This window comes from Rhyacophila brunnea, unplaced genomic scaffold (genome assembly GCF_057557595.1).
Source record: "Rhyacophila brunnea isolate RB1 unplaced genomic scaffold, BYU_Rbru_1.0 scaffold_13, whole genome shotgun sequence".
NCBI classification, from domain to species: Eukaryota; Metazoa; Arthropoda; class Insecta; order Trichoptera; family Rhyacophilidae; genus Rhyacophila; species Rhyacophila brunnea.
In genome coordinates, this window is record NW_028232785.1 from 33,904,917 (window position 1) to 33,974,778 (window position 69,862).

A 69,862-nucleotide genomic window follows, 5' to 3' on the forward strand; every position below is an offset into this window, starting at 1 on the left:
GTTCAATCTGAAATTTTGCATTCGAATTATAATAATTTCTATAGGCATCTAGAATCTTTCCACATCTATTGCATCTGTGTATAATGCATCTGGTTTTGGATGTTACATGTAGTAGCAATGGAATGGTGTTAAAATTAATTTAGAATTTATAATAGAGTCCGATTATTTTGGTTTTTCTAGGTTTCTACCAAAGGCTTTTTCACAAGGCACCTTGATACAGATATGAGTCAACAATCCTCAGCTGATCTAATCCAAGATAGAATTATACGGTATTCTGAAGTGACGGTAGATGAGCCAAATATTAAAGATGAAATCTCAAAACTAAATACTCCGAAAGAACCTTGACTTATTCTGGGAAGGGTAAAACACTTCACTCGCAATTTGATTTGCAGCATTTGTAACGCAGTTTTTGGATGTGAAAATGCTTTAAAAAGTCACAAAACGGTTCACACGGACGTGATCGCTGATCAAAGTCAAGACAATGTATTCTCGCAACTTAGACTTCGCAAAGCACATAAAATGACATATACTAGTGAAAAACCTTATAAATGCAATATATGTTCATATAGAAGCATGCGACATAATCATCTTAAGACACATATAATGAGACACACTGTTGAAAAACCTTATAAATGCAATATATGTTCATTTAGATGCTCGCAACTTGGTCATCTCAATACACATAAAATGACACATTCTACCGAAAAACCTTATAAATGCAGTGTATGTTCATATAGATGCTCGCAAAATAGTCATCTCAAAACACATAAATTGACACATACTGGTGAAAAACCTTTTAATTGCAATATATGTTCATATATATGCTCAACATCTGGTAGACTGAAAATACACAAAATGACACACACTGGTGAAAAACCTTTTAAATGCAGTGTATGTTCATATAGATGCTCGCAAAGCAGTCATCTCAAAACACATAAATTGACACATACTGGTGAAAAACCTTTCAATTGCAATATATGTTCATATAAATGCTCGACATCTGGTAGTCTGAAAATGCACAAAATGACACATACTGGTGAAAAACCTTTTAAATGCATTGTATGTTCATATAGATGCATGACATCTAGAAGACTTTATTTACATAAATTGACGCATACTGGTGAAAAACCTTATAAATGTGATGTGTGTTCATATAGATGCTCACGACACAGTCATCTCAAAACACATAAAATGACACATACTGGTGAAAAACCTTATAAATGCAATGTATGTTCATATATATGCTCGACATCTAGTAGTCTAAAAACACACAAAATGACACATACTGGTAAAAAACCTTTTAAATGCATTGTGTGTTCATATAGTTGCAGGACATCTGGTAATCTTAATAGACATAAATTGACGCATACTGGAAAAACCTTATAAATGCAATGTATGCCCTTATAGTTGCTCGCAACCCGGTGATCTTAAGAAACATTATGTGACACATACTCATGAAAAACTTTATAATTGCAAGGTATGCTCATTTAGTTACTCGCGACTTGGTGGTCTTAGAAAATATGAAATGAGTCATGTTGGTGAATAACCCGAAAATCTCATATATATTCATATGCTCGTTCACATCGTCCTATGCTTAAAATACATGACATGCTTCACACTGTTGAAACCCCTTATCCATGTATGTTAGTATGATTATATGCATTTTTGACCAGCTGCCTGGGAGTAGGGCATATTATAATGTTTAAACGGTCGCTGTGTCGGGTTTCGCTCGAACGACTGCCCTTTTGGTGCAATCTGTTTTTGTCACCTTTTTTTCATTGAATGAATCGATGAGTCATTGTGAGTATTGGAATTTACAGAATAAATTAAAAGTATGTCTTGTTTCCTACCAAAACTGTCGAACATAATATAACGTGAAATCATCCACCTTTGCCCACTTTTTTAATATATTTTTTACCCAAAAAAAATATGTTAAGCTAGCATATGTACAAAATAACCAATTATTTTAGGAAATGCTTGAATTTTTAAAGGTATAATAAACAATACTCTGTAGAAAAAAAATATTTAGGTAATGTTTGCAACACCTTGGATTTATTCATGCAAATATTATTAATCAAGGGTTGTCCCGAACAGAACATCTAGTTGAGGAATACAAATATTATTATAGTTATGTATAGGTATGTAGTAGTTTTTTATTGTTTTTTTTTTCTTTTATTAATGTTATGTTAGACTCTAAGCCGATCATAGTTTATTTAGGTATTCGAATTGAGATGTAAAGATTGTATACATTGTAGCAGGGGTCAGTCTCTGAACCCTCATAGCTTATTTAAGTACCTACTATAAATTCAACATGTAAAACTTGTATATGGCTTAATTAAGCAAAAGAAATCTAATCGTATGAAATGCGATCTTACGATAGTTACATGTGTCAAAAGAATTACAATGTTAACATGACATGCACAAAAGCTAGCCGTATGATATCCGATATTGCAACATTGTTATAATTAAAATCAATTTTTTATGATTTATTTCTTAAGGAAACAAACAGTTACATATTATTGTTAACAAAAATTTAAAATATAATAATGAAAAGTTATTGCAACCACCAAAGTTTCCACGTATACGTTATAATATAGTTAAGCCTAACAAGATAGAGAGTAAGAATAACATAAATATAAAGAAATTACAATACAAATTAAATGTTCTGTAGGTTTCATGACCACAAAAATCGTTTTAACCTTACGCTATTGTTATTACAAATTAATAAAACAATGCTTTGTAAGAGCGGAATGCACAATCTAAGATTTCGTTCCTAAGGATAAGTCGCCGAAAAGCATGACTTAACTATAGACAATCCTGAGTATAAAGTTAAGGAATCCTTAACCATAGACTACTTTTGTTATGAACACGCCCCCTTCTGTATTACCATTTACCACTGACAGCTGCTGTAAAAATAAATTCGCATGTCTATAACACAGTCCATACACTCAAATTCATTTAACAATGTATCTAAATAAGGATATTGATAGTGTTAATTCGTTTGACATGTACTTGCAGAATATTATTTTACTTTTATACGCCAACCCACAGAAATACAAAATACCAGGTGAAGAATGACACTTGAAGCTAGTGTTACCATTTTAAAAAATATCTTGCGTTGCCTGTGGAATCACGTATAATGACTTATAACGGAAACATAAGAGTATTATTATTAAATATTAATATGTATTTATAGTTATTACATTTATAAAATGCAGTTGACATATTTTTGTCATCGTTTAACAATTATAAAATAATTTACCTAATTTACCTAACGAGAATTTTTAAATATGGTATTATTTTCAATAGAAATCATCTTAACTAAGGACAATGTATCTGCATAGTGTTTTCTGCTAAGGAAATTTTAGTTATGACAAATGTTTCTGCATTCCGCTCTAAGTCTACAAAGTAAAGTAAGATACATTGTATTGCGAAAGCAAAATTGTTCAAATCATAGATATCGATTTCGATCGATTAAAGAGAAATACAATAATTGTAACACTTTTCCTCAAAAGTTCATGTTCCGAACAATCGCAAAATGTGGTCATCAGTAGGTCCTGCCAAGCCCTCCGCATGAACCGATTTTGGTGAGTAATGTTTTGCCAAGTGCATAGCCAACACGCCAGTGTTGCCATAATATAATTTATAAAAACATCGCTTATAAAATTATAACATTGGAATAAATATTCGATATCTGGCAACACTTCGACACGTACACATTCACACATATTTTCAAATAACCAGGAAAGGGTCGCGGAGGAAGCGTGAAGGGGGCGAGGCAAGTGCGTGAAAAAGTTCGTCATGTTTTGAGGTACAAACACTTGCAATAGCTCTATCTATATTTTTCTATAATCTAAAGCCCCTGCTATTGTGTGCCATATTACAAAAACAAATCCTGCTTTCATTGTTAACAGCGGTATAAATACGCGAAGGGAATTAATACGAAGGACACTCGTTTTGAGACGTTCATTAGAATCGATTACTTAGGTAAATTCCAAGAATCCGCATTATCAGCATTTGTTTACATTGCAATATTTAATCATTTATTTCATCAATCAGTATTTGTTTATCTGTCACTTTTGTAACCTTGAATTAATAACGAAATTTATAAATTTTATGTGGATAATTTCATTGTCACACACAACCCTATCTGATTATTGTCATTTCAACTTCACTACCCTCGTTCCTATTCATCATCCCCATAAGGTCAATCAGTCACATATATTTACCAATACAATTAAGGTGAATATTATAAAATACATGAATAAGTGATGGTCCCTAATCCAACAACAAATGGACACAGAAACCATAATTTAAATCGAGCAGTAATACATGTATTTAACATCGCATTAGGACAGAGAAAAAAGAAGTTAAAAATGAGACAAGAGGAAAAAACAATTACCTAGTATTAAAGAACGGTAAGAAAAAAATAGGTGTATAAAAAAGAACAGTAATTAAAAAATAACTTATAGTTTAGCTTATTACTAATAAATATAATTTGAATATGTGGCATCAATTCGCCAAGTGGATATTTAGTCTCGTTAAATATTAATATGTTTCAAAATATACTTACAATACAAATAGATACTTAATTATGTTAATATTTTCACAAATTTGTTGATCGCTCGTGAAATTTTTCATTTTGACCGCTGTTTCTACTAAGGATAAAACACAAATAATTGAAACATTAAACGTAATGTGGCCTCAGGTAATAGCACAAAAACACGTGCGTTATCCATGATTGTATTTTTGCAAATATGAAAATGTAAACAGTTTATTATTTATGATAAAATAAGTAATTTAAATATTAAAATTTTATTACTGAAAGGTCCATTTACACGGATCACACAATGTTAAAACTCCAACTTTTGTTGGTTGCGTTCGTTTGTACAAAAAATGCTGTTCTGATTTTTATACTTTTGATAAAATATGTTTTTGAAACCATTGTAAATAGGTATTGCAAAATTGTATGAAAAAAAATATATGACAGTCGCCATATTACAGTGTTTTCGATTTTGTACTTTAATTTGTCACCGAAAATGCACTAAGTCAAGTACTTACTACCTTCATATTTTTTCCCAAAAAGTATCAAACCTGCGGTTATTTTGTAGTACCACATTAAGAAATTGTAGCCAATAAAACGATCTGTAATTTGAAATCGATAACTATATTATGACCTTTTATAGGTATATATAAAAAAAGTTAAGACCACGCTAACTTTCAAACTCGATTATCTTAAAACTCGTATTATTGACTTAATGCTTTTTCACAGTATACCCATGGTATGAAATAATTGATTGTATTGCTTGCTATGGAATCTGATGAGTGGGGCAGTGTTTTAATTAATTTGTTCAACGAATTTTCGATTACATATCTGTGGCTATTTAGCAGAAGCAGATATGTCGAATTTTGGTGTTTTGAGGTTTAAATGCAGATTTGTTCTTCTATGTCTATATTTTTATTTGCCAAAATCAGATATGGCTTATCTCTTCTACTGACTTCATAATCAACGAAACAAATTTCAGATATGTTTGAAATTAAGCAAGTCATATTTGCCAAAATAAGATATGGTACCATATCTGCTTCTGGCAAAATAATAAGTATTGAATATAATCAATGTATTCTATTTGCCAAAACAAGATATGGCTGCTGTTTTGGTAGTTACTGTTTTTTGTAGGAACAGTTTTTTTATTATAATGTCTTATAATAACTGAAATTGACAACTCTGATATTCTATCCTCAACATGGCGCAGTGAAAATGCAGTACTAGATGATTCAGTTGAAAGATTGATTGAATGCAGTACTACATAGATTCCAATGTATGTGTCGCAAGCAGATCATGATATTCAAATTACCGAATCTCAACAAAACTTTGCCTCGTCGGATAACGAACCCCTTGCTCAACAGATTAGAAGAAATTCTGCTAACAGCTCTTATAATCCGTGTACATCTACATCTCGAAGCACGAATTCATCTCAAGAAAAAATCAAGAATAAAAGAAGGTTCATGAAGAACTTGAAAGACTGCGGCAAAGAGTATAAAACTCGTGGTGGTGTGGCTAAGCCTGAAAAGCTGTTTATTCCATTAGAGTCCTGTTGCCGTTATAAATGTTTTAGCATGCTTAGTGAAAACAATCAGAAGGATATGTTCGCAAAAATTCTGGGAATGAATAGTAAAGACACGGCTGACCAATTCCTCGCAGACAGCATTACCGTTAATGACAAATTAATAGAGAGGAAAGGAAAAGGCAAAGGTGGTCAAGTAAAAGAACGCATGATTACAGCTATTTATAAAGTAAATTTAGTAAAAGTTTGCAAGAAGATGTTTCAGAATGTTTTTGGCGTATCGCGAAATAAAATTGATGTCGCAATTGTGAAAAAACGCAGCTCTGAAACAGGAACTATAGACGGTGACCAAAGGGGGAGTCACGAACGACACAATAAAAATAACATTGAAGAAATTGAAGTAACTAATCATATTAACAGGTTTCCAAAATACCAAAGTCACTACTACCGAAGACATACAAGCAAGCTTTATTTATCTCCGCAACTTAATATTGCAAAGATGTATGATATGTATAAAAATGAACGGACTTCTCAACAGAAAATACCTTTTACATATTCTAAATATGCTTCAATTTTTCGTGAACTAGTCCTAGTATAGACACTTGTAAAGTATGTGATACATATAACATTCAGATTAAGTGTGCAAATGATTTAGAAAGGAAAGCTGAACTTAATGAAAAAAAAACGAACACTTGGCTAAGGCTGATGAATCATATAAGAAGAAAGAACACGACTAATTGTTATCTAAAACTAGTCAGTCCACTCGAATGCTAGTTTTTGATTTGCAACAATGCCTGCTAACGCCTTCCCTGAATATCAACATAGTGTACTATAAAAGGCAACTGTGGACTTATAATTTTACAATTAGAGATTGTAAAACAGATACCGCAAGCTGTTACATGTGGCATGAAGGGATTGCTGGTCAGGGATCTGATCAAATAGCATCGTGCTTCGTACAGCATTTGCAGAATCTTCAATAAACAGTAACTAATATAGTAGCATATTCAGACTCCTGTCCAGGGCAAAACAAAAACATAAACTTTTCTTCAGCATTGTCTTATTTTGTCAGTGAATCTGAACACGTGCATTCTATAGACCACAAATCCTTGGAAGTGGGACACACCAGAATAGAATGCGACACGGATCATGCCTGCATAGAAAAAGCTAAAAAATCTATTGAACTTAACATTAACATCCCACAAGACTGGTACCAATTTGTACGAACTGTACGAGGCAAACATCCGTTTAATGTGGTGGAAATGTCAGCAGAAACTTTTCTCTCTTATTCAGACTTACTGAAAACCACTTTCATTAAGAAGTTAAAATGTGTTGAAGGGCAACCGATCAATTGGCACAGTATAAAGTGGCTACGGTATGAAAAACAAGTCGGTGATATAAAATTCAAATACTCTCTGAATGATGAGGAGCCCTTCAAAACAATGCAGTTATTAAGGAATTCCAGAGGGCGTCCACATATTCCTATAATACCGAGGTCTCATATGGCACCTGCCCCAATAAATCCTCAAAAAAAGAAGGACTTACTGAGCATGATGTATTTGATAGATCCCGTGTATCATACTTTCTATAATTTACTTGAAACGCAACCTTCTGTACCCAATTATGGTGATGATGAGACCAGCGAAGACGATTAAAACCTGGATGTTATTTTTAAGCTACCTGTAACTTTAAAATAATAATATGCCTAACCTAGATATGTGTGAGATATGCTACATTATTTTTAATATTGAATTTGCCAAAACCTGATATGTTCTTTAAAGTGATTTTTAAGAAAAACTGTACAATTTAAATACAAATGCTTATAAGTTATTAAAACTCAGTTCATGTCTTCATAATATTACATTAACTTTCTTTCATAATTAAATACATAGGATTTATCACAAGACACGCAACATTCAAATTGCTCCCCTGAAAAGTATGTGAAATGGTCATATCTGCTTCTGCCAAATAGCCACAGAATTATTCATGTTAAATAATTAAATAATAAGTACCAACTGAGATATCCAGGGTTCTACTGGCTTCTTCTCAAGATTTTGGCTGAACCCAGGAATCACAAAATCAAATAAAAAATGAAAAGTCTTTCTTTGTTGAACACGTTTATATTTTCAACGGTTATTTTTTTTAAAATAAAATTATGCTAAACAGTACACAAATTTATTCTTATTGTTTAATAATTGTTAGATTCCTAAGGTTAATTATTATATCCTATATGTATACTATAATAATTATATTAATGCCCCGGGGCGGCATTTTCTCCAGGGACGTCACTGGTGGCGGCAAAATTATTGAAAGGAGTTTTACCTACCATTAAAACTCTTATTATTCTTGTTGACTCTGAAGTCCCTTGAGATGTTGATCGTATTTTTGCCTTGTGTTCTTCTGCGCTGGCCCCTTTTTACCCTCTTTTCTTCTCGATTATTTACCTCTCTGGTTGTTCATCTTGTTTTTTAACCGGCTGACAGGACTGACGCTTGTATCGCGGCGTGCTTTGTCTTTGGTATTCAATTTGATATGTCTCAAGGAAACCAGGTAGGTGTTCTCTGGACTTCAGAGTCAACAAGAATAATAAGAGTTTTAATGGTAGGTAAAACTCCTTTCATTATTCGCTATTGACTCTGAAGTCCCTTGAGATATCTGTTTGTTATCACCTGGTAAAGCAAGATAGATCCTGCAAGATAAGGTGGATGAACCTAACATGAGAATTAGGTATAACATCTCCTTGCTTTTAGGCTCAGTGTACCGGGCTGAATAGAGAGGTCAACATATTTTGTTCCCCCGCTGTAGAAGTCTGTGTGTCTATAGGTCTCTGGTAAAATGTCTTAAAAGTAGCTTCTTGGCGCCAATTACCTCTCTGCAGGATGTCATCTATGGGGTAGTTCTCTAACCAATTTAGAGAGGCGACTGCTGATCGAGTACTGCCTGGTGATTCCTGTACCCCTGCATCAGCGAGTACTGACTTCACCCAATTTCCAATGACTGCTCGAGTCGCAGGTTTTGGGGGGCCTCTTGACGAGATAAATAATGCCGGAATATTACCACCCTCTTCTCTTCTCTCATTGGAAACGCAGATAAGTTTTCGTAGCCAAAAAACTGGATCGATGTTTTGGCAACTGGAAGCGCTTAATTTCCATCCAGATTGGCGGTGCCTTGATGTGTCCGTCTTGGAACCAAACACTGGCCATAGAATTATATGGTCGCCATTATCGACTAGGCCATTATCCGCTATACTGAGTAGGGTAAGGCCATGAACCCGTCGTCCCGATGCGAGTAATAATAGTATTCTGCGTGAAACCTCATATAGGTTGTATACTAGTGGTGTTGTTTTCTTGAGGTAGTCCACGATTATTCTAGGATCCCAAATCGGTGGTTTTGTAGGTCTAGTCTTGCGGGTGGATATGGCTTTTAACATATGACGCACTACTATGTTACTGCTGATGTCTTTACTGATCATAGGTTTGCAAAAGGTAGCTATGGCTGACTTATGTACAAGAATAGTGTTATATGAAAGACCTTCCTTATTGTATAAGTGACCCAGGTATCTAGCCACTTCAATCGGCTCGGGGGTATTATAGCTTATCGTGTTGGCTATGCACCATGTCTTCCATTTGTCCCATGCCGGTCTATAAGTCTTCAAAGTGGATGGTCGCCAGCCAGAAGTGAGAAGTGATCTGTCCTCTACCGACCAGCTAGAAATTAACTCTGCCCACCCAAAATTATCCATAACTGGAGTGATAGGTCCCGGACTTGTGGAGGTGGATGGTTTGTCACTGTATCCACTAGAAATGACTCCAAGTGCGGGATCGGGTAGGGGGGTTCCAGTGATCTCTGCTGTAGGTCTGCGCTCCAAAAACACTTCTTCCACCATGGGGCCACTAGTAAATATTTTCCCCTTGCCATGTTCAGGTGTGCCAATACTTGTGGAATTAGATTCGGTGGCGGGAATATCCAGGCTAGTTTGAAGTCCCACTGTCGACTGAAGGCATCGTGGAACAGTGCAAGAGCATCGTTCGGATTTCGTGAGACATAGGTTGCGACAACATGGGCTGTGTTGGACGCGAACAGGTCTACGTCTGGGAGTCCCCATCTTTGAAATAGGGGAGCTGTAGCCGCCATAACTAGGTGCCATTCTGGGATAATTTTGCTGCGTGAGAGATGGTCTGCCACGCAGTTGTATTTTCCTGGAAGGTATTGTGCAGTCAATGATATACTGGCCTGGTTGGCGATTTCCAGGATCTGTCGGCAAAGACTTAGTAGGCTTGCGGACTTTGTGCCCCCTTCGTTGTTGATGTAGGCCACCACTGTTTTGTTGTCGGTTTGTAGGAGTAATTCTGATCCCCTGAGCGTTTGTTCCCGGAGTTGTAAGGCTGAAAGTACCGCAAACAGCTCTTTTAGGTTGGAGTGCCACGTGGATTGGCGTTTTGTCCATGTACCTGATAGGTGGTACTCGTCTAACTGCGCTCCCCAGCCTGAATCGGCTGCGTCTGTGGTGAGGAAGTGATTGTAGGTTGCCCTGTGAATCTTTCCTGAGGAGCCCACCGCTCGAATCCACCACATGATGTCCTCTCGAGCTTGTGGAGGAATCGATGTTGTTTTGTGAAGGTGGCTCCTCGATAATAATGCAACCTCCCCTGTGGAGTGACGAAGGTTGCAAAGTTGAGTCGCCCGAGGAGGCGTTGGGCCTGCCTGAGCGACCAACTGCCTTTTTGGATCTGCAATTGCAGGTGGTGACGAAGTGATGTGCACTTCTCTGTTGATAGATATTTCCGATTGTTGTGAGTATCCCACGTGATACCCAAGAACTCCCGCTGTTGGCTTGGAATCAGACAAGATTTTTTCTTGTTGATTATCCAGCCTAGAGCTTGCATGAAATCTATCATATAAGTCAGTTGCGACAGGAGAATCTCTCTGGACTGATTTGCCATCAGAAAGTCGTCTAAGTAAGTGACGATTCTCATACCCTTTCCCCGGAGGTGTTCGGCCACCCAGTTTGTTAACGAGGCAAACAGTCTTGGTGCTGCCGACAGTCCGAATGGAAGCACGTGAATTGAAGGAGTTCTCCTTGGTAAACTAGCCAAAGAAATCGGCGATGTTGTATAGCTATAGGTACATGTAGGTACGCTTGGCTTAGGTCTATTTTTACTAACCAGTCTTCCCTTTGCAGGAATGTTGGGACCTTGAAGTGGTGGAACAGTTTGAACGGCCTTGATTGTAGGAAACCGTTTAGGCGTTTTAGGTTGAAGACGGGTCGTTGACTGCCGTCTTGCTTCCTTACTAGGAACAGGGTTGAGAGGAAGCTTGGAGATGGTTCTGCCAATTCCAATACTCCCGATTCCTTCAGTTCCGCGATTTGTGAAGTGATCTCCGGCGATTGTCGCGTTTGGAAATCCTTCTGGAATTGCACGGAAAGCATTATTAGAGGGGGTTTCTTTATAAACGGAATACGGGTTCCCGTTATTATTTTTAATAATGGTGGTGGTGCACCCTTGGCCTGCCAGATTTCCTGGAAATGCTGGAGGCGTCCCCCTTTGAACGTGGTGAGGGAGACCCGGTCACCTGCGTCTTGGGTAAATGCCCCTTGCACCACCTCGGTTATCTCTGGGAAAACCTCGGTTGGATGGGCGTGGGCCTCTCGGCAGGCCACCCCTAACCTGGTCTGGTATCCTCCTCGTATATCCCTGCCTCCGAAAGGTGTCCTTGCGTCCACCTGACGAAGTGCTAGGTTGACTCTCCCTGACCTGGTCAATCACTTTGGTGGTCTGATCGAAGACCTTCTCACGACCCCCACCTCTCTCTAGGAATACCGCCAGTTTATCTTTATTGAAGATGTGTTCGGCGCTAGGTGGGATCTTGTTAAGAGCCTCTCGGGTGAAGGTGTCTCTTATACCGGAGAGGATTTTCTTCCGCCTCGTCTGAACTAACTCTGCCCGCTTTCCACAAAGGATTCGGGTGACGTCCTCAGACGATGAAGAGGGCCCGAACTCCTTTACGACTGTCTCAAAAAGAGCCGTACCGATGGTGTGGTTGCTGACAGAGTCGACCACTCGCTGCAACGCGTCCCGAATACACTCTTTTTGAGCGAGCATTGCATTTTGGAGGCCGGCAATCGTACGCTCCATTAAATGTATTGTTTGCGATGAATGGTCGTAGGGGCGGAACTCATCGTTGAGTCCCAACTCAACGAAAGACGGGGCCGCCAAATATTGTTTTTGGGTTTCAGCGTAGCGAACCCCCGCCCAATTATCTGTGTCGAACAGTTGGAGCCTGGTAAGTTCCGCTACCCGAGCTTTGTCTGGCGTCGGAAAAGCAGGCTCCTGAACTATGACGCTAAATACAGGCAACGGAATCCTGTTGGGTTTTTCCGCTGTCTCAGGCCTTGCGGGCGGCCGTAAAAAACTTACCGGAGAGTCGATGTTTACCATCGGCTTCTGCGGAGTAGGCACCACTGCAGGCAGACCCTGTTGGGTCAAGATTGAAGATTGAAGACTGATGAGGAAGTGCAGCCTTGGTTTGAAGTACCAATAATTACGAACCCAAACGTCCCGGACGCCTCCACCATAAAGCAAAAGAATGCTGATGATTCACGTTACAAGTTTGAGGTTAGTTTTTTTTAAGAATCTGTCAAATACCACTGCAAAACACCAGTATGGAGTACCTATAGTATGTTTTTATATTTTACAAACTATTTAAAAATGTTTTCTAATTTTGTTTAATCAATGACACCCTAACATTCAATTCAGTAGAAAATTATTATTTTATTTCAGTAATAATTGTTCATCATTATGTAATAACATGCTAGGCGTATAACTCGTTTACACGTGCATGGATTTACTGCTGACAGTACGTATTATCGCGGCCATAACAAGAAAATGCACGTATTGACATGCATGTTACAATATTGCATGCATCAATCAAAAGAGTTCGGAAGCTTCTGAATTTGTATGCGACAAATCTGCGCCAGCGCAGTAGAACGATAGTGGCGAACCTGGCGACAAAAAAACAAACTTCACCGCTCATTTTGAGGTGAACCGAAGTCTTACCGTGAAATGATAAGATCGCGTCTCGCTCACTCTTCATAAATGAGATTGGAGAGAGACAGCACTTTTACGTTTAAACAACTATTGTCACGACAGTTTAAAATACTCAAGATTGCTGCAAATAAATCGATGCACGTGTACAGGCATTATTAATCTACCTATGCTGCTAGATATGTGTATCTTATTAAAAGATACTGCGTTTTAAACGCATATAGCTAACTGTCAAACACATTTCGTGATTTTATTTAACTATCATAATATCATAGCATAATATATTAAATTTTTTATATTAAAATAATAAGCATTGCATGGGTAGGTGATTATTTTTTATCTCTGTGAAGGAAAAGTACGCTAACTTCTCTTTAATAGTAAGTAATAACATAATATAGGTACTCCAATTCTCCTACAAATAACAAATATATAACGATACATGGGATTTACTAGGTATTTATATTATAATGTGATCGTATTGTATTATGTTCCTTTCAGTACCCTGCAAAACCTGAGACTGACTACAACAGATCTGTTGACGTCAAGCGCGAGCTTGTCGAAGATTCAGTACATCCATTTTATGATGAAGATCCTCAACCAGGATGCTCGCATTCAGAATACAGACCAGTACAACAGGTATGTCCGATTTAGATGTAAAGATTTCATCTCCTCCTTGACGTCGTCTGTCGAAGGTCGGCAACTGAATTTCATTATATCTCAATTCTGGATCAGCTATAACTATAACTCTATGTCACTTCTTCATTGAGGTTAGGTAGGTACTTAAGTACTTACCTTCATATAAGTACTTGCATTAGTTTAGTATTTGATCGTTGAACCTGTGTGTGCTAAAGAAGCTGATGACTATTTATTAAGATTTTTTCATATCACATTTGAAACCCACCATCACTCCATAGTTTGTACGTTATTTTTTTGTTAAATACCTAAGCTGTTTCGTTTGTGTGAGCGCATTAACTTGTTTTAGGTGGGTAGAAAGTAAACCGGATACGGTTTGAGATTTGACGTTTGGTTCAGTGTTCCATTGAAAATCAAACCATTCCAAACTGTCAGAAATGATTTGGAATGAAACGTCAAACCAATTCTTACGATACCTACATAGACTAATGACGATCTGTTAACGTTAAAGTGATGAAAAGCCTTATTCGGCATTTAAATATCGTGAGATGCTCATATTAATATTTTAGACATTTACACCATAGTTCACTTGAATTAGGTATATCTTAATAATCAATACCTACAAATTATTCATAAGTTACCATAGGTACGCGAACAAAAAATCGCTTTTGGTCTTATTATCCCAAAATTCCAGCCATATTTTCTATGCAAATAGTTCGATTTAATATCATTAGGTAACCACCCATGTTATCATGTCAGACCAATAATTTATTTTCATTTTATTTATATTAGGTACTACAAACTGTGTTAAATCAACCCGGTTTTATATTACCTAACGAAGTTTATCAATTTAGGTTCGATTGTCGTCAGAGTCACAATATTCATGAAGCATTATTTATATTTTGTACATTTAAAATTAATGAATACGACAGTTAAATTTGTGTTATTGTAGACGCCTAGCTATAGGTTCAAATTTCATAACAAGTTGACATTGAATTAATTTTGAATATCGGCAACACTAATTAGTAGGTATTCAGAAATCGCGTTCCCGTGGAAATTTTGCCAAATGGTTCTAAATCCAACTATCCGTTTTGATTTTTTTGATTGAATTTCAATGGAACATACCTATTATATTGTATTTAAATCTGCGAGTATAGTAACACGACAAGGACAAATAATAATTGTATCGCTCAAATTAAAGGCCGGTTTGTATTAGTCGAGCAACTTAGTCTGTGGCGACTAATTTAGTAACTAAACATGACGTATGGACAGAAATTTAGTCGAGTAATTATTTAGTAAAATCATATAGTCGAGTCAATCCATTTTCTTCTAATTTTTCGGTCAAGTAGCGACCCCCACCACCTCTCACTAAATACCAAACAAGCTTCGAGACAAGTCTGAACACGTTATCTTTAGCTAGGTTTTCCTCTTTTCTTCCTTCAATTCTTCTAATATATTTAGCCATTACAATTGAAGTTATTAACTTAAACGGTGGCTTAAACGTTGGAATATCACGCCGTGGGTCCCAGGTTCGAATCCTGGGTCTGGCAGCACACATATTGTTTTTCAATTTGTATGTGAGTCAGGGTTTGGACCTAATAAGTTGAGCAAGTGGCTGACATCCATTTCTCGTAAAAAACAAAATCTGTTAATACAACCTCTACTCTGTGGAGGTCCATATGATCTTATTAGGATCGGACATGGCCAAAAAAAAAAATATATTTTATTTGTAATACGCAATGAGTGTCATCCAGCGGCGAAGGGTGTACATACGCTGCTAATATCCGACATAAATAGTACACGCAAAACTTTGTCAGTTATACATAATATTTGTTCAATTAATTAATCAATAATTTACTGATGGTGTTACTCGTAGTTAGTTTAAAAAAAAACCCTGCGAAACCAAGCCATAATATTATGTTATTACATGATCTATAGATCGAAGAATATTTTTTATTAATAATTACGGTTCGGCATAGGCAAGGCTTTATGCATTTTAAAAAACTTACCAAGTGACACGGCCCCAAAATGTAGGCCCTCAGCCGGCATTTTTCCTTAATAAATTAGTGACGTCACAACTTTTCGATCCGATCGTGAATGTCGATTTTACTTGAAAAATACGTGCCCAATCTCTAAACAAAGCTATAGTTATTGTGTATTGAGTCCCGTAGTACAGTCTGAGTGACATATAGCCCCTCAGAATGAACGGCGGATGAATTTTTTTTCAAGGGGACCAAATGGTCTTATAAGGTGGAATGTAAGTAATTGAAATGTATAGGATTAAGGTTAAAAATAGATAATAAATTGTAAACGACTTATGAGATATCATTTGCTAAACATTGTAAATAAATGTCCATTTCTATTTAATCTGATTTTGAATTATATAAAAATAAATTTTATTTTTCTAAATTAAGTCGCGATGTTTTCGCCGCGGCCAAAGTCAAATGCCTTAAATAAATAAATTATGATATCAAATATTGTCGTAATTAAAATCTAATGATTACGTTTTGTAAGTACTAATTACGCACACTCAATTTAAATAATAAATTAATATTTCGAATCGTATTAAAAAGGGTACCAATTTAAGTACCTACTTTTGTAAAAGTTAAATGAAGGAATTTCGAAAATGGAAATTCTGATAATGTAAGTCTAAGGGCTCGGTTGCTTTCTTAATTTACGAATAAAAATTATTCTTTAGATCTGCCAATTAACCTCGGCAGATCAATATTAAATTACCCAAAATAGGTAATTTTCAAACTCAATAAATGAAGACTTGTCATAGAAATTTTGATTGAAACTAATGTTATACCTTTAAGTTGAAGTGTTCTATAAATATAATTGAATAAATTTTAATCGCAACCCTTTCCGGCTATCCGTAATTGGCCCGCAAAAGTTCTGCATAAAAGAAACGGACAACTGCGATTTCTGCCAGTCTTATTATATCTGCGCTCTTGGACGGTGATTTTAATGACTCCCGCCTCTGTTGCGTATTATTTTTAGCGAAAATATTTTCATTTTTCCTTTCCGTTAGCTCGATAAACGAACTAACAGATATTTGGAATATTTGTGTCAAAAGCCCTATAAGGACTTTCACGACTGTTATCAAACTTGTACCGCCTATAGGTATTAATTAATTATATATTTTTATTCTATTGAATGATCATAATTTTCCGGAAAAGCCGGGAAATAAACAGCTTTTCTATGATTGGTCCGAAACTTTGGCCATTAGCTCTGTGGAGGAGGTAGAACGATCTCCCATTGGTCCATATTTCGAATGACGTCAAAATCTCGGGTTTTTCCCGCTGTGAGTCTATATAACGGTCTGCATTTTATGTACCGTCAGTCGTCGGTTTTTCAGTATTCCCGGAAGGTTGTGCCCGGAGGCGATCCGAATTCGCTTAGTTTTGGATATTTCTCCGATATTCATTCGGGAGATATTTCGGCCGCGTCGTAGTCTGACGTCACGGCGGATGACGTGTGTGATTCGAGTTGTCAATCGATAACGTAATAATACTGCGTCGTATTATCGTTAGCGAGGTTATCTCCGCGATATATTTTTTTTTGAAAGAGCATAGCTCCTTAAAGTTTACGGTCGGCGACTCTTAGTTATAAGTGTGTAATCGTACATTAATTAAACATAAAATAATTATAATTGATTAACTTTATTTAATAATTAATTTAAATAAGAGTATAAAATAATTATGTAATTATTCGAAATTAAACTAAAGTGTATAATTGTCGATTATAATTAATTAAGAAAAGAAATTAAATTTGTTATCGAGAATAATTTAATAAATAATTTGAATTGAATTACAAAAAGGAGTTTTCATTTTTATTTTGAAAAACAACCAATGAAACATTTCGTGAAAAACATCTAATACTAAGGGAAGTGACAGATAGTCAGCTGTCTTTGACGTTTACGTAAATATTTACGAAAATAAGTTCGATCTGAAAGACAATCGGATAATTAACGATCTAGGTGCTAACCTATCACTAGGTAGTGGTCCTAAATAATATAAAGTTAAATAATAATGATCAAGTGTATTCCAAAAGTGTCAATCAAGAACTTTAGTTGATCACCCTCTCCCCGAATAGTATCGAGCTAGCCAAACAAAGGTTCTTAATCGGTCCGAGGGCAGAACCGGTTGTAGATAAAGTACCTTTGAGACTATTCCCGGACCGGGGTGAACGTCACAAGCCATCTGTAAAATGTACTTTTAATTCAACTAAAACAAATAAGTATGACCAGTAGAGTACACTATTTGGTCGGATCTCCCATAACATTGGAATGTCGTTCGGTGATTATACATTCACCTGCCAAATTAAGTCATACATAGGCGACCAATTATTGGAGGAAGAGCTCTGAGAGACCTTTTCTGGCTTATCGTAATAAGAATACTGTTAAATATATATTAATAATGTTGTTATTTTCAGAAGTGTGAAAACGGTCTGATGAATATTAAGTATGAGAATGATGAAGAGGGAGTTATCATCAAAGAAGAATTCGTTGAGAATGCAATCCACCAAATTAATGCTGAATTAATTCAACATGGCTGCTCTAATCTACAATACAAGCCATTAGACCAGGTATGTTTAATTACAAAGGTTGGTTTTTTAAATCCGATGGAAGTTGAAATTTAAAAAAAATGTACAAGTTAAATTCAAATATCTATTTTTTGAAAAATCGATACTTTCATTGCATTACCATTTGAAAATGATTTCGGGCGTTTTGCCACCGCAGCTATTCTCAATTAAGCAAATTCTGGCGCCCAATTTGAAATACTTATATTACTAATGGTCCTATAGTACTGGAAATGTTGGCTTCTAATGCATTTAATGCTGCTGGTTTATCAGCATATTACAGTGACTTCACGAAGCCTCACAGGAAATAATCCAGATATGTCAAATCGCACGACCTCGTATGCCAATTGACATGTCCATTTCTCAATATCAAGTTATTGCCAAATCTTGATTTAAATAAGTCGATGATTGCGGTCGCTGTATGGCACATCCTGTTGAAATCACCGTTTTTTCGGATGAATCCATATTCTTCTTTTCTTTAGACCATGTCTGATCCTTATTAAATTCATATGGGCCTCTACGGAGTAGAGGTTTATTTTAACAGATTTTTTTTTTACGAGAAATGGATGTCAGCAACTTGCTCAACCTATTAGATCCATACCCTGACAGACACAAGTTGAAAAACAATATGTGTACTTGCCAGACCGAGGATTCCAACCAGGGACCCATAGCGTTATAGTCCAACGCTTAAGCAACGCGGCCACCGTGGGTGTTAAGTACCTAAATAAAAAGGGGTCTCAAAATATCTCAAAGTTTTCTTTTTTGGCGAGAAGCTAAAAGCGTATCTTTTTCATCATTATGACGTTTTGCCGAAATAGGTATTATTTTCTTGAACCGCGTCTTATAATTCGGTGACGAAAAGATGGCAACACTGATCATAATAATAACAAAATAATAATTATGGTTCGACAAGGATATCCATTGACCTTAACGTGAGCTTTGGCCCCATTCTTTTATTCTTTTCTTTTTTATTCATTTTTAGATTTCCACTCTGCAATATTTCGCAGTTCTTCAGAGTAAACCATTGGACATCGTTGAAAAAGATACGGTTGACAATAACCTTGGTTACAACAAAATAGCACATGCAATCAATAAAAATAGAAAAATGATGATGCAGCATTCGGAAATCACCATCGATAAACTGAACATCAAACGTGAATTTAAGAAATTATACTTGCCAAAGGAGGTTCGAATTAAGTTGAGAAGAGTAACATATTATCCACGTAACTTTATTTGCAAAGTTTGTTGTGGAGTGTTTGAAACTGTAATACATCTAAATCATCACTATGTTTCATGCATGAAGTCTCAGCATCTTAAGTCATACAAGACACATACTCTCGAGAAAAGATATCAATGCGATGTGTGTTTTAAAAAATTCATACAAATTAGTTCTCTGAAATCACATAAAATCACACATACTGGTGAAAAACCACATCAATGTAATGTGTGTTTTAAAAAATTCGCACAAATTTGTAATCTCAAATCACATAAAATGACGCATACAGGTGAAAAGCTACACCAATGCGATGTGTGTTTTAAAAAATTTCTGCTAATTGGTCATTTAAAAACACATCAAATGACACATACTGGTGAAAAACCACATCAATGCGATGTGTGTTATAAAAAAATTCTGCAAATTGGTCAATTAAAATCACATAAATTTACACATACTGATGAAAAACCACAACAGTGCGATGTGTGTTTTAAAACATTCTTAAAATTTGATCATCTAAAAACACATGAAATGGCACACATTGGTGAAAAACCTCATCAATGCGATGTGTGTTTTAAAAAGTTCATCGTATATAGTAAACTCAAAAGACATAAAATGACACACACTGGTGAAAAACCACATCAATGCGATGTGTGTTTTAAAAGGTTCATACGAAGTTGTGATCTCAAAAAACATAAAATGACACATACTGGGGAAACACCACATCAATGCGATGTGTGTTTAAAAAAATTCAGACAAATTAATGGTCTCAAATATCATAAAATGACACATACTCGTGAAAAATTGCATTAATGTGAATTTGGTTGTTAAAAAATGCCGGATTAACGAGAAACCACAATGAGCTAGCACACCACCATCTTTAGATCGGCAATGGCTAACAGCATTTATCGATCTACCTTTATACATTTTACAGACTAACAAAAACAAGATAGATTTAAATAGAGATAAACAAGCCTCGCTTTCTATTGCAATGCATTCTATTACGAACCCTATGGTACCCTTATGACATCATCGTTATTCACAAAACACATGCAGCCAAATGCAAAAAATAAGATAAATGTTGTTTTCTTACATGTCATATTTTGTTGCTTACAACTTTTTCCAAGTGACACACGTAATTGAAGGCCAACCATCGCTTTCTAATATTATAGGTACCTCGTCAAAAAGGCGACCTCTTCTCTGCCGTCTGTGTGATAACGTCTAAGACGCACTTTGGTTGGTGCGCCTGATAGTGGGGCCGCCCGGACAGTGCTGTATACGACGTCTGATGAGTGGAAGAGAAAGTATTCGAAAGCCCACGCGCTATAATTTATTTTAAAACTGCTCGGTTATTACATTGAACAATTATTTTTTGTGACTAAATGGTGCGTCGTATCAAAGCATATTTTACTTGGAGTAGGTAGGTACCTACTTAAGTATCTATATTTTTTGTCTTTATTTTTAACTACTTGCTGTAATTATATTATACGATTCTAATAATTGTTGAAGATTGTTTTATTGTAAACTAATCAACTAATAATATTAATAATCATATGTACACCATCCTTATTATATATTGACATATTGACTGTACAAGGAGACTAATTCTAAAAAAATACGTACGCAATTGGTTTATCCATGGGCTCAACATTGTGAAGCGGGCCCCCAGGCTAGGATCTTTGGGGGGCCTCCCTACCTATCGCTAAGGATAAAGACAGTGTGAAGCTCTACAGTAGCGTTTTCCAAATGGTGTACGCTGTAAAATTAATAATGTGTATGTTTAGTGTTTTATTGTATATTTTAATACATCCATTTTAATTATTAAGGTGTCATGTTATAACATGGCCACACTTTAAAATTTGATGTTTATTTATGACGCTGGCAACGCTTGCAAAAGCGTGAGAGCAATTTCATAATGATGCATCTGTTTAAATCAACATAGTTAGGTGCAGGTGTTTACCCCAAAAGGGTGAGAACAGATTGCACGAGCTCGTAAACAATATTAATAATTATCACTTAAATGTATTTCTTAACTCGTGTCAGTATTTTAAAAGAGGGTGAGAAAAATGCATCTGTTAAGAGATTTTCTTAATAGCACTTTAAAGTGCTATTTGTATAAAGAGATACATATATCATCTTATTTATTCCTGCAGATGTGCATTCGGTTCAGGACGTTATTTTAGTTAATTTACTGCTTTTAGATGGTGACCTTAATACTGTGAGATCCCTTTGAACATTTCTTAAGTTGACACAGTCAAGTGGGTGCATAAATGTTTATATTATATTATATTGTTTACTTTAAAAGCTTAAAGTTTGTATGATGCAATAATCAAATAGCATTGAAAATTAAATAGGTGTGATGTCTTATTAGTGTACACAACAGTACGACCACAGAACTTTAAATAATATCTAATATAATTGAAGAAAAATAGCGCCGCAGGCGACTTATTTACTATAAAGCAAATTTGTGATGTGTGCCTATCTCTCTTATCTGGTCGACTCGTCTCACCGGGCTACCAGGCTAGAGCCCTGTCAGCCCCCCTTGTTGGGGTCATGGGTTTATCAAATAGGTAAGTACCTAGTGACAATACTACGGTCCTGGTGAAGATGCAAGAGCGTTAAATTCACAACCGGCCCTGTCCCTAGACCAGATTGAGAGCTCCTGCTTTAGGCTAGCTCAGCGCGGGGTCGATAAGGGCAGTCAAGTACGAATTCTTAACGACATCTATTAATACACCATAGCAACACTGCGTTGTAATGATTTAGAAACGCCACCAGGAGGGCGATTCATGAATTTAGCACAAGTGACCAGTTGCACAACTATTACACAACTTGCTTCAACTTGCTTCAACCGTAGCATATTAAAAGTCGACCGCTGGATGTCACTAGGCCAGGCTTTGGTAGTACACATGCTTTGACGGTAGAGGCGCTCGCAACTTTCCGTTTGACATAATAAACGTCAGATTTTCAATTCGTATCATACGTAATATTGGAGAAAGCTGTTAATAAATTGTTATACATTTACCATTTATTACTACATATTACCGCTAAAATTATTATTTCGTGTTTCAATTCTCATTTAAGGAGGTGTTTATTGTGATTTTGTAATAGTTTGTCTGTAAAATATTGTTGTATCTTGTATTGAATATTCTAATAATGGAGACGTTTCTTTCTTTTAATTATCTACGTACGTTTTATATCGCAACGTTGACGGGTAAATACTGATTAAATATGATGTTATTAACATATTTTAGGTTATTTTACGCCCACAAAATGGAAGTCCCGCAGTCAGAATTCGGTAATCGAACGGATGCGTTCAATATGACCGACAACTCGTTTGTAAAACGTTTTCGGCTATCGAAACGATTAGCAGATCGACTTATTACCAGGTTGGAAGAATTGATGGCACCTCCACCCAGATCTTCGGCATTAAGCGTCGAAACTAAGGTGAGTGGTGAACTTTGATGTCTATTTATATAGGTAATGAAAAAAATATTAAATGTTTGTCGCTTAACATTGTTTCTTGTGTGTAGGTTTTAGCCACACTTCGGTTCTTGGCGACTGGAAATTATCAAACGGGTGTCGGCGATGAGCACACAGTTATGATAAGCCAAGCATCTGTCAGCAGAGCCGTTCAAGAAGTGACGATGGCCATTGATGACCATTTGTTGAACGAATGGGTGCTATTCCCTTCTGAAAATTTGGAGCCTATGAAACAAGAGTGAGTACTTATATAAAATAATTAATTATCTACACGTAAATTATCATTTGTGCCAAATTTAAAAAAAATTTAATGTTTACTTGTTTTCAGATTTTACAACAAATACGGTTACCCGGGTGTATCGGGGGCCATCGACTGCACACATGTGGCAATTGTTGCTCCACCTGCCAATGATCCTCTTCGCCCGGAGTATATCTACGTCAATAGAAAACTATATCACTCTATCAATGTGCAATTGGTAAGCTAACTATTCAAATTAATTAAAATATTATATACAGCAAAATATTGCATAAATTTGTCTAATCCTATTTAATCTCCTTTCTCGTTAGGTATGTGATGCAAAGTTGCGCATTCTTAACGTGAATGCACTGTTTCCGGGCAGCACCAACGACGCTCACATTTATAAAATGTCTGAAATTGGGACTGTCATGGAATTTATCCATAGGCAACATCCTACGACATGGCTGCTCGGTAAGTAAAATAGGTACTCTATATTTATTGTAGAAGCCACAATAAAAAAAGATTTTTTGTGACTTTGCTGACCCAATATTCAATTACCCATCTATTTGATCACCGGTTTTCACAAAACAGTCTCTTACGTTACCTCTTAGGAATAACCTGGAAATAAGGCAGCGAAGTATCTATCAGTAACTATAAATAAATACCACATGAGTTAAGACGCCTCAATAGCTCATCAAAAATAAAATAAGTAAAAAAACTGTGAAGTTATGAGGTTTTCATATCTTGACGCCGATATGCATCGGACACATACTTAAAAATCAAAACTATGATTCTGTTACTCTATGTTAATATTAGAATATTTGAATATTCTTGTGAAATATGAAAGCAATAAAAAAAATGATTATTTCATATACTTTAGAATTTTATTTCATCCTGTCTCAAAAAATGATTTATGTACACAATCAATAGCACAATTCACTAAATTTAATATAGTTTTGCGTAAAATTTGCATTTTCAAGATACTTATTATATCAAACAAAATACACTATGCTGGCACACATAAACACTCTTTAAACAATTCCTTAGAAATATTTTATAGACTAATTATACATAGTAATTATACGCACAAAATATGAAATTTAATATAGGTTTGCATAAAATTTGCAAATTTTCAAGACACTTATTATAATAATAACAAACAATATAAGGCTGGAAAAATCACAGATGCAGACACACATAAATACTCATTAAACAATTCCATTTAAATAAATCACTGCATTGAAACAGAACTAGACAAATTATTGGTTTTTCATAAGGATACTGACATGAATGTATACTTTGAAATAGATTTCTTTTGAGTATTTACATGAAAAAACTGTTTTGAGACAAATATAAAATAATGTTTCACAGTTGATTGTAAACAGGTGAAATCATACATCGTTTAAAATGTAACAAGGATCACTTATACTGATATACACGATGCTGTAAAATTTTATTTTATATTCGGCTCAACACGGTAATTATGATTCAGTGAAACCCCCGAAATAGCAACAACCACCCCAAAGAAGCGATTACGGTGCATAGCCGAGATTGTCAATTTTTGCACCTAGCATTAATATTAGTGCGCTCAACTCTGACTTGGCTGCACCGATCAGAGCCACAGTCTCTGACTTGGCTGCACCGATCAGAGCCGCAGTCTCTGACTTGGCTGCACCGATCAGAGCCGCAGTCTCTGACTTGGCTGCAATGATCAGAGCCTGCGTGTCTGACCTGGTTGCAATGCCGAGAGCCACCATGTCAGACCTGAGCGCAGCAACGTTGATGGTCAGCAACTCTACGGCGGCATTCAACACGGGCACCGGACCCATTGTCTGCGTTGCCACAGAAGTTTGTGACAACGAGAGCCTGTGGGCTCTCACTGTTGCTGGGAAGACTGCACTGCCTTCACTTGTAGCAGCATGGGCTCTTGTGAAAGCAGCACTGTCTTCCAGTGCAACAGTTTGAGCCGTGAGCCGTGGTGTCGCAGAAATTGCACATTCGGGGGTTGTCATCATATCTGCATCTGATGATGATTCAGAATATGCTGTAGTAGGTACAGTAAGAGGGGTTGCGGTGAGTGCCACCTCCATGCTGCTGGTGCTGGGTTGGATGATCCACCGCTGGGGCTCCGACGTTGACACAGACGCGACCCAAAATTTCCTGTAGTACCTGTGAATTAAATGTTATCACCATAAGTAAACGTGCGACGGGTGAACCCTTTTATACTGTTAATCAATATAGAATTACATGAATGACCTACCCCCCCAGTGTAATTGCCCTGTCTACCTTGCTCCCCAGTAACTGTAAATGGCACTATTAGAGCCATAATTCGCTGCTGGAGAGCAGACAGCCGGATTCTACAGGGCGGGCCGCCTCCTGTCTTCCTCTGGGAGATCAGGATTTTGGCCATTTTGGCCCGCGTGTTCCGCCTCGTGTCTTGCCATACCTGTAAACAATAATAATTAGAAATTTTCAATTTCAACAATATTACTAACGATCTAGTACTATTTACAGCAGTGACATTTGGGATGCTTTCAAAAGATGTGGTTTAATTTATGAAAACATTTCTTACTTGAACTTGCTATCTATAGCTACCTATGGTGGATTTATGTGGAGAGTAAGATATTTTGTAAAATAATATTGGATAGGTTGTTGACACAGTCTATTATATTTAAATAAATAATAATTTTTACCAATACTAGTAATAAATAGTAAATCACCTTTTTCCACCGTCTGTGGGATTTTGTAGCACCGCCCAAACAAGCATTTAATTGCTCCGACAGTTCTGTCCACAACCTCTCCATGTCGAGGCTGGTGAACTGCCCGGTGAGCCTTCCGGCGACGAGGTCTGGATGCACTACGGAAAATATGGTAATGTTATAGTATTCCATATCATTGCGGTTAAGCTGGTTTGAGTTACAGTAAGTTATGGTTTGGTTTTTAGTCTCATAAAACGAGGTCATTACACAATTATAAGTATGTCATAATAATGACACAGGCTATGTCTCGAACTGTGTTAATTCCACATGTTGGCATAACTTTAGTAGGCTACATTTCTTACGAGTATTGAATAAAAACGTGGTAGCTACTGACATTCCATGAATTCTACCAATTGCTCCATCTGGTGGCTATTTGCCGCTGGCATTTTGTTAATTCTGTAAAGGAATAAATAAATACACTTTTAGTATGATTTCTACATATTATTTTATAAAAGAAACAGTATATTTGAAAACAAATCTGACTTACCGACGTATCTGTTCTTATGAAAGTTTTTGCGCGCGAGAAATAGCTGTCAGATGTGGGCATAGACAAAAAAACTCTTAGGCGATCATAAATGTACGCCCGTTTTTGGCAATTATTAGGTTGCATTATTGGACACAGGAAGGAACAGTGTGCTTCTGTCGAAGCATCACTTTCCAATTATGACTACTCACACTACTCACGTCGGCCATGCTAAATTCATGAATCGCCCTCCAGATATGGGGATGACGTCAGAATGTAATAGGTATGTTATTTATTTAATTAAAAATTGTTTCATGGCCACTGCGTGAAACGTCAAAAAAACAGCTGGTGATTTAAATTCAATGTCACCGAGCTCACGTGCCGTATTATGACACTAGTAATATGGATCAAGGATCTATACTAAGTTAAAAGTTCTTGTAATTATAGTTAATTATTTATTTAATTATTCCTCAATAAAACAATTTTTATACTTACCTAATTAATTTTATTTGGTACCTATCTTATTACTAATATTTTTATTTATAAATAATTTCAATATGTTTATTTATTATATAAACTTATTTTAGTCACTTAATATTATTCTATATACTATGTATTTATTTTTATATTTATTTTAATTTATTCCTCTGTACCTTTAGGTACTTAGTAACTACGTACTTAATGACGTATTCATCCACGAGATGAATAATTTCAGCGGCGTCATATATTTATGTATATGTATGTATGTAGGTAGCGACTACGTATATCACGTGACGTATTTGTACGTACTTCGTATAAAGAAAAACTTTTCCGACAGATTTTTCAAACCGATCGCCTGCAAAACTTTGCGAAAATGGGCGTAGGAGTCGACGACTGGATTTGTATAGAAAAATGCGAATTTATATAGGCGACTGGCGGTAATTTCTTTGAAAATTTGACTTTAGAGGGACAGGACCCCCTTCTCCTTTCTTAGGATTTAACTAAGTATCTAGGGAATCGTTAATAAATCTGATCAAAAAATTATACAGGCCGATGAGGGTCTCATTTCCCTCTGTCGCTGTATATATATTAATTGTTTAAAGTCTAGCAAAAAGCGGGAGATAGCCGTACATGACGTTACATGACGTCCTTCCACCAGACCAGGAGCAAAATCCTCGGGCCAATCACGGAAAAGCAGTTCATTTTCCACTTTTCCGGAAAATTATGAACATCTAACTTAAAAACAAGGGTTTTCCAGGTATTTACAGGTGGGGTTAATTTTTTAATCATCGCAAAAGTCCAACTAGTAGTTTTAACGTAAATCAGGTAAATAATTTCCGATTCAAATATCGGGATTACAATATTACAAAAGTAGAGTTTAATGATTTAAAAAAGTGCATTTATATTGCTAATATGTACGAAAATATCATACCTACCACAAATAACCGCGCGAGCTTACAGTAGCCGCTGGAATGAATTGAAATTAAAACTCACGTTGTCTTTTATACTCAACATTTTCCGCACTGTTTTCCATCGTTCAAGGGGAAAACACTAGTTTCGATCTATACAGATATGTTCACAATATAAGACATCAATAAAGTTTAAGACCTAAACGATATTTTCACGATATTTGTGAGTTTACGGAATCCAAAGATTACCTGTTTTAACCGGATAACTGCCACCAGCTTCTTAGCATGCTTTTCTATTCCGAGAACAGAGGGCCGGCCAAGCAAAATGCGCGTGCAAAGACGCTCCACTTGAGACGCAATATATCGGCCGAGGTCAATGTTTTGAATAATTCAATCACATTTCCCACTTAGCAACATCTCTTAGGATCATGGTGTAATACTTACATTTGACAATTTCTATATTATCATCAACGAAACATCAATTTTAAACAAAGCTTTCTTGGGTTACCGAAACGCATCGCTAGTAGGGTTGTGCCACGGATCCAATATTTATCAAATTACACGCCGGGATTCCTGTTTACTTATAGTAGATGAAATCTAAATTATGGTTCGCTTATGCATACGAGAAATGGGGAATACTGTGATTCCTGAATATACACTAATACCTACTCAATAGAAGTGTCACATCTTGGAATACATACCAGTTGGATATTCGTAGTCTTATTTGACGTATCTATTTTGGTTTCGCGGCTGAAATATTTTCACTTTACAATTCATTTTTATTTTCTTTCATGATAGTTTTATAATAATTACTTTTAAACTTGTTGCATTTTTATTTGTAATTTACGGGTATGATTACGTATTTTTAAACCTTCGTAATCTGTGTTGTGTCATAGTTGTTTATTTTATAAGATATTAGTGTCGAGACTTATTTTATTCGCATAGTGTTTAACTTATTTGACTTTTTTGTATTATATCTTTTTATAATAAGTCAAGTTTCTGGGATATTTGAAATTTTTTACAAATAAATTTTTTTATCTTCTTCCTAATCAAAATGGAAGGAACACAAAGTACATCAGAAAATGCCGAACAGGCCTCACTGTTGAATCGTATGACAGTGATTTTGATGTAGATTTTGACGAAGAGGAACAAGATGTTTTGATTCTCAGTGCATATGAAGCTGCATATTGTAGAATTACTTCTCATACATAATCACGTTCTCATCTCTACTGTGTAAGTGCTGTGACAACCCTGGCGTTTTGTGAAACATTAAGTTTGATTTATTTCGATAAATGACGGCGTAAATGGACACATCGTGTATTAATTTGGTAAGTTTATATGATATAGTATTAATATAATGCCAAAAAAGTATATTTACTAAGGTTTATTTTTTCAAAGAAAATCGCGGCCCTCCGTATATGGCCATACTATTACCTCCTGGCATAGAACAGGTTAATTTATTTTTTTACAAATTGAAAACGGTCTGTAAGGCTTAGCTAACAGACTTAAGATATAATTGTTAATTTTAAATTAACAAAATATTAGTACCTCAACATCTACATTATTACAATTGCACTTTTCGCATTTATCCTACTCATTTACCACATAAGTATGTACTAAATATGTACGTACTTTTATTGCGAGCAAAAATTATAATTTATCATTTACATTAGATACACGCAGCCACCTGATCATTTAATTTTTATTACAACTTCATACGATAACATATTTTTATTACATATGGAGTTGATTTTATTCCGATGAGTGTCTCGCTCACTAGACATGGATTTTTTTACTGCAGAGGTTTCTTCCTCTACCTTATAGCGCTCTGAACTATTGTAGTTTTCTCGCGCGATATCAAAATATTACGCATGCAGAATAATTTTATACAATGCAAAAAGATTATTAAAAGTTACAAATCGTCGCCCTCAAGGAAGAACTCACCAAATACAGTTTTTGCTCAAAATGAGTTATTTATGCAGAAAATCTTGCAATTTTTAACTCTATCTTAGAAAAAATCACCAAAATTCTAACTATAGACGTTTTATGTTAAAAATTACAAATACAAAAAATTCACCAAGTACAAAGAAAAGATATTTGTGTTATGGAAAAAGTCACCGAAGTACTTTGGTGACTTCTTACATGCGTATTTTTCCCTATAAGCAACACTTGGTGACACATCTGTCACGTCTTGTCATTTCAATGTTGCGTATTTTGGCGGTTATTTTCTCTTCTCGGTTGTATCTCATGGCTGAGGATGGTGGATTACCTTTGAATACCGTCATCCTTAGGGCTACCAAGGCTCTCAGAGCAGAATGAATGGTGCCCCCAGTCAGCCCCTTTATTTGGTCACTCCAGCTCTTCTCTGGAGGCCACCCAAAACCACCATTCTCACCAAGTTGTCTGGTCTGCGCCGGACAAAATGTCCAAAAAACTTCAGGATGCGTCTCAGAAATATTTTCAAGAGCCGTTCCTTTTGCAGTCTCTGGATGATTAACTGGTTCGTCCTGTGTTTTGTCCAATAAATACGAAGCATTCGGTGCCAACACCACATCTCGAAGGCATCAATTGCCCTCCGCTCCCTTCCCTTCAGGGTCCATGATTCGCCACCGTATAACAATCTGGTGAACACTAATATTTGCACATGCATAATTTTTGTAGGAATTGAAATTCCCCGATCCATCCATATTATAGACGTGTCATTGCATTTTTCACAATCTGTATGCGTCTTCTTATTTCCGCTTCACATCCTGTTTTTCCACGAATGGTCGATACCTGATATACAAACTCGTCCACTGTTTCTAAGTTTTAGAATATACTTGATGTTGGTAGAAGGTTAGCCCGATCGACAACCATTGACTTGGTCTTATTCCAATTAATAAGGAGGCCGTATTTGTGACTCTTACTCTTCCGTAGCAGCTCTGAGAATTCTCTTTCATCAGCAGCGATTTATGTATTATCTGCGAATCATAAGTTATTTATTTTCTGGCCACCAATTGTTATTCTGCCTTGCTATTGGATCTAGGGATTTCCGCATTATATGCCCTCCATATTATTGAATAAATGGGGAGATAAAACACATCCCTGACAGACTCCTTTCTCAGTTTGGCAACTCTCAAAAAAATATGCGTCTACAATTTGACTGTATATTATTATATTAATACTATCGACCGAAGGTAGGTACTTGATGGAATTTGAATTTAAATTCTAATGGATTTAAGTTTTTTATTCTTTATTATTCTATTTGATCCGTTTTTTGCGACCCGGGTTTCGCCTTTCTGCAGTATTATTATTGATATGGTAGAGGGTTTTTTTTACAAACAATTGAACTGTTCATAATTAATTTGTTATATTTTTTTTATTGTGATCCTTGACTTAATAGGTAGGTGATAAAAGTTTTTGCCTACTCTATTGTATTGATTTGTTATATAAGTTAGAGTTAATAGTATTCATTGTCAGTGTACATTTGCCTTTTGGTGAGTGTACACAGTGCCTTAAGATGCCGAAAGGCGAAACCCGGGTGGCAAAAAATGACTCAAATGGAATAGTACAAAACTTAAATCCATGAGAATTTGACAATCTATGTTTGAGCTAAAAGTAAGGCTAGTTGCTATTATTGGAATGAAATGCATGGAAAAGGGGGCAACTCAAACAACAAAGGAAACTAAAATTGGTTTTGCTTTGATAAAATGGATGGAAAATCTTCCAGCTGAAGTCAAAAAACGTCTCACTATTTTCTGATCACGTGGTGGCCAGAACCGCAACAAAAATAATGCTGCTATATTTTTGTTCACAGTAATCAAACATCCTAAGATCCATTCATATCATTGAAAACATTTTTTTAGAATCTAGCCATTACTTTATGGAATGTAATAGCATGCATTCTGCGATAGAGCGGTAAAGTAAGAACAAGTCTATGAAATGAGTGGTTGGCTGGAAATATTTAGAAATGCGAAAGAAAGAACCAGAGCCATAGCGTGTTGAAGAGATGAAGTTCGTCGACATGATTGATTTTGAATGTTTGTCAAATCATATAATAAAAAAATCGATTTTAGGATGAAAATGGTGAGACTATAAGAAGATTAAAGGTGTCCGATTCAACCAAAAACTACCGGGTAGTATCCAGTTTAGATATGGCCACCGGAATGAATATAGGAATTTACAAATATGTCGACATGGGAAAATATTCATTAATTATAATAATATCAATTGCATTAAAAATAAAAATCATTCAACAAATTTAAAGTTTAAGTTTAGCATAAGAAATATTGTTAAAAGATAGCGCCATTTTTAACTTGTAAAGCTTTTAAGGTTGAATCATTTTTATTATTAATGTATTTAATATTATTAAAATTAATGAATTTTTTCATTGTATTCGAATGGTATCTGGCTGGATGATCTGGTCTTTTCGTACTCTCTGGGATCCGTCTGCTGAAGGCAGACAGTTCTGTCTGTGTTAGTACCTACCTATCTAAATGCCATTTAGAGCTTACCTACTGACTATTACCCATGATTACTTGGTTGTAGGTCATGCTTAAACGAGGTTGATTCTTTGCATTCCTCAATAAACAGAAAAAAAGAGTAGGAGTCAAATCATACTTCTCATTGAGGTAAATATGGTCAAAATATACAGCTTTTCTGTGCTTGATAGTTTTAGTTACCTATAAGTTTTTCTGTCTTACTTGCTGCTGTTAAAAACTTCACATTAGTAATGTGATCAGCCCAGAATATCTTCATGGTCCCTGTTACAGCCACACACAGATAGCCTTACCCTCTTCTTATTTAACGCCTCAGCTTTTACCAATAGACCAGAACGTAGCGTACCTACTGATGTACCTACCCTCTAGTTCAATGCTAGCTCAGGGTGTTGGTGTGCACTTGGGGTGTCAAATAAATTGTTTGTTTCAACTTTGCAATTTAGTGCTATAAATGAGCACTGGTTCAAAATTAAATAAAACACCAGGATTAGCTTTACTTCGTATATTGTTTTCGCCAGTTATTTTTATAATATTCCTTTACACTTGCATCTTAATATTAAGTTATAACTTTATAAAAATACTCCATTTATAACTAGAATTAAGAAATAAGGTTCTTAATATTTTTTATTTTTGAGGTACCTAATTAATGTTTTATAACACAATCCGATTGACAATTATTATTGCTTTGAATTACATTCCTTATTGTTTCTTAATTTACAATTGTGGCTTTTGGATTACAATCCTTATTATTCTTATTGTATAATAATTATTATTATATTTGAGCTATCACTTAAACACCTAGCGATGACTTTAGTTTATCCGGATAATTAAAACAATCTTTGCAGCGATCGGCGTCGGCTGTAAGTTTGCACTATTTTTCGTAAAAAACCGTTGAGGTCATATTACGTGCATCTCAGTCTGAGGCTCTAACCGCCCTTCCTGCGAGAACCGGCGCCTTTTACAGATATAAATTACTCCGCGTAACTCTGCTTCTAATTGGCTAACCGTTGGCATCAAAATTATTATCCGTATACATAGAATCTTATATCTACAAATATAAGTACAAGTCTTATTAATAATTAATATTAGGTTCTTATCTTAATACACATGCCCAATTACATAATGATGTTTAATTACAATTCAAAATAATACCAAATCAAACATTATTATAATATAATTCTTATAACCTACTAATTTCATTTGGCTTTCATCTCCTTCTTTCCGTTAGCACTTTCATGAATTCATCTACGGTATGAAAAATAAATTGTTACAATTACGTATAGCAGCAAGAATGGTTATGTAGAGGTTATATATTTTAACTTTACAAATGTCAAGTTGTCTATGGTCATCGATCGACCATAGACAATTATAATGAAACGAGTCACCAACTCAGTTGCAAATACAGCCTTAAACAGTACAGTCAATCATTCGAGCAACTCCGCATAAAGTTTCGATATCATATTATTCAAAATCATAATTTACCCTTCAGTAACAAAGTATAAAAACAATGTGACAGTCTTATTTTAGTGCCGTGTTAATCTTAAATGTTTTAGGACAATATAAAACAATCCATATCAAAACTGTGTCTCATTTAATCGTGCCCCGACCATTATATTATCACAAACACTAAGCAACCTTCTACATACAAATAATAGACGTAATATCTTCACAACCTAAAACAAAAGGTCATTACGTCTATAAATATTTATTATCCGCGAGCAAACGGCGATTCCACTAATGATTTTGTACACATACCGATTGTTTGTGATTGATGAAAAAATTACTCCGAAAGATTCGGGATAATGTTTACTAATCATGGAATTCATAGGTATCGAAAATTGTCCAGGAAGGATCCCGTGATTGGATTCCCTAGTGTCAATACGCTCAGATGCTATGCCACAAATACTAATTTGTCACATAAATAGCAGTGGCCAATACTACCAACATCATGTTTGACAGACTGCATAAGTGGTACGTCTTCATAAACGTCATAACATAAATATAAAATAATGGATAAGTTAGCGAGTATCTATACGAACATACGTTACAATTAGAAGGCAATAACACTAGTATGTCTTTGTTTGTTTTTTAAGACTACTAGATGTCGAGCATCAGCTATATAAACGTACATTGCAGATATAGGGGTTTTCACCAGTATGTGTCATTTAATGTTTCTTAAGATCACCAAGTTGCGAGCATATATGAAAATACATTGCATTTGTAAGGTTTTTCACCAGTATGTATCATTTTTTGTCTCTTAAGATCACCAAGTTCTGAGCATCTATATAAATATAAATTGCATTAGGCGGTTTATACCACTACGTGTAATTTATGTGTTTTGAGATGAACAAGATGCAAACATCTAAATAAAAATATTTTGCGTTGCGAACATCTATATTACCATACATTGCATTCATAAGGTTTTTTTTACCAGTATGTGTTATTTTGAGTTGACTAGGTGTCGAGGATTAATATGAACATACATTGCATATAAAGGGTTTTTCACCAGTATGTGTCACTTTATGTATCTTAAGATCACCAAGTTGCGAGCATCTATATGAACATACATTGCATTTATAAGGCTTTTCACCAGAAGGTGTGATTTTATGATTTGAAGTTCACTTAGTACTGAGTATCTTAATAAACATATTTTGCGTTTATAAGGTTTTTCACCAATGTCACTTTAGGTGACTTACGATGACCAAGTTGCAAACATCTATATTATGACCATTAAGTGCATTTATAAGGTTTTTAACCAGTATGTGTTATATTATGTCTTTTGAGGTAACTAGATGTCGAGGATTTATATGAACATACATTGCATTTAAAGGGTTTTTCACCAGTATGTTTCATATTATGTTTTTTAAGATCACCAAGTCGCGAGCATCTATATGAACATACATTGCATTTATGAGGTTTTTCACCAGTATGTGTCATTTTATGTCTCTTAAGATCACCAAGTCGCGAGCATCTATATGAACATACACTGCATTTATAAGGTTTTTCACCTGTATGTGACATTTTATGTGTTTTGAGCTTACTAGATGTTGAGGATTTAAATGAACAAACATCGCATTTATAGGGGTTTTCACCGGTATGTCTCATTTTATGTTGTTTAAGATAACTAATTCGCGAGCATCTATATGAACATACACTGCATTTATAAGGTTTTTCACCAGTATGTGTCTTTTTATGTGTTTTAAGATAACTAAGATCCGAGCATCTGTATGAACATATATTGCATTTATAAGGTTTTTCACCAGTATGTGTTTTTTCATGTCTTTTAAGATCATTAAGTTGCGAGCATCTATATGAACATGCATTGCATTGATAAGGTTTTTCACCTGTATGTGTCATTTTATGTCTTTTGAGACTACCAAGTCGCGAGCATCTATATGAACATACATTGCATTTATAAGGTTTTTCACCTGTATGTGTCATTTTATGTTTTTTGAGACGAAAAAGTGTCGAGCATCTATATGAACATACATTGCATTTATAAGGTTTTTCACCTGTATGTGTCATTTTATGTATCTTAAGATTACTAAGATGCGAGCATCTGTATGAACATACATTGCATTCATAAGGCTTTTCACCAGTACTTGCATTTTTATATGCTTTAATATTACTATGTTGAGAAAATATAATGACTTGATATTGATCATCAATCACGTCAATGTGAGCAATTTTGTGAGTTTTTAGAGCACTTCTGCTACCAAAAACTGCGCTACAAATGCAGCAAATTAAATTACGTGAGAAATGGATTACTCTTCTTAGAATAAGGCGAAGTTCCTTTGGCGTATCCCCTTCTAAGATTTCTTTTTTAACGTCTTTCTCATCTATCGTGACTTCTGAATACTGCATCATTCTATCCTGGATTCCATCATCTGAGGATTGTTGACTGTCGCCTGTATCGTGATTGGTAGAAACCTAAAAAAAAATTCAATATTTTCAATTGTTATGTGTTATAATATTCCATTTGTTATTTTTTTTTCACTTTGCTTTTCAGCATCTGCAGACATTAAATAACTAAGTGAGAGTAAAATGACAAAAGTGTCGTTGGAGAGTGTGCATAGGCCTGTGACACCTGTGTTCTTGGAGGTGAAGTTTTGACGACATAACTGCCTTACAATCAATCATGTCGCTAAATAAAATGACGTTACCCACCCATAACAAAACCAAAGTAAGAACCAAAGAGTAAGTCCCGCAATTTATACTGACCGGTTTAACAACTACTCAGGATGGGCTGTGGATGCCAAGAGTCGACCTAAGCGGTAATGCATAAATTATACGTAAGTATTATAGATGTAGTATATAGGATCAATTTAATATATTGAGAGGTATTATTGTATGCATAATGAATTAATACTTATTTAAAATGTTTAATTGTATTGACATAAGATCACCGAGAAAATTTAAAAGGCATTACTCAATGTATAGATTCGATTAAATTAATAATCATTATATAATTGCCATTATATTATGATCAAAATGACGTATCAGAATACGTAGTTGTTATAATATAGAGTCGTGCAAAAAGCAGCATATTTTATTATTATGCGAATTTACGTAAATTTAATATATTAAAACGTACATCCTTACAAGTCCAGTCGATGAGCTTATGGATCTTTATGTATGTAAACTACTTCTTTTATTCAAGATATAACTATTTGAGAGGTAAAACATTAATCCGCGCAGCGTCTGGTCAAACCTGATGGCCGCGAGTACATCCTTATTACGTGTGCGGTTCTCCAACTTTCTATATAACGACTCTATATTATAAAGACTTTTATAAGTTAATAAATTTTAAATAAATAAATATATATAAATTAATTTGGACTTAAATAGTCAATAAAATTATACGATATAGTTCCTATAATTATTACTATATATATTTTTTTACAGTTTTTCTAAGAACTATATTATACAATATATAAATTATATGTGACCTTGACCATGGAATAATAGCAATGCAATTAACAATGAATATCGTTATACTGAACGTGAGTTTTATTCGTTAAAATAACTGTAGTGAAGCACCATCATCGAGTGTTTTCACTATGTACTCCAAGATCCTCACATATATGACCCCCAGATCACATATCTGAGCTAGTCGAATCTGGGTGACTTTCACCTGCCTAGCTTAAAGGCGAAACAAAGGTCACAAAAAAAATTCAAATCTCATCAAACAACTTCGATCAATTTTTTTTTTTTTTTTTTTTTTTTCGACCATGTCCGATCCTGATAGGATCATATGGGCCTCCACAGAGGAGTGGAGGTTTGTATTGACAGATTTTTGTTTTTTTTACGAGAAATGGATGTCAGCCACTTGCTCAACCTATTAGGTCCATACCCTGACACACACAAATTGAAAAACAATATGTGTACTTGCCAGACCCAGGATTCGAACCTGGGACCCACGGCTTTATAGTCCAACGCTTATGCCGCGCGGCCACCACATTTATAGTATAAACAAAATTTTAATATCATACTTCGAAATTCAACATTATTTAATAGAACACTTACTACATTATACTACCCCATATTGGAGAAAGTATTGTGGTTGTGGGATCGACTATTAGACAACGAAACTCAAAATTTCTATATCCAGTGAAAACTTCTACGGTTGATTTCAATATTTCATGAATTTGGAATATTATTATTGAATATCACTATAATTAATTTGTAAATTAAAATAATAACGTTTGGCTTGCCCACTCTTGGGGCACATCCCACTTTCGCCCATTATTTATTGGTTCTTAGGTTTTCCAAAAACCTTTGATTGTATAATCTAAGGTATAGTAGGGTGAGGGGTGCAATCACTTATACATACTAAAAATACACGCTACATGCAAGGTGAAGTGGACAAAAAATATCTTACTTGAGAGATGAATTTTTATCCACTGCACATAACTACACTCGTTAAATATGAAAAAGACAATCGAGATTTTGTATTTTATGGCAGGTAAAATATTATAATTAGGTACTACATTAAATCACCGATTCGTGATATTTCAACTCGATTCGCATGAAATACCATTACCTCACTATTTTCAAGATTCCACAATGGAAAAAGAGTTTTATTTTTTGCTTAGATAAGAACATACGAAAGGGTTAATCGTCAAACCGACCTGCAATACTGCGCACACTTTTTGACAACCGTTTAAGTTTTTTTCGGTTATGTACATGTTCAAACACGCGCATTAATATGATCTTAATCCCTACTTCAGTTTTAGTATATCAATTTATGGGTACGGCTATATGTTGTGGCTTAACCACTGGGGAATGCCAAAAAAATGGCGTATTTCAAAAAAACACTACCATATTCTTAGGTCAATAATTATTATAAAGCAATCATTATTCGTAGGATGTTTATCTAAATTAAATGGCCAAGGACAAAGCTTATAATAAGTACCTTTAGAATTATCTTAAAATGTGTTAATCTTGCCCTATTTTTGAATAATAAAATGCATCATTCTTGTCAAATTTGGGATCACAGAGACAATGAATATAATTTTTTATCGTAAATATTTCACTATAATAATGTCGACATAAATTATACTAATGGTTTTGTAAATGCGTTTAAAAATTAATAAATGTAAAAAATCTTAACACCACTTCACATGGACGCACTGAAATATGACTATATTCTAAAACACTAGAGCGAAAGGTTTTCAAGAATTCTATTTTATGTAATAAAAATACTTTATGCAGTCATCAAATGTTTAACATAAATATAAGGGATAATAAGGCTTCAAAATTATATAAATAGATTATCTATAACGTTTAAAGAATGTCCAGGATCATGCTTTCAAAATGCAATAAAAGCTTAATTTTCACCTACGCTGGGCATGTCCCCCCTTAAGCGATGACGCTTATTTTGAGCTAAACGGGTCTGTTAATTAACAAAATTGGCGCATATGAGGTCCAATCTGGAAGAGACCCTACAGATATCTTTACATAAAAATAATGCACTAGCTTGTGCGCTTTACATTCTGGTGGAATCATCAACGCATATGTATAAAAAAAGAGGCGGGAGCTCGCGTTACGGTCAATTGAGATCATAATGCACTGACCCATGATCAATGATATTTGTTGCTGTTGCAAATATAGATGGCATTGATCCGGACAGGATGTGGTGTCTACAAGATGAAACTACGTATCAGGATACAACCGCAACCACCGACTTATTGAATTAGGTTTATTTATGATATGAACCCGTCAATTTGCTTCCAAAGTCGTGTTGATTTAACAAATATGGAATATTTCCTGAGTGACTAGGTGACGCTGATAAGCCATACATAATAAATTGACGCCTTGGAAACCAATATTGTTAGTGCTATTTGTAATATACGGCCAGCAGTGTTCGAAAAAGTGGCGCAAAACCAGACGTACAGAATGCACTTCGTGAAGAACTCCGCGGTGGCCAGATACTACAAATCATTTTGAAATGTTAGGCACTGTCGACTATCTAAAGATACACAATAGATACCTATGTCCATTAATTTTAAAGCTTAAATACGCTACCTGTTGATATAAATAATAGCGAGGATATTATATTTCATGTGATTAAGGATTACTAAGTCGCTGATCAGCAATCATGTTAGGATACTTCCGCATTCAGAATTGTGCAAATGCTTAAAAATTAAATACGTGAGAAATATATTACCCTCGTCAGAATAAGTCGAAGTTCTTTCGGAGTATTTTGTTTAAAGATTTCGTTTTTAATGTTTTGTTCGTCTATCGTCACTTCTGAATACTGCGTCACTTGATCTTCGATTCCAACAGGCGAGGATTGTTTCCTCCTATCTGTATCGTGATGCCTTGTGAAAAATTCCTTAGTAGAAACCTAGAAAGCCAAAATTATAATTATAAATTACTTTTTATAAAATTATTATTTTTTTTCAACGTTTATGATTTTCAGAATCTTCAGACATCAACCCAATTAGAGCTGACACTGCGACTGGCACGATTGCATTAGTTGGCCATTAGATAAAATTAACATGATATTTAAATGTGATAATTAATTAGTAATTAGTAGACCAGCAAAGAATCGATTTTAAGGCTATACCTCAGTTGAGGCATGGTATAAAAAGATCGTGGCTAGGCGATGCGCGGATTGCGGGTCGCGGGTGCAAATGACGCTTGCCGAACGAAATATAATTTGTCATATAAATCTAAGATGCATCCATTTAATGTTTGTTTATTGTTCTATTTTTAACAATAATAATATATTGACATGTTTTCTTTTTCAAGTAAATAGTTAACGTTTTTAGTCATCTTTACAAGATTTAAGAATTAATACCCCCGTCGCCATCACGGAACAAATTGACGTATTCACACCTCGACGTTCACTCTCCAAATAACAGCGAGTCCAAAATTTCGTCGCGCCTATAGTTGAAAATTATATGCCGGTATTTATTAAGTAAAGAAATGAGAGTAAAAATGAAGACAATAAATCGTCTCTGTTCTGGCAGAACATACTAACTGGAGAATACTAATTTAGAGTAATTTAACTTTGAAGTTGTTAAAATGTTTGAAATGGTCTATCATGTGAGTTTATTCAGTAATCGTAAAAAGGATGACTTTAAAATAAAGACTGTTTATTTATTAAGAAGGTTTCCAGGCGGTTAAGTATGAAATAAGGAACATTTTGGTACAACTAACTCAATATGTCATTTTTTCGAATTAGTGTCTTCTGCCAGAACAGTGACGAAATGATCATAGTACCTACCCTACCCCTGTCAAGGTATTACATACGAATTCAATATTGTTACAGAATAATCCGTAAAAAGTTAAAACAAAATATGGAACTCAACATGTAACATCCAAAAGGAAATACATAAAACAGAATAATATGATACAATTATTGTGGTACAAGTCTTCGTACAATATGTGTAATTTATTTTGTACTTTGGAATGCAAATTCAAAGATAGGATGTAACGATGGCCATGCAGCTTTCGCGTCGGGATGCGTGAGATAAACCTCCTTTTTGCTGGAAGCAATTTTTTTTATAAATGTTACGCCGAATATGCGAAATTGACTATTTACATGAAATGGGCAAAAATTTGTCTAAATCATGAAAAATGCGATCCCGTAGCCTTATTCATGAATTAGACAAAATATCTGCCGAGTGCGTGAATTCAGCGCTAATTTTTCTGCCTAGTTCATGTATTGGACAAATTAGATAATAGCGCTACGGTGGTGTTTTTTTGCAACAAAGTCAAATGATCATGCATTGGTCAAAATTTACGTATATTATCTATGGTCAAAATAGATGGTCGCGCTCCAGTGGTGTTTTTTGCAACTAATGAAACTAACCAAATATGTCAAATGTCATTGATTATAATATAAAAATATACCAATAAATAACTACAATGTCGTTCATATCCATTTACTATGCGCAAAAAAAAATCTAGAACTATAATATGATACCTAACGGAAGAATTTTATTAAAAGCTATTTACGCGATTTGGTTCGTGCTTGGGTATCAATCGTGCAATGGTCGATTGTATGTTTGTGATAGTTTGTCGACACTTGTTAGCTAACCTCAAAATGGACATTCAGTTGAATTCAGAATTACATGACCTAACCTAACCTAACCTAATAATAAAAATATTATATTACGTCCAATTAGAACTAATAAAACCATCCGTATTAAATTTACTTTTTCTACTGTCATGTTGACAGTTTAAGAATTCCATACCCTGGCGAATTCACGTAGTCGGCAGATAATTTGCCTAATTCATGAATAAGGCAACAGGCTTGATTATTACATGAATTAGCCAAAATTTTTCCCATTTCATGTAATCGTCAATTTCGCACATTCGGCGTAACATAGACAAAAGAATAAACGTTATTTTTTTTACATAATACTCGTATCTTACCTTGCATGACATAAAAGGCACTCGCGGGAGATTAATTTAACGTACAGTGAATCGCAATTTTAGATACCTATTCACATTAAAAATTGCTTTACATTAGAATGATTGTGATGTATAAATTATCATAATTAAATACTCACCATTTAACTGAAGGTGTACAAACCTACACATATATTATATTAACATATTATTAGTGTAAGCTAAAACCAACAAATGAAATAAGTTGGAGCGAATTAATAATGGTGTAATGAGGTTCAAAGATGCATTTGCAAATTCCAACCTTCTATATAAGACAGCACACATGATGTCTACTTACAATTGGTTTGTAATCTGAATAGGAACAACCCGGTTGAGGGTATTCATAATCATATAACGGGTGTGAAACATCTTCAATAATCTCACGCTTGACGACGGCTTGTTGATCATCTGTCTCAGATTTTATATTAGAGAGGTCAGCCATTAGGCACTGAAAGAAGTAATTATTATATTTTGTAAACAGTGTAAAACCAGTTTCAGTTCTCGTAACATCCATATAACAATGTATAATAATTATCATCATCATCATCATCATCAGCCTGAATCTATCCACTGCTGGATGAAGGCCTCTTCAAGTTGCTTCCACTTCTCTCGGTCCTGTGCATTGCGTTGCCACGTACTTCCGCAGAACTTTATCATTTCATCGATCCAGCGGCCTCTAGGTCTACCTTGTGGACGTTTTGTACTTCTTGGATACCACTGGATGACTAGATTTGTCCAACGATTGTCTCTTCTTCGAGCTATGTGTCCAGCCCATCTCCATTTAAGGCTTTTAATAAACTCTATTACATCGCAAACCCTTGTCTGCTTCCTTATCCACTCATTCCTCTTTTTGTCCTTTCGCGTTATGCCCAGCATGCACCTCTCCATACCACGTTGTGCTACTCTAAGTTTCTGGATCTCTCTTTTACTTAGGGTCCATGTTTCACACGCATATGTCATCACGGGAAGCACACACTGGTTGAACACTTTGCGCTTTAGGCACAGTGGAAGGTCACTTTTGAAGACATTATTCAGGCGGCCAAAAGCACTCCAGCCTAGCTTTACTCTGCGAACAATTTCATCAAATATACATCCATCTATAGATACTTGTTGTCCCAGATAGATATAGCTTTTCACCTGTTCGAGCTGAGTGCCATTGATGAGGATCTCTTTTTGGCCTGCAAAGCAGTTGAACATGACTTTCGTCTTTGTTACATTTATTTTCAAACCTACTTTGTTGCTTACTTCAGCGAGTTCCTGCATTCTGCTTTGGAGGTCTTCTGAGTTTTGCGAGAAAATTACTATGTCATCGGCAAAGCGCAGATGACTCAGGTATTCTCCATTTATGGGGATCCCTTTGTCATTCCAGTCAAGTTGCCTGAATAAGTCTTCAAGGGTAGCTGTAAATAGTTTAGGTGAGATTGTATCACCTTGTCGGACTCCTTTGCTGATAGGAAATCTGCGCGATGGTTTATGGAGATTTACAGATGCTGTTGCGCTACTGTATATATTATTGAAAATATTTATATAGCGTCCAGGGATTTCTTGTTTTCTGAGTGCGTCGAGTATTATATTTAACTATATTCAACATGAATTAGTAGATAACCTAACCTAACCTATAATATCACAGATGTATCGTAGCTGTCAAATTGTATAAACATGTAATTTTTTGAAACAAAGTTTAATATCATCGCAAGTTCCTACATTGTTTGTAAAAAGCAACATATTATTATATTACACGTATCGCTGTTATTGCCAATTTAACGTGTTTGTAAAAGATATCATTTTCCAAAAACTAACCTCGAAATTGCAACTTGAATCGTTGGCATTCTCCTGCTTTATATGAGTGCGAACTTCCGGGCTGTTTGTGTGGCTTGTCTGTGTATCAAATAAAGGCTTGCCTTCTGTATCAGATTGTTCTTCATCACATTCTCGCTTTACATCCATTTTAATTAATTGTAAGTATGCTTGGAACAACGTGACAAACAGGATCCATTTAAGGTATATTAATTTTAGAGAAGTGTTGCCACAACACGTATAAATTATCTAAGGCCAAATTACTGAAAAGCATATTCTAAACAAATACACATTGACAACGTATACGGTTATTTTTAACTTATATATTAAATTAATACAATAAAGTAGAACACATTATTTATTACCTACCCATTGAGTGAAGGATCAAGTATAACAAACAAATTATTAATAGGTAGGTACTTTTAATTTATTGTTTGTAAAAAACCATGGATACTATTCATGGCTTTCTCATAGATAGTTATGCTTACATTACCTATTATAGGCAATTTGTGTTTAAATGCTAGAGGATATTGATATTAATTTTGGTCACTTATTTTGATCGACTTCGGTATATTTTGTAGTGAAAAAAAAATTAAAACTCTGTCTGTTCTCGATTTTAATATTTCCAATAGGTATTTCTTGGTAAAAATATTTTGGTATTATAACCCGCACGACCCTCTTACATGTAATTTCAATCTAAAACAAGGTTACAGAATATAGATGTTTTGATCTGGCAAAGGAAGCTGGCTATTCAGGGTAACCATATCAGTGGATACCAGAAAACCTGGACTGGAATGAGGCTATAATGAAAATGGGCCAAAGTATGTGGATAGACTTTCACCATACTAGGGCATCATTAGAAAAGGGGAAATGGAGTAAGTCTATTCTACCATCAACACGAGAGGTGCTCTGGTTTGTAGAGTCTCCTTTGACGAGGAATGAGCTTAAGTTAAAACTGAGGCTAAGTACAGGAAACACAATGGGCAAAAGATTTGATGAACTCATGGGAAGAAGCGAATCGCTACTCTGCAATGACTGTCATGTTTTAGAGGACATTGTACATTTTATAGCACTACAATGCCCTAAATATGAACTTCACAGAGTACAGTTGCGAATTGCGGATATCTATGAGAATGTCGACGAATCGAAAGGTGTCCTGGCGGTGGGTAAGACGGAAGAGCTAGGCAAAATTGTAAAGTTATTAAACAGAATAGGAGTGAGGACCTGATCGATGGATCCCCTTCTAGAAGCGAAGAGGTGATTATGACAGCGAGTCGCAGTCAAAGCCTCGGTAAAATCATAAAAAAATATAGATGTTTAATAATTATTAGTTTGTTTGTATTATTATCTAAATTGCGGTAACACTTTTTCAAAAGAGAAAAATACCACTCCGATAGGTACAGTTAAGTATCTTTTAAATAGGTAGGTACGCAAACATGGATACAAAGCAAAGAGATTGGACTCCTTTCTTTTGGACGTCTTTCAATCTTTTTGATACAAAGCGACAATAATAAAATTGTCACTTTGTATTTTTGTCTAAGAAAATAAAATTATTTTATGTAGACCAATCTGACACAGATAAGAAACCTTGGACTTATGTACCAATTATAATAGTGTGCCTCCTAATGCCCAACAGATTAATATTGATAATTCTATGTGCAATTTTAATGTTATTTATTAAAACTAATTTCCTGTGTTTTTATTGTGTATGCAAAAATATATCAGCGATCAGGAATAATAATTACTATGGTTTAGTTTTTACAACATATTAAAAATCTACGAAGGTGTCAAACAAACGACCTCGTAACCTACAATAATGTTTATGTTCTTCTTGTAATTATTAAATTCCCTTTTGACGTAATAATTGAAAGGTATAATATTATTTAACAAACGAACTGTTTATCAAACAACGATAACAACTCGTAAGTACTATAATTTTATCCGAAATATCGTGAACTACTATAATTTCTTGGACTGCGTACTATAATAATTCGAAAAAATACATGGCAACACTCTCCTGATGTCTATTGAAGATTGGTAGAAGCCATTTTAGTCTATGCCATTGTATATTAACCTGATAATTCAGCGCACACGTGGTCGAGAAGCTATTGACCGATTTTGATATCAAATACCGTATACAATGGAAGTAAAAACTGAAATAATCGATGAAATATCAGACGAAACGGCGGAAGAAATCAGCGACGGTGCATACCAATCGATTGACCTAAATCACTTCAAGAGCAAAGGTCGATTTGACGTGACAGTCAAACAGGAAAATATAGATGACATCAAAAGTATCCCCTTAAAAGAGGTAAGTAGATTCATATTTTGTTAAGGCGAAAGTATTCACAATTGTGTTAACAAATGCGCATTCAGTTTTTAAAAGAAAGCATGAGTATTCTTCAAGGTTACCTACCTAATATATTATTATACTCTTAATTGACACTACAACATGCCATGAGTTTAAATGACAATAGTGTAGTGAAACATTAATGTAATAGTAGAAGTGAAACGATCAAAAATCTATCCATACTTTGAGAAAATATCACAATAATGCATCATACCGTACCAGGAATCAAACTGTTATCACCGAATGAAAGGCGAATATCTTTCGCACAGGACCACGTCTGTTTACAAATGTAGATAATATAATACGACGTATTTGCTAGTAGTATTTCGTATTCGTATATTATAATGTAATCATTAGTTACTTAAAATAATTTTTCTTTGTCGGAATATGACAGCTGTCGGATGTTCAGCTTATCCATTTCCTTCGCATATTTTTGTTTGCAAGCGGTGTGCACACAATATAAACACTAATAACAACCGATAACACGAAACACGTTTAATTAGTGTTAAGTGACATTCTTGGCATCTTTGCTTTAAATATGTCATATACATTGATATGGGTACTATTAGATGAGGAGTTCCCATACAAGTGTCATTTTAAAAATGTACCACAAAAGAAGATATTACGAATATCGTCTTATAATATTTCCGTGTATAATGCGCTAAGACCGTTAACATGGATTCCCGAATTTCACCCGTATTGCCCTGGCTGTAAAACTAAATTTGCGTTTTTGGAATAGTGACCCTAAGGGTTCTGAAACCCAAAGCTTGCAAGCTACCAAAAATTCATGTCTGAGCGGACAGAGCAAGTCGTCATGCGCTGACTATTAGTTAGAGTAAGATGCAAGCTAGATCGGGCTTACTCATAATTATTGCCAGGTCGTTTTCGAGACAAATATTAAGTGAGCTTATATCGAGTTAAGTCCGCTGATATTAAAACAGTAAGTTTTAAAACTGGCCGAGTCGCTGAAAATCGGGCGTCATTTTAAGAAGCATATGATTCATCTAGTAGTATATCAATGGTCATATAGCAATCGACCAGGTAGGTTATTGGCATAAATAATTGTTGTATTATGCATTCTACTGAGAAACATATCCGAATATGTTTAACATTTAATTTTATGCTGTGGGTATTTTTTTTTCTAAAACTGACTACAAAAATATGTTTAGTGTTTAAGTACGTGCAAAAAATCGATGGGTATATTATTTTTCATTGCAAACGCTGTAATAATGTGCTATTTTGCTATTTAACACCGTTTTTTTCAAAACAAACTATATCCTATATAAATGGCGAGGGTGGAGATAGGTTATTGACAATGATGTCCCATTGACTTCTTTCTTTCAATTAAAAATATCAATACCTTCTGAGTTATTATGGGTATTGTTTGGAAATGGATCCCCCCCTACTATTTGTCTGTGAGCGTTCACGTGTGTGTAAAGCTGGCTTACATCTTAATTTCACATTAATAACAGTATGACAGCCTCGAGCCGAGCCACACCGGCGACTCTGGTCTCGAGACCAGACTGATGCATGCAGTTATATGGACCATGCCACACCTGGTCGCCCAGTAGTCGCGCAAGTAATAAAGTCGGGCGATCAGTAAAATCTCGTTTTGCGCTCGGTCTGGTCTCTCTGGTCGGGCGACCGGTAGCGATGTATGAAAACATATAGCTATGTATTGAGTGCTGCCACACTGGGCGATCAGTCGCGAGAAGCCACGTCTCGGAGAGAACGTATTTTTTGCATACTTGCGTGTACGTTCAATATTATTTTTATTATTGGCTGCCTCTCTTGTCGCCGGCAAGTCGTCCGAGTAAATCGCCCGAGGAGACCAGTCACGCGACTGGGGCTCTATGTTAGAACTTGCGAGTGCAAGCTTCCCGGTCGAGATGACGTCATATGACATCATTATGACGTACTACCGGAGTGATAATAGCATTCGAGAAAATAGCGAGTGGTCAGACAGCGGCGCTATTCATTGTCACCATACACATATAGGTGTATCATAATAAAATTTTCTATGGTTATTCTGTGCGCGGTCGGCATGCCTCGAGCGTGACGTCACAATTACGTCATCTCGTCTGGTGCCACACGAGACGAGAGTTAGGAAATCGCGGTGCTGGTCTCGAGACCAGAGTCGCCCGGTGTGGCCCGGCTCTTAACCACATCGTACTATCGTACTAACACCAACATTGCTTTTGAAATTATGTCACTCTTTCTTTCAATAGGGTAATTAAAAAGTAAATAATTATAAATAGTTATCCTTTTAATTTAGAAACACGTCAGAAACATACCTATTGGAAAAAGTCGAATTCGATTTGCCACCTGTACCTGCCTTACCTAATTACGCTGAAATAAACAAATAATCACACAAGTAAAACGTTCCTCATATTTAAATTTCAATAAGTTGATGCTTGCGGTCATTGTACGGCGCGTAGTGCCATATTGTTGAAACCACATCTCGTTCGGATCATTGTCGTCCAAATTTTCAACACGAACAAATCATTGATCATGATTCGGTTTCTAACGATCTCCATTGACCGTGATGCTAGCTCCAGCCTCATCTTTAAATAAATAAGATCCGATGAACCCCTCTTGCTTAACGTATTAGATCCGTACGCTGACCACAAACACAAATTAAATATAAATTCTAATGGATGTATTAATACTACAAATTGAATAATTAAAATGTGTATTTGTCAGACCCAGGATCCGAACTTGAGTCCCGCGACATTATAGATCGACGCGTAAGCCGCTCAGCGATCGTTACATTATTCTGGTGATTGTAAATTATTTTATCAAGACATATTAATATTAGTAATACAGTTGCAGAGTGAACCTACCATATCCATGTGTTGAGTACTTTATGCTATCTGATGTTTGCCTTCAAAACTATAATACTTTTGTATGTTATTATATAGGTGCCAAATATTGTACCATAATTCGATCAGAGTCTGTTTTATGAATTTCATTTTTCATGTTATAATATGTAGGTGCATATTTTTTACCTACTAGTTCAAGGGTCGCCAAACGGTCGCTCGCGAGCTACCGGTAGCTCACGCAGGATATTTTTATCATTTTTATAGATCTCAAATTTTATTATTGGACTCCGACATATAATATTTCTCGAACTAAGTTTCAATGAGTGCCACTGTAGAATCTGTATGGCCTTTCGTCCCAAGAGAAAAGAATACAATTTTAGTTCGAATTGCGCTAAAAGTAAAGGCATTGTTTTGTTCTAGGTTATTTATGTGAATCAACGTTTTCCACTATCGAAGTGGTTAAAAGGTTATATAGAAACAGACTCAAAGATAATTGCATTCGGATGATAAAATGTGGAGGAAAGAGAATGCCAATCTTTTTAGTACTTAATTATTTTTACTTTTACTCATACTTATTTCAAGAAATTTTTCAATTATTGTTTTGTTTATAAATAAATAATTTAAAGTAGGTACCTACGCATTTTATGTGTTATTGGGAGTCCGATATCCTAATTTATTTTAAGTAGTGTCATGTTATTTTATAACATAACACACTAAGCCAAGGAAGTCTTTACGAGGGCAACACTACGCAAAAGTACGACCGGATCACGCCTGCGCACGGGATAGTTTGTACAGAGTTCGTGATACGATTTCCGGCGCTAAACGAGATAGCGGGCTTTGTACATGAAGGCGAAGCAGGAGTCGATCTCTCAGTCTTGATCGTTCGAAGGAAGCAGACGTCTTGGCCAGTTCCGAGCCTCGGACCCGAGGCACAGGGCTTTCGATTTCCTGACGTTTTGGAGACGAGGACGATGGCCATCCGAAGGACGTCCCCCCCACGCCAGGAGATCGGAGGAACCCACGGTCCCCACACGTTTGAAGACGCACTCCTCGATTCCGTCCTGGAAGGAATCGAGGGCAGCGAAAAGGCTGAAGAGCCTTTTGTGTAATTGGTATTTATTGTTCTTTTATGTTACGGTCCACCGAATTAGTCTTTGTTCCGAACTAGCTTTTGGGTTTTTGTTCTAATTTGTTTAAATATTATATCGCATTAGGTGCTCGTGATTCACTTGAGTAATTTTACATCCTTATACACTGTAGCCCGCAAGTTATCTCATTTATTAATATACATTTGTTGAAATTTCTGTACTTGCTTTTCATTTAATTATCCTTATCACTATTGTCTCTATGCATCATCATAGAGTGGCGCTCAAATCCGAGATATTTATATTTATTCCATCTTTATGTACTTTATTATTATACAGGAACATCACACGAATGAGCGAAGTAACCGGACAGGTAACTGAGGTCTAAGAGGTAAAAGTCAATCTACCCACGACCCTGCTTCATCCTATTTCCCCGAGTCTCATGCTCATCCCTATCCTATCCCGTTCCATATCCCATATCCACTCCTCTTTTCCCTACGTGACAATCCGATCAATTGCCACCATTCCCACCTATTCCCTACATCCCAATCCCATCCTTCCTAAATCCCCCTGTCAAAAATCACTATATGATATTGGCACCCAACGGCATCGTGTTTCTTTTTAAATATTTCTTTTCCAAAACACGATGACTTACCTCTTAAGGACTACAGTTATTTGTTTCGGATTGCGAACTCATGCGTTATTTTGTTCTATTTTCTTTAAATTTAATTTGTTCCGTTAATAAAAATCTAAATTTTGCTAGTCACGATTTCATACAATAATTGTTACCGTAACTGTATTTTTTTTCAGAGTCATTACGTCCTGATTATACCGATTTTTGCCGGCTCACTTTTGAATTTTTTGGTTTACCGTCGTGCTGTACAAGCGAATCCGCATCGGCCGTGATTTTAGACGCACTTTGATAATTATTCTATTTCTTATAACTTATTAAACTTATAAATTAATTAATGACAAATTAAAACGTATTATTTGCGTAATATTTTTCTTAAATTTTTCTGGTTCGGTGGTCGTAACCATGTGTGTTATATTTCATATATTTATTTAGTCTTTTATTGACTTATGTGGTACACGCATTTAGTCGTGAACGCAGTACGGAACGAGGACAATGGCGATCTAAATGATAAATCAATACGTCATGTCAATTTTATTATTGTCCTTGTGGAATTTATTTATAATCTCTTCTATATATATTTGATACCCACATTATTGGCGAAATGTCAATATTCGCGGCATCGGAATTTGTGTTAACCATTAATTGTTTCAGCTAAAAGTATTCTCTTAGTGTGTTATATGATGCTATAAGTGATTTAATAAAGTTTCAAAGGAGAAGGAAGGATGTCAAATTTGGACGAGATCGACATGAACATTTATATACCTACTGGATGACAAGAATTATTAACCTCAAATTTGACAAAACCATTGGATTGAAACATACTATGTGGATGTAACACCAAATCAATTGGACAGCTGGATGAACCTTATTATGGAATGGATTTTACAAAAGGTCTTTTCGTTCCATTTCTATATTGTGAACCTTAATAATTTCTATATCTCGAATAAAATCATTATCGGGTTATTCCACGATTTAGTCGACAGTCGCGCTGTCATCGATTATCAGTGATTTATTTTCATTGTTAAAATTTGACCCTAAATTATTCTGAATTCATTTCTTCTTAATTATTAACTTTCTATTCATTTTATTTTGTACAATTTATTATTTGCGACGGTAGAATACATTTATTTCGGATATGTTTTTACATTGTTTTTTTTACTAGTTTGACAGTTCGATATTGGTTTTTTCAAATCTGTTCTTTTTATAATGTACACAATTGAAATTATTAATTTCGCGTTCATTATTGATAAAATTGAAGCAATCTTTCGTTCATTGGAATAGATTTAGTCATTTTTAATTCCTATTCAATATTCATATTTCAAATTGATTTCTGTTTAAAACTTTAAACGTCAAGCGCGCTAACATTTGCGGTCGCGAGATGACACCTTCATAGAATTTATTTGGAATATTTAATTTCAAAATTTTGATTTATTTTCTTTTCGTAGAAATGATTATTTATTATTCCTAAATAATTATCTTTACAGGTAAATATTTTTGATAAAATTTTCCTTCTCGTTTCCTTTATAAAACTTTTAAATCAATTTAATTTTTTCTCCTGTCAAATCAGAGTCATCCTTTCTAATTTAAAGTTTTTTGGTTTCATTCTAGATGCTTTCACTCAACTATATGCAATCTTCCGTCCTCTACTAATTTTTTAAAAGCATATAAGCTAATATTAATTAATATTTTAAAATTCTTTTTTTTTCTCTTTTGAAATCCTAGCCATCCGCTATTTATTATTCATAAACATTCAATTTACTTTCACTTAAATTATTAATTACATTCTTTTTGATTTTGCAATTTTTTTTTATAAATAAATAATTATTATTTAAAACTTCTCTTTATGCATTTAGAGTACATTTTAATTTTGAATATTCTCTTTCATTGATATTTAAAATTTTTCTTTGGGTATTAAAATATTTTTCTTTCAAATACAATCTTGAATTTGATATTTACATTTACATTTGAACTAACTAAATTATTTTTTCTTTCAATTTAACTTGAATTTAATAATTGATTATTTTTTTTGCTTGTTTAGCATGCTTATTTCACTGGGCAATATTTTACAATGCTGATATTTAATTTATTATCAACTATGTTTGAAACCTTTAGGAGTTATCAAACCTTCATTCATTATGACACACACTCTGTCAAGTATTTTTTCTTTTATCATTATGGAAAGGTGTGTTTCCGTGCTAATCACACTCAACTAATTATTTTGAATTTTGTCTGGGCCGCATTTTAATAATGCCTATTTATTAATATTCAATTTTTTTGTGAAGGAATTTTGTACTGTTTTGTCTTTTGTCTATTACACACCTCAGATATTTATAAATTATAATTATTATTTTTGCTCTTTTACAAGCTTCTTTTTTTGGATTGATTTTTATTATCAAATTAATTATTGCAAATCTTATACATATATTATGTCATTGAGTAATACTTTCTATTATAAATTCTATATTTCTTTATGTCAATTTCTTAGTGAATTTTTACCCACCTATGGTAAACTATTTCAGCTACTGATTTCTTTCCTGCACATGGCAATACACCCTTGTTCCGGTGAACGTCCTTCGCAAAGGTGGTGGTTGCAGACCTTTCGGAAAGGAGACCCACTCAAATTCATACCACACATCCAGCATCTGGACCAACTTTTGGTAATCAAGAATTATTCTAAAATCCACCATATTGCCAGGATGAGAGTGAATTGGTGTCCCCGGAAGACGCAACCGCTGTCTTGGCGTTTGGAAGGGCCTGTCAGTTTAGCTACCTAGTGATAAAATATCTATATTTAAAATTACCTACAATTGTCTAATTAAGTACATCGCGCTGGGGATCGTGTGATCTTTATTTATACCAGCTGCCTTTGTACTTGTTTTTGCGTGACGGTTTTGTTTGCTATTTTTATTATATATTTTTTTTATTGATTTTAGTGATTGGTTATACTTGTTCTGTTCAATGTATCTTTGTCGGTACAGGCTGCGGGGAGTTTTTATTATTATTTGTTGGCTGCTAGCTCCTTGGAAGTCGTGGGAACTGAAGGTGTCTCACTACTGTCCTGTTTGTTTTAGTGATCCGGGGTGCCGAAGATGTTCCTCGGACGCGTCTGATTTTTTTCCCTAGCAGTCAACCCTTTTGGTATTTGGGTTGAACTATCGGTACTGAAGGCGGTTCCGTTAGGCCCCTCTCTTTTTGGCGGTGGAATCTGCCGCTGATTGTGTGGATTCCACCGCACTCTGATGTTTATGGTGGTGGTGAGTTGGCAGGCGTGATGCAAATAATAGAAGCGATCGTCTGTTGACGCTGATGATGTTGTGCAGCGGCCTGGACTGTATGAAGGAAATCAACCTACTTATCAAAATTCCTTGAGGGAAGAAAGTGGACGTTATTATACGATCTCTTTAGCTTTTCATTTTTTATTTTTTGCAGCCCCAACTTGAATGTCGGATCAGTTGCGAACCATGTTGTTCTTTTAATTACATTTAGCTTCCGATGTGTTCATGGTTTCCTCGTCGTTGCCTGGTTTTCGTGTGGTGCTTCCTTAACTTCGTTTTTTTTGCTCATCCGGATCAGGTCTCTTCTTGCTGGATCGCTTACACCAAGGAGGGAGTTGTCTCGAGATGGCGTCTCGGGTTTGGCGGGATTGAGTTTGTCCAGAATCTGCGGTGTGGTATCTCACCTTAGGTTAAGTTAGGTTTAGTTCATCTTAGAGTAATTTGAAGCGGAGCCGTATATTATGGAACGGACGATATCTTGCTACACCATTGTAGACTTTAACGTAGTATACTAAAATCGATGATTAATTTTAATTATATATTTTGTACTAGGAATTCTTTTCTAGCTTAGTTTTCTCCTTGTTCGCGCCATTTTATTTGTAGGAGCGCTGCTTGGGATCCGGATCATGGCTTGGAATACCATCACATGTCATTTGTTTCTTACAGGCTTAACAGAGAATCCACATCACAGCTGTTGGTTGTTAGCCACACTGTTATTTTGATTCAGATTAGACATCTGAAAGTAGTATATTTTAGTAATGTTCTTTTTAAATATTCGGACGGTGCTTGACGCACAGTATTTATAACTTTCCGACAGACCCGCCCTCACGCAAAAGCAAACTGGCACTCATTGTTTATTAACTATTATATTATTTGTTCGAACCAAGTTGGTGAATTTATTGTATTTATTATTTTTTATTATGTATACTTGCCAAAAACCACGGCTTATACGATTGAGGATTTATATTTTTTTTGCTTTGTGCACTCTATAACTTTTGCCAACTATTAAAGGTTCATCTTTTTTTTCAATAACTTAATATCATTTGAAATCAATTTATTAAATCATTCACTGATCTATTGTTATTTTCAACTTAATTACTCTATGCTTATATTATTACTCAAATTATGGAAGCAATTTTAATTTCTTGAATATAATTCTATTAATTACTTTATTATATAATACTATCTCTGCAATTTTATCAATTTAATGAATTGAATTAAATTTCTTGAACTAAAATATTAATTCATTTATATACAATATATTTTTATTATACCATTTTATATATTATTATCTGAGGTGCATTTATGTAATTTTTTTGGCTATTATTTCAATTTTTTATACTGATATCAAATCTTTTCAAACTAATAATTATTATACAACTCTTCCTATCTTTTTGGAAGCTTTATCTAAATCAATTTTTATATATTCTAAATACTGCAGTATTACACTGCTGGGTTGAATCCCCACTATTTGTTATGATGATGTGAATTATCTGTGATAAATTATAATATTTTATATATTTCTATATACACGAGCTTAGGTGTTTTTATATTATTTATTAGATCTTTTTCAAAATTTATAAATTATTGGTGGACCGGTTAGGTAGGGTAAATCTACACGACCTCTCCTAGAACTTCACTCTTCACCGAATTATCTTCTTCGTTTTTTGGATTCTTCATAAGCCTCTCCCTCTGTCACCAAATAACAGAGTGGAAATTTCATCTATATGTCTCCTTCGCTTCGCCTGTAGCCGCGCTATCTCTAAGCATGCCGTCCATGATGTCCGACCCCTGGGAAGTGTGATGTTATCTGAAGACCCCCCGAGAAGCTGTCAGTCGAAGACCTCGCTATGGCTTGTCCTTCTCTTACCGAGGTTGGAGGTAATGTCATGTTATTTTATAACATAACACACTAAGCCAAGGAAGTCTTTACGAGGGCAACACTACGCAAAAGTACGACCGGATCACGCCTGCGCACGGGATAGTTTGTACGGAGTTCGTGATACGATTTCCGGCGCTAAACGAGATAGCGGGCTTTGTACATGAAGGCGAAGCAGGAGTCGATCTCTCAGTCTTGATCGTTCGAAGAAAGCAGACGTCTTGGCCAGTTCCGAGCCTCGGACCCGAGGCACAGGGCTTTCGATTTCCTGACGTTTTGGAGACGAGGACGATGGCCATCTGAAGGACGTCCCCCCCACGCCAGGAGATCGGAGGAACTCCACGGTCCCCACACGTTTGAAGACGCACTCCTCGATTCCGTCCTGGAAGGAATCGAGGGCAGCGAAAAGGCTGAAGAGCCTTTTGTGTAATTGGTATTTATTGTTCTTTTATGTTACGGTCCACCGAATTAGTCTTTGTTCCGAACTAGCTTTTGGGTTTTTGTTCTAATTTGTTTAAATATTATATCGCATTAGGTGCTCGTGATTCACTTGAGTAATTTTACATCCTTATACACTGTAGCCCGCAAGTTATCTCATTTATTAATATACATTTGTCGAAATTTCTGTACTTGCTTTTCATTTAATTATCCTTATCACTATTGTCTCTATGAATCATCATAGAGTGGCGCTCAAATCCGAGATATTTATATTTATTCCATCTTTATGTACTTTATTATTATACAGGAACATCACACGAATGAGCGAAGTAACCGGACAGGTAACTGAGGTCTAAGAGGTAAAAGTCAATCTACCCACGACCCTGCTTCATCCTATTTACCCGAGTCTCATGCTCATCCCTATCCTATCCCGTTCCATATCCTATATCCACTCCTCTTTTCCCTACGTGACAATCTGATCAATTGTCACCATCCCCACCTATTCCCTACATCCCCATCCCATCCATCCTTATCCATCCCCCTGTCAAAAGTTACCATGATAGTAGGTAATATAATAATATGTATTATGTATGGTACGATAAAAGACGATGATAGAAAATTTTAAAGAAGGATTATGTATAAGTAGCTAACCAGACAATTTCAATTTCTGAAAGTATTTCACATTCTAATTGAATTTGGAGACCACTGCACTAGATCATGCGGTAACATTATTTATTTGATGTCTGTGTAACATCTAAGTAGTTAATATTATCATTTCTTATCGTCATTTTTACTCTCACTTCTTTACTTAATATTGTTTGAAAATGTTGAATAACATAACTTACATGGAATAGTATAAAACATAATTTAGAATTTATATGATTGACTTCAATGATTTTGGTTTCTAGGTTTCTACCAAGGGATTTATCACAAGTCATCAAGATACAGATAGGAGTCAACAATCCTCGCCTGATGGAATCTTCAAACGAAACACTCCAAAGGAACTTCGACTTATTTTGACAAGGGTAATGTGATTTGATGTGCAGCATTGCAACGCAGAAATCGTCCTTCGTCCAGAAACGTTAAAAATCTAAAACGGATAACATAATTTAGAATTTATTAGAACGATAATTTTGGTTTTCTAGGTTTCTACCAAGGGATTTTTCACAAGGAAGCACAATACAGATAGGAGTCAACAATCCCCGCTTGATGGAATCCAAGGTCGCATGATGCAGTTACAAAATGTTAAAGAAAAAATCTTAAAACCAAACACTCCTAAGGAACTTCGACTTATTCTGACAAGGGTAATACATTTCTCCCGTAATTTGATTTTTACATTTGTAATACAGTTTTGGATGCGGAAATGCTCTAAAATATGACAAAATGATTCACATGGACGTGATTGCTGATCAGTGTCTTTTAATTATGTATAATAACCTCGCTAGCAGTTATACTTACTAGTAGTGTGGGTATTTGAGTTTTAAAACTAATAAATATAGGTACCTACCTAGCGTGTACTGTCAGACAGTTGACTGTGCTTTACATTTAAAAATGATTTGTGGCGTATGGCCACCGCAGACGGACGGTCGATTTTGATCCACTTTTTAAGGCGTCAATTATGCATGGCTTATCATCCTATACCAGCGACTTCATCTAACGAGACAGGTAATATTCCTCATTTGTCAAATTGCAACACTTGGGAGGTTTCGCGATTACTTTTTATTCCTATTCTCGGCACTTTTCAACCTAGGTGACGTAATTAATTAGGGAGTAGCAATAAAAAGTCTCGGGTTCGAGCGCCAAGCGATCGTATTTCATTTTGTTATGGCTGTAAACGCCGCGATTGCCCAGAATCTGGCGTTTGCAGGCGTTGCGCGAGAGTCGTCACGCGCGAGTGCTTGTGGACAGGCTCTTAGACTAAGCAAACAAAAGTTAAAAGTAAGACAGTAAAAGTTTCCACTGGGTATAGTAATTTTCTGTTTAATCTGAAATTCCGTAATATGTTATATTTAAATATTGTCGATAGTAATGAATCGAGGACAGTTGAAAAAATGAAATATAAATAAGTCTGATTTAGTATTTTTGTCGCTAACGTTTTGCCTTTCGGCATCTTCGGGTACTATGCACACTCTTCAACGATACGCTGTCACAGAATATTAGCGCCTGTACACGTGCATGGATTTATTTGCACCAGTACTTAATATGTATTTTAAGCTATCGCGATAATAACTGTTTACACGTAAACTTAGTCACTTATTCGAGCACTGCTGGTCGTATGCGGCGAACAATATTGGCTTCCATTAGATTTATCAGGATACGAGTGACTTCACGAAGTTTTAGAGTGAAATAATCCAGATATATTAAATCAACTCATTGCGTTTATAATCGGTTCGCGAAAGAAAATAAATGAAAATCGTGTCATACTAAGCTGATCAGGCGGCGGAGGAAGCCGCTGCGCGAACTTCTAATTTTGATCGATTTGTATTTAAGACCGCTGTAGCGAGAGAATGCTTCCTCTGATAGCGGCAATTCTGGTGCCAAATTGTGTGTAAAGAACTAAGCTAAGTAATTCAGTAACAAACAATTTAATTGGTAACAAAAATGCCTGTACCAAATAAGAAACAAAAACTTGGTGGAGCGAGTAGTAGTAATTCTGACAGACAGTGAAAATGGAAAACCGTTCAGTTAGATGAAATCTGTTTAAGAAGCTTGGTTAAAATACTCCCACGACCTTTTTGAAAAATTTGAAAACAAGCAAAAATAATATATTCAAAGAATAAAAATTATGCCTTCGTCTAGAAACACAGTGAAAGATAGAATCTCTCATTGTAATATTTAAACCTTTTTTAATAGAATTCTTAAAAACTACTTTTTCATTTTTTCTCTATAAAAAACTGCTCGGCACGTCAGACAGTCGATAGATTATATTTGGTAAATTTTGGCACTCGTGCCTACGTAAAGAGGTTCACCAACACCGTGTCTAGGTATAATATTTCTTCCTCGATCTCATACTTATAGTATAATATTTCTACCTCGATCTCGTACTTATAATGAACTCTTAATATAAAATCTCATAATTTATTAATACTTTCAAATGTATTTTTTAGATTATCGCTAGAAGCACTGTCCCGGCCAATGTTGCGAGCCTCATATCGTCCTGGGACGTGACTGAAGCACAAGCGTCTAGGGAAGACCTACACATTGAGGAACAAGATATTTAGAAAGAACTTAAGGAATATGTTGAAAGGTACAAAGATGTCGCCTGTCGCAATAGTAAACGTGATATTTTTCAATTGAATATGGTAAACACAGAATTATTAGTGGCTGTTATACAACTGGAAAAAAAATGGTTTCATAAAAAAAATATTGTGTGCAGTATCTGTTTTGATTTTTTTTCATCGTTTGACCTAATGTTGCTTCACAAAGCGATACACAAACCTACAATTGCGAAAACAACCGATTTCGTTGCAAGGCTTTCTGTTGAAAAGCCATTTAAATGTGATAAATGCAATTACTCATGCAGACAGTCAGGTACTATGAAAACCCACAAAATGACTCATTCTGGTGAAAAGCCTTTTAACTGTGATAATTGCAATTACTCATGCACGACGTCTGGTAGCATGAAAATACATAAAATGACTCATTCTGGTGAAAAGCCATTTAAATGTGATAAATGCAATTACTCATGCAGACAGTCTCGTAGCATGAAAACACACAAAATGACTCATTTTGGTGAAAAGCCATTTATCGGGAATAAATGCAATTCCTCATGCACAACGTCTGGCCAAATAAAAATGCATGAAAGGACACATTCCAGTGAAAAACCTTTTAAATGTGATAAATGCAATTACTCATGCAGGCAATCAAGTCACATGAAAGCACATAAAATGACTCATTCTGGTGAAAAGCCATTTAAATGTGATAAGTGCAAATACTCATGCAGACATTCAGGTGCCATGAAAAACCACAAAATGACTCATTCTGGTGAAAAGCCATTTAAATGTGATAAGTGCAAATTCTCATGCAGACATTCAGGTACTATGAAAACACACAAAATGACTCATTCTGGTGAAAAGCCTTTTAACTGTGATAATTGCAATTACTCATGCACGACGTCTGGTAGCATGAAAATACATAAAATGACTCATTCTGGTGAAAAGCCATTTAAATGTGATAAATGCAATTACTCATGCAGACAGTCTCGTAGCATGAAAACACACAAAATGACTCATTTTGGTGAAAAGCCATTTATCGGGAATAAATGCAATTCCTCATGCACAACGTCTGGCCAAATAAAAATGCATGAAAGGACACATTCCAGTGAAAAACCTTTTAAATGTGATAAATGCAATTACTCATGCAGGCAATCAAGTCACATGAAAGCACATAAAATGACTCATTCTGGTGAAAAGCCATTTAAATGTGATAAGTGCAAATACTCATGCAGACATTCAGGTGCCATGAAAAACCACAAAATGACTCATTCTGGTGAAAAGCCATTTAAATGTGATAAGTGCAAATTCTCATGCAGACATTCAGGTACTATGAAAACACACAAAATGACTCATTCTGGTGAAAAACCTATTAAATGTGATAAGTGCAAATACTCATGCAGACATTCAGGTACCATGAAAACCCACAAAATGACTCATTCTGGTGAAAAGCCATTTAACTGTGATAAATGCAATTACTCATGCACGACGTCTGGTAGCATGAAAATACATAAAATGACTCATTCTGGTGAAAAGCCATTTAAATGTGATAAATGCAATTACTCATGCAGACAGTCTCGTAGCATGAAAACACACAAAATGACTCATTTTGGTGAAAAGCCATTTATCGGGAATAAATGCAATTCCTCATGCACAACGTCTGGCCAAATAAAAATGCATGAAAGGACACATTCCAGTGAAAAACCTTTTAAATGTGATAAATGCAATTACTCATGCAGGCAATCAAGTCACATGAAAGCACATAAAATGACTCATTCTGGTGAAAAGCCATTTAAATGTGATAAGTGCAAATACTCATGCAGACATTCAGGTGCCATGAAAAACCACAAAATGACTCATTCTGGTGAAAAGCCATTTAAATGTGATAAGTGCAAATTCTCATGCAGACATTCAGGTACTATGAAAACACACAAAATGACTCATTCTGGTGAAAAACCTATTAAATGTGATAAGTGCAAATACTCATGCAGACATTCAGGTACCATGAAAACCCACAAAATGACTCATTCTGGTGAAAAGCCATTTAACTGTGATAAATGCAATTACTCATGCACGACGTCTGGTAGCATGAAAATACATAAAATGACTCATTCTGGTGAAAAGCCATTTAAATGTGATAAATGCAATTACTCATGCAGACAGTCTCGTAGCATGAAAACACACAAAATGACTCATTTGGGTGAAAAGCCATTCAACGGGGATAAATGCAATTCCTCATGCACAACGTCTGGTCAAATAAAAAGCATGAAAGGACACATTCCAGTGAAAAACCTTTTAAATGTGATAAGTGCAATTACTCATGCAGACAATCAAGTCACATGAAAACACATAAAATGACTCATTCCGGTGAAAAGCCATTTAAATATGATAAGTGCAATTACTCATGCAGACAATCAAATCACATGAAAACACACAAAATGACTCATTCTGGAGAAAAGCCAATTCAATGTGAAAAGTGCAATTATTCATGCAAACGATCAGATAACATGAAAACACACAAAATGACTCATTCTGGTGAAAAACCATTTAAATGTGTTAAGTGCAAATACTCATGCAGACATTCAGGTACCATGAAAAACCACAAAATGACTCATTCTGGTGAAAAGCCATTTAACTGTGATAAATGCAAATATTCATGCAGACAGTCTGGTAGCATGAAAACACACAAAATGAATCCTTCTGGTGAAAAGCCATTTAACTGTGATAAATACAATTACTCATGCAGACAGTCAAGTAAAATCAAAAGACATTAAATGAGCCATTTTTGTCAAAAGCCATTTAAATGTGATTAGTGCAATTACTCTTGCAGACAATCAAATCACATGTCAACACACAAAATGGCTCATTCTGGTGAAAAGCCATTAAAATGTGATAAGTGCATATACTCATGCAGATGTTCAAGTAACATGAAAAAATACAAAATGACTAATTTTGGTGATAAGCTATTGATATGTGATTTATGTAATAATTACTCATGCGTTAGATCTTGTAGCATGAAATGGCATAAAAAGACTCATTCTAGTAAAGAGTTATTTACATCATTTGCGACCGGAGAACTACAGGGTTCTAAGTGTCGATTTTTGGCCAAAAAAAGTAACAATAAGGTAGTCTTCCAAGTAACATTATCTACGTGCTGTATTAATATGAAGTCGATATTTTTTTATATTTTTTCAATAAAACCCAATACTACCAAGTTCTATGTGCACTTTACAAAAAATCTGTGGCACTACAGAGCTGTACCATAATCTAGAAAGATCTGTCGTTCTACAGAGTTCCATGTGTGTTGACGTTTCGCGACGCGCGAACTATCATTACGATTATAGTTGATAAATTGGTTTTAATAGATTTTATAAGAGTAAAATCGTGTTGTATAATATTTAAAATTCATTATTCAGATTCCTGCAGTGTATTTAACTATAAACCAGGAGTATTGTACATATATTCCTACAGCATTGAAATACATAACCTAAAAAAATGGTTTCGTGACATTTAACAGCAACAGTATTTGTGGAGTCAATAATGGATGATTTATATTATGAAACGTAAGTAAGCTTTAATTATATGGTTATTTTAAGAATTTCATTACATTCGTTATAGTAAAATGTTTACAAACTGTTAATTACAACACCTTTTTCAATATTTTCATATTGTGAATCTCTTGTACAATTTCTTTATACATTTTGTTAATAAGAATGTCTCAATATTAAGATTATTTTTAGGCTCTTTGTTTTCATTTATTGATTTTGTGTTATTTATTGTTTCAGGTTTGGAAGTCTTCCCGGAAGCGATAGTATAAACCTTTTAGACGTATCAAATATCAGTTGAGGAGTTGAAGAAATGGATATGATGTATTCAAGCATTCCGATTGCTGAAAATTCCCAGGAATACCATCAAATGTTAAGCCCTCAAAGTGATATTATTATATATCAACAGTAAGTAGAAAAATCTGTCAACGATGTCAGACAAATCAATGACGTATTAATATTTTACAATTTAACTAAATTACACACCTACTTATAGTATTACTAATGTTGCATTTTTCTACTCTTACAGACTTGCAGTTTCTTCTTGAACTGAGGTGAATGATTTAATAGAAGGACATTTATTATTACATTACATTCCCTCAACCACCGCAGATAAAGACGATGGGCTGTTTGAAAGTGAACCACTAACATCTAGGTGTTAGTTAGAAAACGTATCGCTCACCCCGAGAATTGGACACGCAATATAGGTACTAAAATTAAAATGCCAATCAAGCCGAGCTTACACATCAAGACACGGAAAGTTTGTACCCAAGAAATGTGTTTTAACCAGAAAAGATTGTCTCAAAATTCTTGTACATTCAAATGCAGTAAATATATATGTTTAGAAGAGCAACAGAATATACACAAAGATACATTAAATCAAAATGAAAAATATCATTTCTTTTTAAAAACAACTGAAAGAAGTGTTATTAAACGTCGCACTGTTAAAAACAAGAAAAACCAAGTATCACGGAGGAAGTTTACATTTAAATATAATTTAATGGTGGAAAATTAACTATTTCAAGTATGCAAAACATTTTATTTGTCGACGTTGAGCATCTCTCTAAAACCAATTTATAATGTTCATTCAAATGTAAAAAATGACTTCAGTATTCCAACGCCTGATGGTAGAGGAAAACACGTAAAAACATTTGTGCCTGCTGTATTAAAAAATCAAGTAAGAGAACATATTAACTCCTTCCCGATAGTTGAATCTCACTATTGCAGAGCTTCTACTAAAAGACAATATATAGATTTATCGCTGTCATTATCAAAGATGTATGATCTATATCTTAGCAAATGCAAAGAGACTGCCTCCATTCCGGTTAAGATGTCGATGTATAAATTAATTTTTAGTACAGAGTTCAATCTTGATTTCCACATCCCAAAATCAAATAGATGCGACACCTGCGAGCATTATAAAGTAGCTAAAACGAATGGAATACTTACGACTGAGCATGAAGAGATATATAAAATACATTCAGTATTGAAGACAGGAATGCGCGAAGAACGTGGGAAAGACAGACGAAACAGTGATATACCCGTACATTGTTTTGATTTAGAAAATGTGATAACATGTCCCAGGGCAGATATAAGTAGCTTCTTTTATCACTCAAAATTAAATGTTTACAATATGACTGCGCATTTATCTACTACAAAAAAAGTCTATTGTGCAATTTGGAATGAAATACGATCACGCCGAACAGGTAATGATATTGCTACTGCTGTGAGGAAGATTTTGGATCGGGTCATGGCTGATAATCCTCTAATTACAAGTTTAATTATGTGGAGTGACTCATGCGTGCCACAAAATAGAAATTCTATGATGTCGTATGCAGTGCTAGATTTTTTAAAGAGTAATCCACAAATTTCACAAATCACCATGAAATACTCCACCCCAGGGCATTCTTGTATTCAGGTAATTGACAATGCCCACAGTCAGATAGAAAAGGCTATGACGGCTTCCGAATTTTATTCGCCGCTTTCGTTTATTAGAATACTTTTAAAAGTAAGCCGCAAAAATCCATTTACTGTGTTACAAATGGAAGAAACAGATTTCAAGGACTTCGGTGCATGTGCTAAATTTTACAATTATAAACTCATTCCTTACACAAAAGTTGCAGCGTTAAGATACACCCAGTCGCGATTTGAAGTAGAATATAGAACATCTCACACTGATACTGATTTACCTATTAAAATTAATATTAAATTATTAGATAGGCCGAGCCGCCACGTTAAAGCAAGCAACTCATCTATAGTAATTCTTCCTCAAAATAATCTTCAGCGCCCAAAAGCTATAAAACAAATCCGTCAACTTCCTAAAAATAAAATAGATTCCTTAAGAGCTATGCAAAAGTTTATGCCAATAATAGATAGAAACTTTTATACAGCGTTACTGCGTAACCAGAAAAATAATTGAGTTTCTATTAGAACATTTACTGTTTTATCCATTTTAATAAAATTATATTCATCTTAATATTATGTTCTACGTTTAAAAATTTGTGTTTTAATGATTCTGGTATTAATTAATAATTAATTGTGTTCTTTATATTTTCCCTTGTATCTTTTGCTAGTATTCTGTATGCACATATGTTTTGTTCAGAAGTTTGTGGTTTTCTTATTTAAATTACTATGTTAATTGTGTTTTTTATATTTCTCCATGTATTTTTGGCTAATATATTGTATGCACCTATTTGTACGTCCTGAGTGGCAGCGTTCGGCGCAGTATTGAGCGTTTTGCGCAACTCAAACGTATAACCGTATAAATGTATAACCAAAAGACATTGTCTACGAACATTTACACACACGGTTATACGTTTAAGTTGCGCAAAACGCTCAACGCTTCGCCGAGCGCTGCCACTTAGGACGTACACTATGTTTTGTTCAGAAGTTTGTGGTTTTCTTATTTAAATTACCATGTTAATTATTTTATTTATATTCTCCTTGTATTTTTTGCTGATATATTGTATCCATCTATGTTTTGTTCAGAAGTTTGTGATGTTATTATTTAAATTAGCATGTTAATTGTGTTTTTTATATTTCTCCATGTATTTTTTGCTAATATATTGTATGCACCTATGTTTTGTTCAGAAGTTTGTGGTTTTCTTATTTAAATTACCATGTTAATTATATTCTTTATATTCTCCTTGTATTTTTTGCTAATATATTGTATCCATCTATGTTTTGTTCAGAAGTTTGTGATTTTATTATTAAAATTAGCATGTTAATTATGTTTTTATATTTCTCTATGTATTTTTTGCTAGTATATTGTATGCACCTATGTTTTGTTCAGAAGTTTGTGGTTTTCTCATTTAAATTACCATGTTAATTATATTCTTTATATTCTCCTTGTATTTTTTGCTAATATATTGTATGCACCTATGTTTTGTTCAGAAGTTTGTGGTTTTCTATTTAAATTACCATGTTAATTGTATGTATTATATTATATTATTATGATGTTACATACTTCATATAATTTTTGCATTATTTGTATTTATTCATCCTTCATCTTCTTGTTGGTAGTTTATGCTATTTTTTACGATACTTTGTTTTATATTTTAAATTACATTGTCACCATTTCATTCAATTTAAAGGTATTAAACAAAATTTACAAAAAATGATTTTTATTTTTCTGATTTCCCATTTTCCCAACAATTTCCAACATTTTCTCCGAAAGAATATCATATAATATAACTCTATCAAACATTTTTATTTGTTATAACAATAAAAATTAAAAGTCTGTGTCTTAAATTACTAGGACTTTCATACAAATTTCAGTTGGAACTTTCTAGTACAGGAGGTTTGTTTGACTTTCAGGTGCACATGGTTATAACTGAAATTATGATATATTAATTTAAATATTATAAACTAGTTTTTACATAGTTTTATTGATAGTTATACCATAACAGTACCATTAATAATATATTCAATCAAAAAAAATATGAAAACATTCATGATATTCAAAATACAAGCATTCAAAACTTCAAATGTCCATATCTTTTTTGCTGCAGCTATTCACTTAGAACTTTGTAGTTCTCGGGTCACGAGGTTTGAATCCTGGGTCTGGCAAGTAAATATTTTTTCAATTGGTGTATGAGTAAGAAAGAGTATGGACCTATCAGGTTGAGCAATTGTCCGAAATCTATTCCTAGTAAAAACAAAATCTGTTAATACAAACCTAAATCTATACTATTAGGATCGGACATGGTTGAACTAAAAGTCTTATTTTAGTTTTTCTCTTTTTGATAATTTTATTATTTTAATTAAAACAATCGTAAAACTAGCTTAGTACACTCTATTACTATCATCGTCATCATCAATAGCCTGGGTCGATCTAGTGCTGGAAAAAGGCCTCCCCTAGGCGCAACGTACATCAACCGAACATTCTCTACTCCATTAATTTAATAATAAGTTATAATCTAGATACCAAAAATCCTCCAACAAAGTTGTGTCAATGTTTTTATACGTAAATCTAAATTTGTAAATAATGGAAAGAAGCTCGCTTGCTTATAACATACCGCATTTTGTCATAAAACTAGTCTCAAATATTACCTTTACTACCTGCCAAATAGCAAATCATCCACCACTCTTTCACACTTCCATACATTTTGATAATTAGTTACAGATTATTAATTTGGTTGTTACATTTTTACATGTAAGATGTTCAGTTTAGTTTGGGACAAACCCTTTATTTTTTCAGTAATAATGAAAAACAAATAAAATGGTGAACAATAATTATTACAATATTAAGTGACTAATAATATATCAGGAATACTAATTTAAATATTGCCACATACAGGTTTCACAATTCAGTTTTGCAATTAGTTGCAGTGCAGTGTCATTTTATGTATTTTGAGATTCCACATATTCTGGAAATTCTTTAAACAAACATCGCATTGATGTGGTTTTTCACCAGTATGTGTCATTATATGACCCTTAAGATGAGTAATTCGAGAGAATTTTTTAGAACATATATGACATTGATGTGGTTTTTCACCAGTATGAATCATTATATGACCTTTAAGATGAGAAATTCGAGAGAATTGTTTAGAACATAGATCACATTGATGTGGTTTTTCACCAGTATGTGTCATTTTATGTATTTTAAGATCTCTAATTGAGACAAAATTTTTGAAACACACATCGCATTGATATGGTTTTTCACCAGTATGAGTCATTATATGACCTTCAAGACGAGACATTTGAGAGAATTGTTTAGAACATACATGACATTGATGTGGTTTTTTCACCGGTGTGTGTCATTTTATGTTTTTTGAGATAACTATTTGAGACAATTTTTTTAAAACACATATCGCATTGATATGGTTTTTCACCAGTATGTGTCATTTTATGTAACTTTAGTTCACTTGCGTTGAACTTTTTAAAACACACGTCGCATTGATGAGGTTTATTACCAGTATGTGTAAATTTATGATTTATAAGGTGAGCAATTCGAGAGAATTTTTTAAAACATAACATCACATTGATGTGGTTTTTCACCAGTATGTGTCATTTTATGTTTTTTGAGATCACCAATTTGCCTAAAATTCTTTAAACAAACATCGCATTGATGTGTTTTTCACCAGTGTGTGTCATTTTATGTATTTTGAGATAACCAATGTCCTGGAAATTCTTTAAACATACATCGCATTGATGTAGTTTTTTCACCAGTGTGCATAATTTTTGTCTTTTCAGTTTACTATTTGCGTTGAACTTTTTAAAACACACATCGCATTGATATGGTTTTTCACCGGTGTGTGTCATTTTATGTTTATTAAGGTTACCAATTTGCAGAAAAAATTTAAAACACAAATCACACTGATGTGGTTTTTTACCAATATGTGTTTTTTTCAGTTTAGGATGCTGAGACTCCGTGCATGAAATGTTGTGACTATTTAGATGATTTACAGATTCAAACACTCCATAGCAATTATTGCAAATAAAGTTACGTGGAAAATATGTAACTTTTCTCAACACAATTCGAACCACCTTTGGCAAGTATAATTCAGAAACTTCCTGTTTTACGTTTAGTACATCTGTAGTTATTTCTGAATATTGTATCATATTTTCCATTTTATTGGTTGAACTTGTTATGTTGTTAGAGGTCAGGTTATTGTCAATTGTATCCTTTCTAGCTACGTCCAATGGATTATAATGTGTGAAACATTGCTGGGAAGAAATCTACAAAAATAATAGGGTTTTATATTTTAATTCAACAATATACAGCAAATAAAATAATTTTTGTTTTAAACAGTTGTAAATGCTAGGTGTTTTTTTTTTGCTAAGATAGAACTTACAAAAGAGTTAACTGTCAAGTCGTTGTGTGATGTGTGACACCCCGTTGCCCCTTATGACATTGATGATTGGTTTAGTCTAGCAAAGCAACACGAATAGAATCATGTTGACAAATTTACCAAATCTACCTATAAAAAATATTGTCGATTCGCGCAACCTATAATTGCATTTTCTCGCAAAATTGCTCTTTAGTGATTTAGCTCATTGTAGCTTAACGGGTTTGTTCGTAAGGAAATATGCCTGCATATGGCTTGAGACCGATCCTTAAAAGTCCCTTGATTGCA

At 34.8% G+C, this 69,862-nt stretch overlaps 1 protein-coding gene across 1 annotated transcript; it reads right to left on the reverse strand.

The window, feature by feature from the left end:
- Window positions 1-25,432: 25,432 nt before the first annotated feature.
- On the reverse strand, window positions 25,433-26,492 carry LOC147077345 (uncharacterized). Its single transcript, XM_085941060.1, has 3 exons — window positions 26,350-26,492; window positions 25,977-26,113; window positions 25,433-25,702 (listed from the first exon to the last, which is right to left on the reverse strand). Exons 1-3 carry the CDS (start codon window positions 26,399-26,401, stop codon window positions 25,433-25,435), a joined length of 459 nt encoding a protein of 152 aa, XP_085797186.1. The 5' UTR covers window positions 26,402-26,492.
- Between the last annotated feature and the right edge of the window lie 43,370 nt (window positions 26,493-69,862).

Bases quoted from the DNA above. Each gene is read 5' to 3' on its own strand.
- LOC147077345 (XM_085941060.1), bottom strand. From the start codon at position 26,401: ATGCCAGCGGCAAATAGCCACCAGATGGAGCAATTGGTAGAATTCATG. The intron at 26,114-26,349 runs GTCAGTAGCTAC...TATTTTCCGTAG, and splicing joins ATTGGTAGAATTCATGGAAT to TGCATCCAGACCTCGTCGCC. The intron at 25,703-25,976 runs GTGATTTACTAT...TATTGTTTACAG, and splicing joins CCCACAGACGGTGGAAAAAG to GTATGGCAAGACACGAGGCG.